The 69,327-nt window shown below is 54.2% G+C and overlaps 3 protein-coding genes across 6 annotated transcripts in view; all 3 read right to left on the reverse strand.

Annotated features, from left to right (window-relative positions):
• Positions 1 to 5,769: 5,769 nt before the first annotated feature.
• VOPP1 (VOPP1 WW domain binding protein) lies at positions 5,770 to 41,641 on the reverse strand. The gene is made up of 5 exons (XM_090287008.1): positions 41,510 to 41,641; positions 20,832 to 20,890; positions 12,379 to 12,456; positions 7,806 to 7,942; positions 5,770 to 6,009 (listed from the first exon to the last, which is right to left on the reverse strand). Exons 1-5 carry the CDS (start codon positions 41,561 to 41,563, stop codon positions 5,825 to 5,827), a joined length of 513 nt encoding a protein of 170 aa, XP_090143134.1. The 5' UTR covers positions 41,564 to 41,641; the 3' UTR covers positions 5,770 to 5,824.
• Positions 41,642 to 46,333: 4,692 nt separating this feature from the next.
• On the reverse strand, positions 46,334 to 55,083 carry LSMEM1 (leucine rich single-pass membrane protein 1). Of its 4 annotated transcripts, XM_090287779.1 has the most exons (5): positions 54,834 to 55,083; positions 53,244 to 53,338; positions 50,493 to 50,624; positions 48,712 to 48,840; positions 46,334 to 46,852 (listed from the first exon to the last, which is right to left on the reverse strand). In XM_090287779.1, the coding sequence occupies exons 3-5, from the start codon at positions 50,617 to 50,619 to the stop codon at positions 46,722 to 46,724; spliced, it is 387 nt and encodes a 128-aa protein (XP_090143905.1). In that variant the 5' UTR covers positions 50,620 to 50,624; positions 53,244 to 53,338; positions 54,834 to 55,083; the 3' UTR covers positions 46,334 to 46,721. The 4 variants fall into 4 exon arrangements, with proteins under 4 accessions (XP_090143905.1, XP_090143902.1, XP_090143904.1 ...); XM_090287776.1 differs by lacking the exon at positions 53,244 to 53,338; XM_090287778.1 differs by lacking the exon at positions 54,834 to 55,083 and having other exon boundaries at positions 53,244 to 53,454.
• A 3,087-nt stretch (positions 55,084 to 58,170) lies between these two features.
• IFRD1 (interferon related developmental regulator 1) overlaps positions 58,171 to 69,327 on the reverse strand; it is a 14,684-nt gene continuing 3,527 nt past the window's right edge. The window contains exons 2-12 of the mRNA XM_090287010.1: positions 68,801 to 68,905; positions 68,572 to 68,656; positions 67,656 to 67,780; positions 66,744 to 66,901; positions 65,827 to 65,877; positions 65,570 to 65,748; positions 65,375 to 65,483; positions 63,238 to 63,372; positions 59,923 to 60,051; positions 59,433 to 59,528; positions 58,171 to 58,519 (exon numbers count right to left, since the gene is read on the reverse strand). Of these exons, the coding sequence (XP_090143136.1) occupies positions 58,430 to 58,519; positions 59,433 to 59,528; positions 59,923 to 60,051; positions 63,238 to 63,372; positions 65,375 to 65,483; positions 65,570 to 65,748; positions 65,827 to 65,877; positions 66,744 to 66,901; positions 67,656 to 67,780; positions 68,572 to 68,656; positions 68,801 to 68,905 (1,262 nt within the window). The 3' untranslated portion in view covers positions 58,171 to 58,429. The remainder of the gene's footprint in view (positions 58,520 to 59,432; positions 59,529 to 59,922; positions 60,052 to 63,237; positions 63,373 to 65,374; positions 65,484 to 65,569; positions 65,749 to 65,826; positions 65,878 to 66,743; positions 66,902 to 67,655; positions 67,781 to 68,571; positions 68,657 to 68,800; positions 68,906 to 69,327) is intronic.

The following is a 69,327-nucleotide window of genomic DNA, read 5'->3' on the forward strand; positions in this document are numbered from 1 at the left end:
GCCTGCGCTGCAGACCAGCGGCAGCGTGTGGCTGGGGCGGTCCACATCCCTGGTCACAGACGGACGCGACGCCGCTGGGCGCAGGCGCGGTTCTCAGGGAGGCGGCAGGCGAGGCGGCATCTGCCGAGCGGAGATGGAGGAGGAGGAAGTGTGAATGTTGCCAGGAGAAGGGAAAATGAACACAGGTCTCAGATTCTCAGATGGGCCCCCGCTCAGCAGTCACTCGGAGGGTTAGTTCAGACCCGGGTTTCTGGGCCAGTGTCTGAATGAGTGGGTCTGGGGTCAGGGGGTAGGGGCTGCGAACGTCCCCACCGAGTCCCAGGCTGATGCCGATGCTGCTGGCCTGGGGACCCCGCACATCAGGAAGACACCCCTGGTTCTCCTCCTGGCCCCACTAGTCACCCCAGACAGGCTGGTCTGGACACGGGGTGCCCGGCCCGACTGCATCCAGAGCCCACGTGGCTGTGAACGCAGGGAGCCCAGCTGGTGGTTATGCGTGTGTTCCCACAGACGTGCAGCTTGCGTTCCAGTTCGGTTTATGTGAATTGGTTTGTCTTGCTCGTTGGCTTTCATTTTTCTCTCTTCCACGTGAGAGGGTCCCCAGTCAGCTCTGTGCTGCACGAAGCCTCACATAGGGAGAGGGAGGGTGGGGGACTGAAGCCGGTTGGAAATTCCTGTCCATGGGGTTTGACTTGGCTCGATCTTCCCATTGGGGACGTGCTGGGCAGGGGCAGGATGCACCTTTGCAGCTTCCTGCCCCGTCTCCAGCTGCAGGTGGCAGGAAGGAATGGGGAAGAGAGCTGGGTCCCATCTTCACTAGGTGGCACTCTGACCTTCAACCAGATCGAGTGTCCTCCGGGCTAAAGACCAGCGCTCTGTCCAGAAAAGCAGCTCTAGAAAGGGGGGCGGGGCTGTGGGCTGCAGGGTAGCAGGAAAGGCCTCTGCAGAGCTGACTGGTGTCTAAACCACCATCGAGCAAACCACCTCCCGCCACCTGGAGACCCTGAGTGCTGTCTGTCCCACAGCCTGGGGGCAGGGACTGAGTAACTGCCCACTGGCTCCTGCTGGCCTTGCCGCAGCTCAGGGCTCACACTGCCACATTCAGTTCTGCCTTCCAGGGCTGTTGGGAGGATGAGATGAAATAATCCAAGTAGAGCCCCTTAGCAACTAAGTAACCGACCTCAGATGACTCTCGGAGGGAAGGCGTTTGTCATGGTGGACCTATTGCTGCTGTTGCTGGCGCTGCCTGAGAGCAGCAGGCCGGCCTCCTCACTCCGAGGGAAGGCAGCTTTCGTGGGATTTTTGTGGCTCCAGCCCCACACCGGTTTTCTTTTCTGGAATCTCAGTTCTTCAGGGAGCTGCTTGCCCCTCCCACTTAGGTGCCGAGCTTCAGCTGCGCACGCCCACAGATGCCCCGCTCTGCTAGCGAGATGTGGCATTTAATGTAAAATCAGCACAGTGAGTCATCGGTAATGTTCCCGGTGGCCTCCTCAAGGGACATAGCCATCGTCTCTCCACATTCTTTGTTCTGGGCTCTCCCACATTTAATAGGTTAATCTCTTGCAAGCATATCATTTCTAGTATATAACAACAATATCGACCGTTTTTGAGCCGGGTGCTGTGTGTGAAGTACTGGATAACCATATCGCGTTCAGTGATCTCATCCGGCTCTTACAAAAGCCTGTGTGTGGCGATGGAAAAGATTAATATAATATAATATAACATAACAATATAATATAATATAATACAATAGCCTGAGCAGAGGCTTTTCTGCCAACTTTCTCTACCTGTGAGGCAATTCAGTGCAGGGAGGGCTGCCCAAGGTCATAGGACGGCTAAGTTGTGGAGTTCACCAGACTGAATTTATGGGAGTAGCATCGGATGGTTCCAGGTCAGGGATGAAATGGAACTAACTCCCGTTCTTGCTGAAGGGTGAGGGTAGTGAAGGACGATAAGCCATTGGAATGGATGGTAAAGTGACCGCACATCTAAAGCTTAGTGGACAGAGACAGCAAAGATGTGGCCAGGATCTAAGCATCAAATCACACACCTAAGCTTTGTGTTCCTGATTTATACTGCGCTCAGACAAGCATGGCTCTCGGTGCTTCGATCTGCGCCATAGTTCACGGAAGAGCACAATGCAAACGCCGCTGCTCCGCCCGCTAAGCTGTCCGTGAGCCCAGCCGTGACCACCAACGGCTGCCTGCAGACACGGCGACCTCAGGGCCCTTCTGATGGAAACCCACACCACTAACTCTGGCGTATTTCTTCAAAACAATGCAAGGATCTGAGTGCGGTCACACTTCTCCATATACAGTAACTACCTGGTTAGAAGAAATACAGACACCCTGGAGATGCAGTCTGCAAATTCCAGACTGGGTAGAGACAAGAACAGGGTTTCTTGGTGGGGGGAGGGGAGCAAAGGGATAAAAGAGAGAGAGACAGATGTGTAACCTCAGAACCCACTCAAAACAGTCCTGTTTATCAAGGACTGAGTTGCTTTTCAGAGACCATGGAACAATGCCCATGTCATGTAGCCACCCCCCAGCGTTTGGAGGAGAAAACTTGGCCCTCAGCGGGGCCCGGAGCCGAAGTCTCACACCCCGACACACACGGGGAACCAAAGGGCTGGGACGCCGGAACTGGCGCCCTGGGGCCGGACGCAGGGGGCCCGCTGTCCAGAAGGAGCCGGTGCTCACGCCCCGGGACCACTTTTGTAACTGGAATGGTGATGCCAACAGGTCCCGTCCCCGCAGCTCCCCACGCAGGGCGCCTCGTCCGCGAGACAGCAGCTGCGGGCGCACAGACTCCTGCCGCCAGGGGCGCGCCCGCCCGCCAGCCTCCTGGAGCGCCCGCGGGGTCCCGGCCCTGCGCGCGACGCCTCTGTCCGCTGTCACCTCCCCGCTGTCGTTCCTATGCAAGCGCAGCTCCCAGCTTCTCAGATCTGGTCCTTCTCGTTGAGAAACCACTCAGAGGTCCTGTTCTGGCTCTTCCGCGCCTCGCGAGCCCTTGTGGGCGCCCTGAGGTTCCGCGACGCCCCTGCTTCCCGGGGACCGGGGGTGGGGGGGGGGGGGCTGTGGGGCTGGGAGTCGGACGGCGGACCGGCCAGCCGCGGTGTGCGAAGCAGCCCTGCCCTGCCCCGTCCGCCCGCCCTGTCTCCGGGTTCCTCCCGCAGCACCATCCCCGGGACCGGCTCCCCTAAAGCGCAGCTACTGCGGGGCGAGCTCAGGGTCCATCCACGAGGAGCCACCGTTTAAATTCAAGGCTCCCCTCCACCTGGTCCGGGGGCAACTCGTGTCCCCATTGGCTGTGACTCTCCCTGGTCAGCGCTCCGCTTCCCCCCTGCTCGGACACCTGCTCCTTAGCTGGGCTTTCCAAACGTGTTGCTAAACCAAACGCCCTGGCGTTCTTAGTGGGTTTTCCGGGTCTCCCACCCCGCCCCGCCTGCCGAAGGCGGGACCCACGCAGGTGCCCCCCCCATGGGGGACTTCCCCCCTGTCCTCTGCCCGCTCCCCAGCAACACAGCCAAAGCACACGTCCGAATGTATGTTTATTTCACACGCCTAGGAAACGGGACCCCATCAGAGAGAACAGAAGGGAGAAAGGCGCCCGGGGCCGCGGAGGAGAAACATGCACGAGCCTGCTCCGAGTCTCCTCCTTCCCGCTGGCTCCACGCGACTCCGCGCGCGCCACCCGTGGGTCTGGGGCCTCCGGAGCAGGGCTGTCCCCCAGGTGGCAGGGACAACAAAACGTATCTTACACAACCACGGGAGTATAAAATCGCTGGGTGCTACCAAAATCATCCAGACTCTTAAGACCACTTAACTGTCAAAAAAAGATACACAAGATTTTTGTCATGGACACGTGGTGCCCCTTCAACCACACCTGGCCCAGTGCCAGGGCCGCTCTGAGTATGCTCCATTGTTTAAAAAAGAAAAAAAAAAAAAGCGAAGGGAGAAATTGACATTAAAAATGCAAAGCAAACGGCCTGGAGGAAGAGGAAGTTCTTAGACCCATGTATCTTTGTTGGTTGTAAACAGCAAATGTTGTGCTTTGTCAGCTCACTTCACACAAGGACCCAGGTGTGGGGAGGGTCAGGGCCAGGAGCTCACAGGTCCCATGAGGGTGTCAAGGACAGGCGCAGCGCCCACGCTCGCTAACTGTTCCCCAGGGGGCTGGTGCGGCTCCAGGGGTTGCCTGCAGAATTCCCGGGAGGCTCCCAGGGCCTCCGCCCTCACAGGAGACGCATCTGACGAGTCACCGTGGCCCCATCCCGCCTCCTCATCCCTGGCCCCCAGAGACACCCAGAAGAGCAGGGACGCCAGACTCAGGTCTGGGGACGGGCAAACACCCAGCACCACTCCAGTGAGTCACCCTGATGGCCCAGTTGAATGAGTAACAATTACTCAAGATGCTCCATTAGTTCAGTTCAAAAACAGGCTCCCTCCACCCCCACCCCACTGTCTGGCCACCACACATACAGGGATCTACACGTCTTAGCTACACGGCTTTGCCCCCCCCCCCCCCCGTGCGTGACCTGGCCAGGTCCCCATCTGGGTATAAGCACTACACTATCGGTACTACTAACTATGCAGAGGAGCGGGACCTCCTGCTTACTGTGGACCACCCTGGGGACGGCTCACAAGGTTGCAGGGTGACACAGGTTTCTTAGCCAGGGTGTGCATCTGCAAGCGCGTCTTCTTTATTCAAATGTTGGTTAAGTTCTCAGGGAAGTCTGCTGGTACTTTCTGAAGAGGTCTGCCTGCAGTCCTTCCTCTTAGCAAGCTCCTCCTCAGAGCCCAGCGCACACCTGCCGAGAGCGCGGGAGCCCTGGCCTCGCCCTGCCCAGATGCCTCTCTCTGTGGGGCTGGCGTGACTTCTGCTTGGAAAGGGTCCTTTACCAAAGCCCATGGCCGGAGCTGCCCGGGGAAGGGCGTGGAGACCTCAGGTCCTGATCGAAGACCAGAGAGAGCTGCTGACATTCAGTTAAGACACTTGAGTCAGACCTCAAAGCACAAACTTCCATAAAAGCACTAAAAAGGGGGGAACATTAGTTTTCCCCAAGTCACACCAAGAGCTACTGAAATGCAACGCCCCAGTGTGAGGCGAGGAGCCATTTCCCACAAAGGACCTTCCTCAGGGACCGTCAGGTACGTGCAGATGGCACCTTAGCCTGGTTCTGGGCCCGCAGCCCCCTGCAGTGAGAGCCGTGCCCAGCACTTCCAGCCCCGGCTGTGCAGACGGATGCTGCTCTCCTCTCCGGAAAGCGATGGGGATAGAAAAGTGCGCAGAGGCTTCTTGTCCGCCCAGCGTCTCTCTAGCAGCTTCTTGAAGAGGAAGACAGACAGAACAGGGGGCCCCAACGGCTGAGCCTGTGAAGTGTCATTCCAGCCAGCGGTCTGTTCCCAGGGCTGCCCAGCTGGTGGGAGGAGTCTCCCCTGGCAAGGGCACCTGGCCACCTCTGTGCGCTCACCTGTGCGCACACACCGGCCCTCACTGGCCGCCTCCTCTTAGTCTCTGTCCTGAAGACCTGGGCATGCCACCCTAAGGTGTCAACCGTCGGAGACTGTCCACACTCTGCCAGAGCACAGACAACATCAAAAACAGAAGGACACGGGGCGAATTCAAATGTCGGTCATCTACAGAAAACCTGGAAGGAAGCTGTGAGCTGTGCTTGCTCGAAGACGTCACAGAGGAATCTGCCCTTGTGGCTCGTAAGACCATTCCGGACGCGACACCCAGGGCGACAGGGAAGGCAGGCCAGAAAGGCTGCTCCCTGTCTCCCCTGCGGCAGCACCCGGGCAGGCTCCGGGCAGCACCCCTGCTACTTGGCCTTCACCACCTGCTCGTACGGGGGTGGGGGCGTGTTGCAGTAGGAAGGAGGCGGGGGATAGGGCACGCTTCCGTGGGGCGAGCTGGGCTGGAAAGCCATCGCCATGGGGTTCCCAGCAGGGTTCATCCCGGGTCCTCCGGGGTCGGTGTAGTAGGGCAGCCCTGGCTGCTGGGCTCCTGGAAGACAGAGGAGCAGCTGTGAGCATAGCACAGGAAACCCACTTCCCAGCATCCCAGAGTGCTGCTGGGATGGACGGGCCCTGGGCACCGTTGCCACGGCTGTTCACCAGCTGACAGGTGTCACGGGCCAAGAGCAGCGGGCACCGGCATGAGGTGACGAGCAGCAGCAGGTCCCTGGCCTCATGGGGCTCCTGGTCTCCTGGGGTGCGGGTGACTTGCAGGCACACACCCTCAGGAGGGACCGTAACAGGATCGGGCATGGGACAGGTGGAGGCTCAGGTCTCGCCAACCACAGCCTGGACGATAAACCAGGGCAGTCCCACAAAGATCTAAGGGAGCGCGTGCCAAAAAAAAAAATTGCCCACAGAAAGGGCTGTGTGCGCTATGCAGTCAGGAAAACTGGGGCCACAGCGAGGGAAGTCCATTCCCAGCTGATGTGGCCGGAGCGGGTTTCCTGTCTCTCTGCCAGAACCCGCAGCAGCTCTGCAGGCCCTGTGAGAACGTGGGCTGAAACTCAGCCCAGAGGGACCTCCGTACCCATGGGCTGGGCTCACAGTTTGTCAGCAAGGAGACCCCTTGTCCACCAGGTGCGCCCAAGTTCAGACAAGGAGACGATCTGGATGCCGGGTGGGGAGGGAACGCCAGCAGGGCAGGCAAAGCATTTATGGGACCTGTTGGTCTTCGATGCTGCCGGGGAGCCCAGGCGGCTTTGGGAGACTTCCACACAGAAGTGGGAACAAAACCTCGTGGGCTGCAAACACCTGGGCAGCGTGCTGGGAGGGCCACATCACGGAGGAGAGGGTGGCAGGAGAGACTGACACTGGAGACAGGAGAAGAACACAGGGTATTTAAGGCAGATGAGAACGCCAGGGGACTGGGGAGGCAGTGAGTAATCGAGAGGCAGGAGCTGTGTCACGGCAGCAAAGGGCCAGAAGACATGACTGGCCCTGTACAGGGTCGGAGAGGTCAAAATCAGAAGGGCACGTTTTCAGGGAATATGGAGCGCAGTGTTTCTTGTCAGTATTTGGGCACAAAACCCCAGCTTCAGCGGGCCAACAGCTCTTCGGGGGAGGGGTGCAGACTTCTCAGGGGAGGGGCACCGATGCATCGGGGGAGGGGCACTGCTGAAAGGGTTGCAGGCACCGGGTGATGCATCTGTAAGGATGGGAAAGGCCTGAGCCTGTGTACAGGGTGCGGGGACACATACGCAGGAAAGGGAGGAAGTCCGGGGAGAATATAAAGCTCTATGAGGGCAGGGACCTCACAGATCTGGTCAACCTTTGGAGTGCATGGCCCAGCAGAGACGCCAGGGCACCAGTGGGCACCGGCGCTCTGTGAAATGGGCAGGGCGGGGGGGGGGGCAGTGACCGCTATGTGGGAGCAGGGTCAGGGCTCTCAGCAGGCAGCCTCTGCGCTGCGCAGAACCGGGTTTCCCGCCCTCAAGGGAGAGGGGGTCACAGGTGACAGCAAATAGTGACAAGGAAGGACAAAGCCAGCCGGTCTGGGATTTAATGTGGGGGCCCTTGAGGCACACGATGGAAGAACATAAAGGGGACACCCAAAGCCAAGGGGACTCTGGCCCCACCGCGTACCTTCCTTACAGGGATGGAACATTGGACGGGTGAGCCAGCCCCTCAAATCGGAGGGTATGTGGGTGGCCCGGTTAGAGAAAGAAAACACAGAAACGTGGCCTGAGCTTTCTTATTCCGGCACATCCCGGGGGCTGTCCTTTGCGCGCACTTACAGAGGACGTAGGAACCGCAGCGAGGGGCAAGGACAGAGGGCTGGCTGACCTGCAGCGGGGTTCGGGGGCTGCCTGGTGTAGGACACGTTGAAGGCCGGCTCCTCGATCAGCGGGGGGGGATACATGCGCCTCCGGATGAAGAAGCCGGCTCCGCAGCAGAAGAGGACGCCCATCATCAGAAGGAACCTGGGCGAGAGACAGGGACCGGGGTGGGCTGAGCCCCTGCCGACTCTTTGCCCAGGACGTCCTCGGGTGGACGACGCCAGGGAGACCCGAGGCTGCGGACCTGTGGGTGCCCCTGGACGGAGGCCACCTGCCCCGAGGCTCTAGGTGAGCACTCGGTCTCAAAGAGCTCCACGGGGCGGCTGGCCTCACTTTCCTGCCCACGGCTCTGACCTCCGCGGGACATTGTCACCCGAGCGGGAAGTGCCTTCTCAACGCTGTTTGGATACTAGGCTGCCCCGGCCTCTGCCTCCCTCTCCATTTCCGTTTTCCATTCTGTGGTTCTGTGCGGTTCGAGCGACAGCAGGGGCCAGCAGGCTGTCCCTCCCAGCAGCCTCGCCTCTGCTAGTACGTGGCCATCCACGCAGAGGTTCTAAGCACCGCCCTTCCCACAGCGCTCTGCCACTGCGTGAAAACCACGGGGCCAGAGGAGACACAAGCGCTAACACAGATGCGGAGGTGAGATCCAGGCGCTGAGAAGGGCCAAGCGTGTCCCTCCCACGACCGCCACAGTCTGCGGGACAGCAGAGCTGACTGCTTGAAGGACAGGACTTTCTGTTCAACTCCTCCGAGGGCCCTCAGTGACTTGCTGTGCCCCTGGCATTCCGGACGGGACTGACAGATGAAGGAATGACTTCCGTCACCTTCACACCTGACCCTCCGCATCTTGTGTTTCTGCAAACGGGCAATCACTCAGAGAAGGGCCACCTGTCTTCCCTGCAGAGACATGATGGAAACTCCAGCCCCTACGCTAACTTGGGCAACGGGACCCAGGGACCCTTCCAGAACCTCCCACGCCTGTCCCACTGTGTGTGGGCAGCACATTGCCTTGAGAAGAAGGAGCACCTAGCAGAGCCAACCGCGTCACCATCAAAGGCGCCTGTCCACAATGTGAATGAAATTTAAAAGTGGACGAGAAAGCCTTTGAGACCATGAGCGGAGTGTTAGTGTAAGTCTGTCCATCTGTCCGTCAGCATTTACCGGACAGCTAGGAACGCTGGCCAGGAGCAGAGGTCAGGGGCACAGGCAGGAAAGGACTGGGAAAGGTCTGTCTTCTGACCACATTCATTCAGCAGGTCGCTTGGCAGCACCTGCTACGATCCCAGCACCGGCTGTCTCAAGGGAGCAAGACCGGTGAGGTCCCTCGCCCTCCAGCGAACCTGACTTCCAACAGGGCAGGAGCACACTAATCAACAAATCTTCAAACTACTTATTTACAGTTCCGGGAGGAAGTGCTAAGAGAGAAAACCAAGCACGCAACAGTAGGGTGTGTGCTTGTGGGCAAGTCATGGACCTTTTTGGCCATTTTTAGGTGTTCGATTCACTGCAACAAGAGGTCTTAACAAGCGCATCTGTCACAGGAAGATCAAGACAGCTTCTTCTCGTTCAGAGCAGCAGGTGAGCTGAGTCAGGAGGATGGGAAGAGAGAGGCCAGCGGAAGGGAAGGGACGGGACGGGAAGGAGGGTTCTGGGTGGACAGGGCAGCCTCGGCGCTCTGGCCGGCTGCAAGGCCAGGTAAGTGGGAGCCCCAGAGAGGCCGGCTGCGGCTGCAGGGGGGAGCGTAGGCATGGCGGGGTGCCCTCCTGGGAGCCAAAGAAGTCCAGCCGTGACAAAGAGAGCGGCTTCATCTCTTCACGCTAACTTCCCTCGGGTGGACTCAGTGGCCACCGTACAGTCAACAGCGGCCCCCAACCCTCCACACTGGAGCCCAAACATACAGCAGAGCTGGGCTGGGATGAGCCTAAGGGTTTACCTTCTCCGGTAACACCACTGCTCGTCCCGGCAGACCCGGCCCCGGGATGGAAATGCAGGGGCCACCTGAGGTCTCGATCCCTCCCATGAGAAAAGTCAACCCATTGGTTCCGCTGTCAAAGGGACCCCTGCCCCCACCCCTAGACCAATAAAAATGATAGTGCACCTCACATCGGGGACTGATGAAGAGCAAGGGAGGACGGGGAAGGACAAGTGAGGATGAGGAAGGACAGAAGTGGGGACGAGGAAGGACAGAAGTGGGGACGAGGAAGGACAGAAGTGGGGATGAGGAAGGACAGAAGTGGGGACGAGGAAGGACAGAAGTGGGGATGAGGAAGGACAGAAGTGGGGACGAGAAAGGACAGCACTGGGGCTCGTGGCCAGAGGCCAAGACCAGCTCAGGTGGCAACCATCAGTGGATTCGTTGCTCACTGAAACAGGAGTCTGAGGAGAACTCAGTTCAGAGAGGAACTGACCGGGGCGGGGGGCAGAGCTGGGGGAGGGGAGGGGGAGAAAAGCCGTTCTGAGCGCCAGGTGGAAGGCCCCCCACTCCCCATCACCGCGGAGCAAGCTGGGCGGGCTCTCGGGGATTGAGGAAGCCTGGGCCTTTGCTCTCACGGATGGCAACCTGACGAGCTCATTCAGATCTTGCTGGTTCAAGATTACTCAAGAGTCTGGAGCGGCAGGGGCTTACGAACGCATCTCGTTCCCGACGCTGGTTCTCGAGTAAGGATACAGAAGTCCTCAGAAGTCGGATGGGAGCTTCCCTCCAGTCCGGCTCCATCCACCCACCCTCTGGCCCCCCAAACACCCCCACGGGGGCTGCCCTCCACATCCTCACCCAGGCCCATTCTTCCTGCATCCCTGTCCCTGCGGTGAGCTGGCCTCTTCATGGGCAACATGAGACTCAGAAGCCTCACAGCTTTTCCAAACTATTCTGCCATCAAGGCCCCATGCTGTCTCCAGTGCGCTGGTTTAACACGCTCCACGTGTGATTCTGCTGAGACATCTGTCTCCTGCAGGAGCCTGACCGCGGTGGGGCCTCTCCAGGGGACCTGGTGCATCCTGATGACATTGGTGACCAACAGGAGTACATGGAGCAGAGCCAGGCATCCTCCAATGTCAGCTGGGGCGCCAAGGCCCCATGGCAGGTTCAGAACCTGGTGTCACAGTCTCCACTCCAGTAATCCAACCAAACCCTCAGGCATCTGGCGCTCCAGCCTTGTGGGACTTGCCGTCATTCACTTGGACCTGTGAGGTGGCCCAACTCTGCCATGTCACCCTGGCCAACAGCTCAGAAGCTCCTGCTGCCGGCTCTGGGAAACCTTCTTGGGACGGAACTGCTCTTGGCCCGGGCCTCCCAGTTCTCCTGGACTCTCGGTTACTTTTTTGTCCTTTAAATCACATGAGACCTGAACTTTGACAAGTGTTTTCATGTTTTAGGAACAGCCCCCCAACCACCCCATCCTGTCGCTGGTGCTTTAGACCAACCTGACACCATCCTGAGCCCTTCGGGATCATGCCCCAGACAGCCCAGCCCCCTTCAACCCCACGGTCTCATGGAGGAAAACCCTGAGCATGCATGAGGCTAGCCGAAGCTCTGAAATGCCACCCTACTCTGAAAGCTCCTCCTCTCCCCGGCCTTGGTACCAGACCCCCCAACCCTGACATGCACACAGATGTGTTTACATTCGGAGAATCTGAGGATAGAAAAAAAGTCACCTTTGATTAGAGTTTTAAGAAGTAGCACCTGTAAGGTGGGGAGAAGCCACCAGCATGTCACTGCTCAGGGGGGCTCACTGCAAGCGGTGACATGGAGACAGAGATGCCCAAGCCAGCTCTAAGGGAGGCCAGGCCAGGGTCCGAGGTGACAGGTGAGTCCAGTCCCCTCACGGTCAATGCCCCGGGAAGGAGGCGGTGATGGCGATAATGAAGAGAGTGTCTCCTATTAAAGCCAGCGTGACACTGTCCCCACTGGCTGGTGGTTTCTCTAATCACACATCAGGGACAGTTGCTAAGAGGGAAAGACAAAACTCCACCGAAAAGTTCAAGTGGCTTCGGCCACATGCTCAAGAAAGGCCTTAAGGCCTTCGGAGGTCAGTACCGTCAGAATCTCCGAGTCCAAAGGAAGCTTAAGTCTTGAAGCGAGGGCTACCTGGCCCCCGGCGGAGCTGCCATGACGGCATTCCCACGGCCGCGGGGCGGGGCCAAGAACGGCTCCGCCCACACGCGCCCGCCACCCGTGGGGCCGAGCAGGCGCTCCTTTCCGTACAAATAAACCCTCGGACACCCCCGCGCGGGCAGCCACCGAGCTGGCAGGCCGCGGGGAGCCCTCCTGCTAACGGAGACGCGGACCCCGGTCTGCGAGGACACAGCGAGCATCGCGCCCTTGTTCCCGCTCAGCGTGCCCGTTTGCAGACGTGGGACAGGTCTTCCAGCTTCGCTCGGGAGTCGGGGTGTGAGGCTGGGTCCGCTGACACCGTGGGCCCGGGGGGACCACGAGGCAGCAGAAACTGGGTCGTGAGGCTTGTGGATTCCCCAACGCGGGGCCCCTGGGGTCGCCATTGTGATGTGACAGTACGGGCTGTGGGCGGAGCCCCCGGGGCGGGCGTGGGGCAAGCCCCCCAGAAAGGAGGGGTGCGACCTACCAGAAGTACCACAGCCGCTGGATGGACAAGGCCCGCACGCAGCACCGGGAGCCGCAGCAGTCCTCGTAGGGGCGGCATCTGCGGAGAGAGGGCACAGCTGGTCAGCGTAGGCACCGGGGGGGCCGGCCCCGCGTGCGTCCAGGCAGGTGGCGGGGCAGAGGACAGAACGCCCCCGCTGCACGTCACAAACCAGCCACGCGCACCGCCGGCCGGTGGCCCAGTGTGGGCGGTGCCACTCAAAGCACCACGCTTCCTCCACGGGCCAGTGTGCGAAATCGCGACAGTGCCTTCTGGGGAGGTACCAGGAGCAGGGAGCGGCATGGCACCCACCCGTCCTGCCACAGGCCGCCGTGGGCGCGCCGTGGGTCCAGCTCGGGGCGCAATCCCCAGCTGATCACAAGACGGGAACACGGCCTGGCAGGTCCAGAGAGGTTGAAGATGGAGCTTACAGGGCCAGACCAGCGGGGAGGCTGGGCCTGGTCTCCCCACTTACTAACTGGAGTTTTTTACAGACTATAGAATAGCCTGGTCACATCCGTTCTTGCGGCCGAGTGAGGGATTAGAACATGTGTTGGTGAGCGCTGCTCTGCATTTGAGCAGAACAGAGAAGAGCCTGTGTGTGGGCCTCCAATACTCAAAGCGGGACAGTAAGAAGCTGGCACTACCGGAATGTACAACAATTACAGGGCATGTGAGACGAATTATGGAACCTCCCCAGGGGACACTGGTCACTACAACAAGGAGGCTGCCTTAGAAGAATATTTACAATGGAGTTGAGGGGAAAAAATCAAGTTACAGAATATACATACAGAAACGTGACGTTTTAGGGATTGTCTTAGTCCGTTCTGGCCACTACAAAGAACACCAGCGGCTGGGTAGCTCATAAACGACAGAAGTTTATTTCTCACAGCTCTGGAGACTGTGAAGTCCAAGGCCAGGTCACGTCCCCTGAGAACTTCCTTCCTGGTCCCTCGCCAGCGCCTTCTCGCTGTGTGCCCCCATGACAGAAGAAGCAAGGAAGCCTCTTCATAGGAGCATTGCTACATCCTACCCCCTTCCTCTCCGGGGGTTAGGGTTCAACATGTAGATTTGGGGGGTGCGCACACGCAGACCACAGCAGGCGTCTAGAGTCCTGGAGCAACGACTACCAACACAACCTTCCTCCCGTTCTGGGAACAAGAAAATGCCTCCGACTTACAACAGGAATCTTCACGGGTAAAGTCCGCAAAGGCAAGAGAAGAGACATCCTCCTCCAGAATATCTGGCCCCAGACCAGACACCGCCCCCTCCCCTAAGGCGGCGCTCAGGTGGCTCAGCAAGGCAGAACAGCAGGGGTTCGGAAGAGGGGCCCTAGAAAAAGTCCCCTGCCCTTCCCCCACCCTTTCCAGCTCCGCACACCCGGAGGAGAGCGACCTCTGCAGAGAGAACTGCATCAGCCATGGGTCTGACGTCGGACCCGGGAGGGAAGGGCGCACCAGGGTCTCCCCATGGTTAGAGGTGGCCCTGAGCCTCGGGCCCTGGAACCGGTCGCGGCTTCTGCAACATTAGCAGGCAGGCCGGGCGGCCCGGCCCGACCCTGGCTCTACCGAGCGGGCGTCGGGATCCCGCTCTGACACCTGCGAACAATACTTCACCCGCTCACTCCATTCATTATTCACAGCAAGGAATGAGCCCAGAGAGACACGATCAAGCAGGGTAAGCTGAGCAACTGATACAAGAAGCTTCACACTCCAATGGGAGACTCAAGCACAGGGCCTGGAGCTGACCTGGGCACACCCTGCAGCGGGCTCAGCCAGGGCAGGAGCTTGGCTTCACTCCCCACGGTCCCCACGCGCTTGCTCCCTGCCCCACGGTCCCCACATGCCCGCTCCCTGTCCCTAGGCCCTCGTGTGGAAGTGATGTGTGCTCTACAGATGCCGGAGGCAAGAAGGCAGGACCTTGCTGGGCATGCCCACGAATTCTGTTATTAATTCCCTAACCCACGTACCCTATCTTCCCTTTACATTTGAGCAAACGCTTTCCACACGTCTGTGCCCGCCTGCCCTCCCCACAGAGCTGGGCGGCGCGTGGGCCTTTGCCGACAGCAGAGGCCCCTCCTTCGCTCCTTCAGCGGTACCGAGGGTCGAGCCCAGGCGCACAGTAGGTGCACAAACAGAGCGCCTGGTACCCAGAAGCCCGGGCCCTGCTCCATCCAGGCGGCCCCGGGACGCGACCCTGCCACGCACAGGACCCCGCGAATGGCTTCACATCTCCCACCATCGGCTGTTACTTGTAAAACTAGGTCGGGATGCTCTTAGTATGGACAGTTTGAGAGGACATAAATCAAAGACCACCTTTGGGGTCAAGCCTTCCCCACCTGCCAGCTCTCCAAAGGGCCACTGGGTTATTCTTGTGTGTAATGTAAATCAATATACTGGTGTCTCGTTAAGGAGACCCAGGCCCCTTCTAACCCGCCCTCAGTTTCCTGGGCAGAGTGACCAGACTCACTTCTAGTCAGAAAGAACAGGACACTGGCGCCTCTCAGCCACCTGCCTTCTCTGGCTCGTTTTAAATCACACTAAAAAGTCAGTCTCAAAAAGAGAGAGAGCACCGGCTTTAGCTCTGGGCACCCCTGAGCCTGCCACTGCCCCGGGCTGTGCTGCCATCCTGTCCCCAAGGTCCCTCCCAGCCTTCTCATCTCCCCATGCCCTGCTCATGGGCGGTCTAAGCAGGAGGACTGGTGGGCAGCTCAGCACATTGGAGGACAGCCCAGGCTGAGAAGGAAGGTGAAGGAGACAGATATGGGGAGGCCCTGTGACCGCCCTGCTATTTCTAAACCCCAATGTTGCTAAGAGGAGATATGTCATAGCCCTGAACCCAAGTACTGGAAGGGGCTCACCTGATGAAAAGTTCAGCAAAGGGCAAAGTGCAGAGCAGAGAGGAAGGCAGGGAGGAGGAGGAGGAAAGACAAAGGAACAGGAGAAAGGTCTGAAAGGTGAGCTGCTTCTCTGTTCAAGCTCCAAGGGCCTTTTTCTTCAAAAATAAGGGGACTGTGTTGTGTATGTCTATACGTCTGCAGTCTTCTAGCTCAACATGGGTAAAAAAACATAGGGAAGAAACCCAAAAACCTTGATGAGGGAGAGGGCAGAGAGTGCTGTCATTTAGCATAAAGGAATCAAAGCAGGTGAGAGTGACTTTGTATGTCTGGGTAGCTACCCTCAAACCACAACTGGCTTACAAAAGCAGAGCCTCCGTGAGCTCGATGGCCGTGATGCTGGGGTGAAATTCAAGAACACGCAGAGGCAAGAGAAGCAGGGGACACGCCCGCGGGATTTCTGGGGAGAGAATGAAGTCAGACTTCCAATAGAAGACTAAAATCTCTAAAACAGGTGTGCAAGCCAGCTGCTCTCTCCTCAGTGCGATCCAGGATCAGTTACGGTTGGCCAAGAGGTCCGTATGGTTTTTTTCCATAAAATAGAAGACACATTTTTCATTTTCACCAATAACTTTACTGATCTGGGTATGTTGAGTATGTCGGCTGTCTCTCACTATCAGCTTCTAGTGGGCAGAGACCGGGGTGCTGCTAAACACCTTCCAGTGCATAAGACAGCCCCGCAGCAAGGAATTATTTGGCCAGAATGTCAGTAGGACCAAGAAACTTCGCAAACCACTTTTGCCACATTTGCTCAGTCACAGCACCTTCTCCACACACGGCACAAAGCTTTGTGTCTTAGGTGCGTTTTTACCTTTCTTGAAATAATAAAGCATAATACACCAAAAATGTTGTATATCTTCTTCCAACTTTAATATTAAAATGACTGCACAAAAATTCACCAATTAGGTAAGTTTTTTAAATGCACACACTGATATGACAGCTGTCACTACACGATCTAACAAAGTCGTTTTAAATGAAGTTGAAGACAACTAAGTGCTCCTACAGCCATCTTACGGAAAAAGAAAAAAGAAGAACTTTTTGGCCAATCCAATATAAGCACAAACAGAGGTGGTGTTTGGAATATATTTTCTGCGGGGGCAAAAAAACAAACAAAACCTGTAACAGAATAAAAGGATGCCACCTGAGTCAACGAATCTTCAACGGATCATCTATATAAAGCCCTTTGCCCTGAAGACATGAAAGGCGGGACTCATGGGCTTTTAAATGTCATGTTAAAGTCGCTTCGACAACACCAGGACACACACGCGTTGTTTTTATACCACAGCTCCCTGGGCTGCCGGTGCCTTCTCTGTCCTGCACCCGGGACCCCAGGGCCCCGGCACGGACACCGGGCTCACACTCAGCAAGAGTGCGTGGCTTAAACGGACGAAGCGCATCATCATAGCCCTGACCAGCGCTGCCCACGGAGCACATGCCCTGAGGTGGAGCGGGCCCCAAGAACAACAGTGGGTGAAGAGCTGTCTCTAAGCATCGGCTGTCAAAGTCCAGTGAAAGTCCTGAAGAAAAGGCAGACCAAGGAAGCCCTACAAAGCGGTCTCTAGGGACACCAAGTCACGGTCAGGTTGACATAAGACAGCGGATAGCAAAGAAGGTGCAGGTGACAGCAGAGAAATCGAAGCCACTGTTTGGGAAGGACGTTGGCACACACGAGGACGATCCTGCGACCCAGCTCGGAGAAACCAGCGTCCTTAGACAGTGGTGGGCGTGGTCTCGCCGCCTGTCCTGTCCCTTAAGGAGAGGACCACCGCAGGGCTGAAGGTCTCAGAGCCCCTCCAGGATGACGGGCCGTTCGAGGCGGGACAGATCAGAGCATTAGGCCAGACGCCAACTGCCCTCCTCAACTCTGTCCTCAGCGCACCTGTCGTGAACGACGCTGACGCAGTTCAGTCTCCCGTCTTGGGCATTCAGCAAACATCCGGGGCTGACGTGGGCATGGCGGGCCACCCTGGGGTACAGGCCACAGCCAGAGCTCTCAAGCAGGGATCCATCCTCGGGTCCACTGCTTGCTTTTCATGAGCTTCCAGGTCAGAGTGTTCGGCTGAGGACCAACCCACGTGCTGGCTGAGCCTGTATGGGCAACGCCACCAGCTCCCGGGGCTTCGTGACGTGCGCACGGACTCGGTGGATGATGAGGGCCCGTTGATCCGTCCGCGAGAACGCGCCTCGGCTGCTGCGTCCAGCTGCGAACGCAAGCACCGTCCCAGCCCCCAGGGTCGGTGGGCACTCGTATGTCTTGTTCGCTCCCACCCTCATCTGCCCGACAGCTCCCCCAGGACTGCCACGGGGGGTGGGGTCCACTGCCGTGTGTTCGCAGCGGTGCTCGCGTGCTTATCGGATGTGTCCTGCATCTTAGGAAGGCTCTGCTCCCCGTTTCGGAATACTAAGCAGGAGCCCTCGGGCACGCATGTCTGGTCCAAAGTGCATGTAACTCCCTTCTTGTCCTTTTACACTGTTGGCTCCGTGCCTTTGCTGAGATGTGATGTTTTGGTGACAGATCTTCTATAAGGATTGCAGGACCCCTGCCCTGCGCCCCAGCTATTGCAGGACCTGGGTCACGGCGGTCCGCGCCCGGCTCTACTCTTACATTTACAAGGACGGCTCCGGTTTTTCAGGAGAGAGATCAGGCTGGCTGCCCTGGGAGCTGTCTGCTGTCACGCACGAGTAAGCCCGGCCGTTTGCTGGAGCTTTCCGTCCCTGGTGCTGTTCACACCCTTCGTGTTCTCTGGAAGGGCCACTGGGACTGTGGTCGGGTGGGTGCCCCTTTGCGCGGCAGCGAGCACTTCTGTACCTTTATGCTCAGGAGCGGTGAGCACGTTCTCACAGCCTCGAACAATGCCGCATGTCTGCCTTCTACCCGGCCATGTGCCGGGACTGGCCGCTGTGAACTGACAGCGGTTTCCTTCTGTGACTCTGAAGATCGGGGCCAGAGTCCGTTTCTGGCTGTTCTCCAAGTTCTCTGGCCTTCAGACCGCTCCAGGCTTGACAGAGGACTCACTCCGCCCCGAGGTCACCTGTGGCTGAGCTGTTGGGAGCTCCCAGAACCCTGTACAGCTGAGCAGAACTCTTTCCTTCTGCAGGGGAGGGCGGAGGCCTACAGCTAACGTAACGACAGACTTTTGCTGGGTCATGTTGGCTTAGGCCTCAGAAATTATCTCTGTTTTGTTTCTTGACTATCTAATTAGAGACTAAACATCATGTTTTCTTGGCCACTGAACGAGCCAAACCACTTACGAAGAAATCACTTAAAAACCTCTGGCCTAGAAATCTTTTCTCATGCACAATGTTGGAATGTACGCTGATTAATCATACGACTGGGAAAGAAAAAAAAATATGAGGGGGTGTTTTGCTATTTCTTGTAGAAAGAGAGAAAGTATCTACTTTCTAAAGATAATCTTATTATATACCCTGATTTGTATTTTTCCCCCTCAGTCTTGAGAGAAGGTCAGTGTTGTTCAGTTTCTACCTTGTTTTCACTCTGCAGTGGAGGTCACGGCTTCTGTGAAGCAAAATTACACCTTTCACCTTGAATTCTTGAGTCTGCGTCCATCGTGTGACATGTTGAGAGGAACAGAAATAAAAAAGGCGACAGAAAGGGGCGGAGTGGGGGGCGGGGGATGAGGAAATACTCCCTCTGACAACTTCTGAAGTCATTTGTAAAAAAGACTTGCAGAACCAACCATGTTTAAATTATTTCATCAGGGAACTTATGGGAAAAATAACGTTTTTTTGTTAAACTTTAAGGCTACACTTTCCTTAAGTGATTTAGAAGTATCCTTTGGTGCCATTATTTTGTTTTCTAATAAGTATTGATGAATTATTTTTGCAGACAAGTAAATCCGTAATATAAGTATTAATCACCTACATTAATATTAAAATGATTAGACTCAGAAGCTGGGGGAGAAAAGACTCCTGCGATGGGGGGTGTTCGGGATCCCTGCTTACTGACCCAACACCAAGGCAGGAAAACGCCCGGTTCCCTGAGCTCCCGCCCACTCACAGCCAGGCTCTCTTCCTCCACCTACACCAGTCTCTCCAAGTTAGAAACTCCCCAAGAATGACTGGTAAGGAAAATGTACATACCAGCCAATTAATATAACAGCCTTTTGGCTCTTATATATTTCCTGTCCAATTTTCCTTCATACTAGGATATACAGTGTTTCTGCTAGGATATTAGATGCATTCCTAAAATATCTCATCTTTGGCAAAACTCAATACTAAAAATAACAGAGTCTTGGGGAAAAATTTGGTTTGAGGCATTCCACGCAAAACCTGTGGAGCTTGAAAACACAATCGAATAATAATTATTCATAACCTGGAAAGGTAATGTGGCCACCTAGGCAGGTGGATCAAGAGTAGCCAGAAAACTAAACTTGAAACAGCCTTTTGATCCAGCAATTCCACTGCTGGGATTATACCCAAAGCATCCTGAAACCCCAATTCAAAGGAACCTCTGCACCCCTATATTCATAGCAGCGCTATTTACAATAGCCAAGTGCTAGAAGCAGCCTAAGTGCCCATCAGTAGATGAGTGGATAAAAAAAACTGGTACATTTATGCAATGGAATACTATGCAGCAGAGAGAAAGAAGGAATTTCTACCATTTGAATAACATGGATGGAACTAGAGAGAATTATGCTTAGTGAAATAAGCCAGGCAACGAAAGACAAACACCATATGATATCACCTGATACAGGAGACTAAGGAACAACACAAACAAATGAGCAAAATTGAACCAGAGGCATGGAAACAAGGAACAGACTAACAGCTACCAGGGCAGAGGTGGGGGAGGGAGAGGAGGGGGCTAAGTAGGGGAAGGGCTTAGTAAAGGAACTGGTATAACTAACCCAGGGACACGGACAACGGGGTGGGACTGACTGTGGGAGAAGGGGTGGGCTGGGTCGGGGGAGCAATGGGGAAAAGGTGGGAAACTAATAGAAAATAAATAAATAAAAAATTAAAAAAAAAGAATGGCCAGAGACTAACACCACAGAAATTAAAAATACATGCAAATGGGGGGATGCAGCCATGCCTAATTGGGGCGGCCCTGGCCGGCGCCGAGGGCACAGGGAGAGCCGTGCAAGGCGGTGGCTGCGCCTGCCTGGGAGGGGCCAGGGCCCGGTGGTCTTCGCACACACGCACACTCCCACCCACAGTCACGGCAGCTGAGCGGGGCCTTGTTCCCCTGCTCAAGTTCCAAACCCCACGCCCTCAAGCCTTGCCCCTTGGCCTAGGAAAATCCATGCAAAGCAACCTAATGTCGGTCTGGCTCACATGTCTTTCCCCTTTGACCAACCACGTGTGAGCTACATGCATCGCAGGCCTCGGCGTAACTGGCCTGAGCAGACTGTGTCCAAGGGCGGCCACCTGGGTGCTAGTGAGCAGGGACAGGTGAACTCGGGGTGCAGGCCTCCCGAGACAGGGCTCTCTCCGTCCCATAATCAGTTCTATTCAAGAATTATAATTCCCAGAGTGACACGTGTCCACAGAAGCAAACCAATAAGAAAGTGCAGATACTCACATGTAATATGTTGGGTAGAGTCCTTCAAAATACCAGCAATGCTTTTTGGCCTCTGTGCTCTGCCAAGAGAACAAGGAAATCCTGGTCACTGGCGCGTCTTCTGCATGTGGTGGAGACAGTCCCACAGAAAGAAGCCAGCAAGGGGTGAGGACAGAGCCGGAGGTGCGGAGAACAGGACGTCCGGGAGAGGCAGTGAATGACGGAGACCCGCCCACCCAGCTGTGTCTGCCTTTTTCAAAGGAAAACAAGCTTAGGAAAACATCTATTTCCTGATTATTTTTCTAGCATTTCATATCTCTAAAGGCACTGAGCATAACCAATTTATTAAAAAGAAAAATTAAAGACAATCCACTTTTTAAATTTTTTATCTTCACCCAAAGATACATTTTTAATTGATCTGAGAGAGAGAGAGACCCCGATTGGGAGAGAAACATTGATCGGGTGCCTCCCGTACACACCCCGACTGGGGATCAAACCCATGACTTTTCAGTGTACGGGATGGTGCTCCAATCCACTTAGCCACCAGGCCTGGGTGAGACAATCCCTTTTAAAAAGTACATGGTATTCAGATGTCTAAAGAATGCTGGAAATAAAGTATTACAAAAATTACCATCCCCCCAATTTTTATTTTTGAAAGACAGTCCCCATAGTTTTAACATTCCCTGATCTTTCAAATCACGGATCCCCCAGTGAAGACGTATGACTGCCTGACTCTAAGTCAGGACCCACTGTCCCCTCTCATTCCTAGGGATGACAAAGTGAGGGGTGAGGGCAAAGAAAGACCCCAGGCTGCTCCCTCTTCCATCTTTCTAGCAGGTGTCTAGCGATGCCCTCCTGTCCCAGGCTGCCTGACAGCGGTAAGAAGCCCGGAAACAGACCCCAAATCTAGGGTAGGGTGCCCAGGGAGAGTGGGTACAGCTGCTGTGTGCCTCACCTGCTACATCAGGTGCAGCTGTGTCTGTGTGCCTGCACTGTGAGACACTCGGAAGCACACTCAGGCAGCCCGAAGGGACCCGGTCTTATTCATGGGAAATGAGTCTAATTTAGACAACGTTAGCTCCTGTCCAGTTCAAGAAATGAAGTTCAGATAGCCAAAGAAATCCATTTATTTTGACAAGGAAGAGCAATTTCAGGTCTCTGGCCCAAATAACAACTCACTTCACCAGTCTTTCTTCACGGGAGAATTTTAATGTGTCTCCTTTCCTCCCCATCACCGCCAAAGACAGGCACATTTTCTTCAACCTTGAAACTCAAGCCCCACAATATCAAGAAATAGCCGTCTCCGATGCCAGCCCAAAGCCCAAGGAACAGCAGGACTCAAGTCTGGAAGCCCTTCCTTTCCATCCCAACCCAGACTGAGTGCCACAGAGCCCGGTGAGGACCAGCGACGCCCCAGGGTGCAGGAAAGGGGGACCTGCCCTGCCCGCGGCCGCCCACTGTGGGGTTTCCCTTTATTTAAAGCAGTGGTTCTCAACCTTCCTAACGCCGCGCCCCTTTAATACAGTTCCTCACATGGTGGTGACCCCCAACCATAAAATTATTTCCGTGGCTACTTCATAACTGTAATTTTGCTGCTGTTAGGAATTGTAATGTAAATATCTGATATGCAGGATGTATTTTCATTGTTACAGATTGGACATAATGAAAGCACAGTGATTAGCCACAAAAACAGTATGTAATTATATATGTGTTTTCCAATGGTCTTAGGCGACCCCTGTGAAAGGGTCGTTTGACCCCCAAAGGGGTCGCGACCCACAGGTTGAGAACCGCTGCTTTACAGGGTTCCCTAATCAGAAGCAGCCACTTCACTGAGACTCTCCCCGCTCCCTGCGCCACACCACACCTCCAAACTCAAGGTAACAACAAAAATAACATTAACACAGTGCCTTTGAGGGCTTTGTTCTTGGTTTGTGAACATGAGGAATACCATTTTATAGACACCGAATGGGTGTCCTGCTCGGAGTGACAGAAGGTGCCGTTTCTCCTGGACGAACCCACATTGCCCCAGGACGGTGCCCAGCCCCCTTCAGACCCCGCCCCCGCCCCCGCCCCCACATCCTCTGACGGCAGAACGCGGAGGAGAGCCAGGCGGGGCATCGCACCTGCTCCTGGTGCCCCGTTAACAGACTCTGGGACAGGGTCTCCCAGCCTGCACCTCCTCCGCGCCGGGCTGCCTGGGTGGGGGCGCGTGTGAACACGCCCAGGTGTGACCGATGGGGGGTCAGGGAGTGAGCGGCAGGTGTGCGTGGGGCCTGGCGCGGCCCTGCCCACGGCTGTGGGCTTCCTACCACCGTGCACTCAGGCCACCCTGAAGTTACAAAACAACACGAGATCAAATCAAGCACGGGAGAAAATGATACAATCCAGAGACGCGGGACGCTGCTGCTGGGGTGACGCGGCATACTGATGTACAGTAACTGCTTTCATAAGTCTTCACAAAGAGTCCCCTCTGAAATAACGATTAAAGGGTGTGAAGTACATGCACACACCAACACAGTCCCTAAGGACCAACGCGAGGCCCTGCACATCATTGTGTGCGGTCTGCTTTCACAGCCGGGCAGTGCGGTAAGTTCGTTCGCTCTGGCGCCACCACAGACATGCGAGTGATGCACTGTGGTACAGCGTTACCATGGCTACGTCACTAGGCAACCGAGCTTTTTCAGCTCCATTATAACCTCATGGGACCCCTGTCGTACAGGTGGAACGTCACTGACCGAAACGCCAGGAAAATGCATGGCTGTACAGGCAGACCTCAGAGATCTTCAGGGCTTGGTTCCAGACCACATCAATAAAACGAGTATCACCAGGAAGCCAGTGATGTGACTTTCTTTTTGGTTTTGTAGCACATGTAAGAGTTATGTTTACACTACACTGTAGTCAATTAAGTATGCAATAGCATTATGTCTTTAAAATAGTGAACATACCTTAATTAAAAATAGTATATTGCTAAAATACTATGGCCACCCTCTGAGCCTTCAGCAAGTCCTAATCTTTCTGCTGGCGGAGGGTGTCACCTCCATGCTGGTGGCTGCTGACTGACCAGGGTGGTGGCTGCTGAAGGTTGGAGTGACTGGCAATTTCTTAAAATAAGACGGTAATGAAGTTTGCCACATCCACTGACTCTTCCCTGTAGCGTGCGATCCTGTTTGATAGCACTTTACCCACAACCGAACTTCTTTCAAAATTAGTCAATCTCCTCAAACCCTGCTCCTGCTTTATCAACTAAATTACATAATATTCTAAATCCTCTGTTGTCGTTTCGATAATCTTCAGTCTTTCCACATAAAAAATCAGGGGCAGATTCCACATAAGAAAAAACCACTTTCTTTGCTTGGCCGTTAAGAAGCAACCCTCGTCCATTACAGACAGACCGTGAGAGGGCAGCGACTCAGTCCCGTCTCAGGCCGCACTTCCAGCTCTCACTCTCCTGCCGTTTCCTCCTCTTTCCCCACTGAAGTCTTTGCCCCTCGGAGTCCCGCCTCAGGACTGGAGTCAGCTTCAGCCACACGCCTGCGAGTGTTGCTAGGCTGACCTCCTCCCGTGAACCACAAATGTATGTAACGGTGTCTCTAATGGTGACTCTTTTCTGGACGGTTTTCAAGTTACTTTGCTCTGGTCCATCAGAGGAATGAAATCCCTGGAACGAGTGACTTCCAGGCTCGTTTTCCTGTGATCCTCTATTGCCTGAGTGGAAGCAATGTGGCCGAGCCTCTCAAGAACAAAGAGTCTAAATATGTAATGCCTTGTATTTATTCACGTGGTAGTTTTCCAAAATCTCCCTAAAAAGAGCAAACCCACCTCCAAAACCAGTTTAAAAAGTGAATAAACTAAGAAAGAAAGAAATCTCAGGGCTTTATGCTCACCCCTAAAGGTAGACATACCCGCTCTGCTGAGATTACCCTCATGGGTTCTTAAGACTCGCCCATCCGCTGAGCCCTGGTTCAGCTGGTTGGAGTGTTGTTCTGTAACCAAAAGGGGGCGGGTTTGGTTCCCAGTCAGGGCACATACTTAGGTTGCAGGTTCAACCCCGAGTCAGGGTGGGTACGATCCCCCAGTCCGGGCATGTATGGGAGGCAACCAACCAGTGCTTCTCTCTCACATCTGTGTTTCTCTCTCTCCTTTCCTCTCTCTCTAAAAGCAATGAAAAAATGTTCTTGGGTGAAGTAAAAAAAAAATGTAATTAAAAAAAAAAAGAATTGCCCATCTACTGGAAAAGAAAATTATGTTAGGAGAGGTCCGGTCAGCAGCTACTCCAAGCACCCTCAATCACCGGGCGCTGTCCAAGGTTCTGGACCATTGGCAGTCCCTCCATGAGCTGATAATGTATAACAATATCCCTTCCATCTGCATCATGGGAGCAATAATAAACATAGCCACCTATCTCTAGAAACAATCATAAAGAGCAGAAACATACAGTGTATGCATAAACGATTAACAAAGCAGAATACACGGGAGTGTGAGAAAATGTCTACTGTCAGGAGCAATCCAACTGAAGGAACCTAAAAATTAAACCACAGAGGTACTCAGGGAAGAGTCCTGGTGGCTTGTTATCCAGGATACGTATCAATGTAGCTCAGCCCTTCTAAATATAGTTATCCCTACTTAGCCACGATCTAAATAAGCCCCAAAGAAAAAAATCCTTGCTAATCCCCAACAGTAATCCTCCTATTGATGTAAACTATTCTACATCTATCCATACTGAATAGAGGAGGACCCAGGACACCACTCTTTAGAGGATATGATGCCTCCTTTTCCTGTTCTGTTGAGGGGCTGCTCATCGCCCAGAACCTTGGACAAGCACCCCTATGATGGAGGATGTTGGGGGGTAACAGGCAGCTGCTGACCGGACCTCTCCTAACGAATACATTTCCTCCTTCAGTAGACGGGCAATTCTTAACAAACCACGGTAGTAATCTTTGCCGAGTCGGTACAGCTACTTTTGGGGGTGAACATAAAATCCCAAAATTGATTTTTCTTAGTTTATTCACATTTTAAACATTTTTTGGGGGGGTGTTGCTCTCTTTAGGTAGATTTCAGAAAACTACCACACGGGTAAATGTAAGGTAGTACATGTTCAGAATCTTTGTTCTTGAGAGGCTTGGCAACATTGCCTTCCCGAGTGCCAGCGTCTTACAAGCCTGCCCAACTCTGAGAGACAGGTGTCACCCTTGACTGTAGGGCACATGGGAGTTAAGGCCTGGGATCTAAGGGACTCAAAACACAACGGCTTTAACTAGATTCCACCCCTTCTTGTCGCGTTCAGGGGGAGGGGAGGTGGGGTCTTTAAATGAGGAGCAAATTGCCAAATCAATGCTTCCCTAACAGAGCTAACCCGTCCAACGCCTGGAAGGTAAGGGTCCTCATTTCACTTTCTGTGGGGACGACATTAGCCAGTCTGTCCCGAACTAGTAGGTCCACAATTTGCCCCCCAATGGTCAGAAGACCCTGGGATGATCAGCCGATGGCTTTTATTCGAGTGGGGAGGCACCCTGTGGCTTTCACGTTCATCAGAGTGAACTTGACACCCACACCATGAGATCCGCTGCTTCCAGTTCCCAGGCAATCAGAGTTCACCCTCCACACAGACTCTGAACAAAGGGAGCCTATGGGACGCTGACAGGTTTGATGCTTAGGACCAGGGACAGGTCTTGCCGCAGTCGGAGCAAAAATTTATGGGGAGTGACAGGTAATTATCTCAACGGCTCCGAATTTCCAATACTAGCAATGGTCGTGCTTCCAATTCCTGTGCTGGAATTGTAATCAGGTCCCCAAGTGCCGGGTGTTTAAGTCTCGGGCCTACGGACGATCTGTTTCTCGGGAACACCGCATCTCCAAGGAACACCGGCTTTTCAGAAATAAGAGTAGGAGGCGTCTCGCGAGCATCATTAATCAAAGGCAAGAAAGCAAAGAAACTCTTTTTGAAAAAAGAAAACAGAAATAAAAGAGCCTTCAGTGTCTTGCAGGTGAAACCACTTCAGGACTGCATCTAATGAACCGTCCGGATAGAGCACTGTCTGCGGTGTCCTGAAGGTTCTGGAGACAAGCAGGCTACGCGACATAATTAGTTCTGGCTGCATATCCCTGGGAACATCCCATGAACTCTCCTACCTTACTCTGAACAAAGTCTCTTTGTCTGCTGCATCTGCCTTCGTTTTTAACAAAAGAACAGTACGGAAGCAAATTTCTTCATGGTCCCTTACTCACGAAAGTAAAAATTAAAAGGCAAATGATCAAGGAAAGTATTGAAATATAATAGGTTACTATCTTTAAAGAATATAGAGTTTATGTAATTTAATAAGAAAATGATGAAAATCCTAAGAAGACAAAAAATAGGAGGATTCTTCAAAGAAGAAACACAGAAGTCCAATAAACCTATTTTAAAAAATAAAGTTCATTAGTAACCACGTAAATGTAAATTATAATGGTATAGCTTTAACTATCAAAACCCTACTGATAAGGACAAGAGAAAAAAGATAGCACCTCATGTGTGTGTGATGTAAGTGTAATGTCTCAGGGAGAGAAAGTTTCAATATGGATCAAAAAGCATTTATAATGTATATAACCAAAACAGGGTTATTACACTTATACCAAGAAAAGAATAGTAACAATTGTGAATAAATGCTATTAAGAAATAACACCTGGAAATAACCAACATCTTCTAAATACAGATTTGGTTAACAAATCGATAATACATCCAAAATACATATATGTAGGCACACCTGATCAGATAGTAAAAAAAACATATAATAGTATGAGAAAAAACATTTTGCTAAGTAAAACCAATAAAATAGTGTATCTAGGAGAGTATATTATCCATTATAGGAGAGAGAAAATAATGTGGAAAGACAGGGAGCAAAATGCTGACAATAAATTATCTTTTTGGTGACATTAGAGATGTTTTTTTTTCATTATACATTTTGGTGATCAGTTTCCAAGTTTTCTGTATAGAAGTCATAACATTTTGTTTTAAAATTTCTAGTAAATTTTACTTTAAAAAGCAGATCCCTTACAGCCCAATAAAGAAATGAAGAGTGAATATAAAGAGATATTTAAATTAAGGAAATATAACTGGTTAACAAAAGTGAACATTACCCAACTAGGAATGAAATAAAAAGGCACAGATGAGCAAAGTTTGTGAGAAATGATATACAAGGACGGGTCTACTGAAAGAAACATACTCAGCAACCATACTGTACGTATGGAAAGTTTAATGTCGTGGAAAGTGCTCATTTTATGCAATCACTTAAAACACATTATATATATATAGTAACAATGTAAAGATAGATACGCACAGGAAACAGAAGGGGACAACATAAGCCACTCTGACCCCCACCCCCCACTCCGTGGCATGCCCGCCACACCTGTCACGGAGCCAGGCTTACCTGGGGCACTACCTCACTGTGGAGAAGAAAACTAAAATCATGGCGGAAACCACATGGAAGAGTCCTTCTCCACCCCCACCCCCAAAATAACCTTCACGGGTCGCTGGGAACCCTGCCTCGGAGCACCCCGCAAGCCTTAGCCCTGTCAGCTACTGGCCCTCAAGAACACACTAAATGGCAGGCGAACCTAGCAGTTTTGCCAAGGAGACTGTTACCTCGGCTCAGAACGGGGCAGCTTTGGGGCAGAACAGCACGGAACGAGGCATGGGCCGATCGGGGTTAATGGGACACATTCTCCTAACGCCACAGGACGGCCTCCATTCAACGCACGACGGGGAGGCCCATCCGCGCGTCTGAGAGCAGCGACAGCAGATGGAAACAGCAGCGCCGCTGTTCTGGGCTGGCCCCGAACGAATACAATCAGCCGCCGACTGTGCTGCGTCGGGCCCACAGCCAACAGAAGCATTGAACAGGGGCCACACCGTCAGACGCACTCCCCAAGGGCTGCGTCCAGGAAGGGCAGCTTCCAATGGCATTGCACAGAGTGCCAGAGCCACGCTGTGCAAAGGTCACCCGCTCAGCTCTGCAAACACCTGGTCTGTCATTCTGGCACCCGGCTGTGAGGCTGTCACAGGAAGTGACTGGGCCTAGGGACAGGTTGGCTGTTTCCAACCCCATCATCACACGCTACCCCCAAATGGATAACAGATCTATCCTTCAAAAGACCACTCCTGCCCCTGGCCGGGTGGCTCAGTTAATTGAACACCATCCCATACACGTGCCAGGTTGTGGGTTCAATCCCCAGTCAGGGCGTGAATGGGAAGCAACCAATCAATGTTTCTCTCTCGCATCAACGTTTTTCTCTAAAATCAATAAGCCTGTTTTTAAGTTAAAAACAAACAAATAAACAACAACAAAAAAACACTCTTTTCCAGTTGGGTCTAAATCTTTGCCAGCAGATCTGAAACTTAACCTCCAGACTCAGGAGAAAATACCAACTTCTTACCATTTGTGGACAGAGATACCTGGGGAGATGACTGAGGATGCAGCTTCAGGAGCAAAATGCCAAAAAGCAGACGAGGGGGTTTCCTCCCTTAGGGAGCCCACCACCCTCCCGCTAGAGCTGGGTTTCAGAAAGAATGTGTGTAAAAGCACAAAAAAAAAAGAGCCCTGCCCCCTCCTCAGGCCCTTAAGAAATGGTCACCTTCCTACAGCTCCCACCTCTTCCCACCTCAACTACTTCAAACCCTTTGAACCAAATCCAACTCTCAACCCACCCGGGCAGGTGCGTGTGCCCCAAGTCCCCTCCGTGAGCAAGTCTTGAGCACCGATCGCTCTGCCGGGCGCCAGACCGAGGCCCCGATACATCAGGCCTTCAGTGCCCACATCTTCACTTTCCCCACGTCCTTTATGTCATCCTTGGCACCTCTCCACAAGCCAGCGAGGAGGCAGGCGTGTCCCCCCGGGGAAGGGCAGCCCCGAGCAGGGGCGCTCACACAGCCGGACCCAAAGGTGCGGCCCCAGCCTGGCTCGGAGCCCGCAGGCTGCCCCTCCCTGCCCTCCCTGCCGCCCCCAGAGCCCTGGGCCCCTCACCGGTTGATGTGGTGGCGCATGAGAGACCATGTCCCCTGGCCCATCTTGCTGCAGCCATGTTTCTAGAACACAAAACGTCGCAGAGTCGAACACCACGAACCAGGAGGTGCGGGCGCTCCTCACCAAGGCCGTCCCTTTCTCAGGCTGCACGAGGACAGCGAGCTACGGTTTCCTGCTTGGAACCACACCTCTCCCTGTGCCCATCCCGCAGGTCACATGCCTTCCAAGCTAACAGATCTATCACTGGGGAAGGGTGGGGCGGGGGAGGCTCTGTGTTTAAAAGTTAGCCCACAAAAGAATATATAATCTTTCCCAGGGAATTCACCAAGTTGTGAGATTGTACAAAGAGAACCCTTAAAGAAAAGGCAAAGGCAGTGACAGGAAGCAGGAAGCCCTCGCAACCCTGAAGAACTAGGGGCACGAACTGAACACGGTATCCAGGATGGGTCCTGGGGCAGAAAAAGACATGAGTCGGAAAACTGGTGAAATTCACATAAAGCCTGAAGTCTGACTAGTAGTGTTACAGAGTGGGGGTGTCCGAAAATCCCCAGAGCCTGCGGGTTGGCGGATGGGGAAAGGAAACAGCTTTTAAGATGCCTTCACATGTCTGTGGCTAGTGGCTAGCGTCTTTGGTTCTTCCAAGGCCCCAAGAAGATGGGAGGGGTTTTGGACCATGGAATGGTACAGAAAGAGCAACGCACACAGATTCTGTGAATGGTCAAAACTGGTTACCACGCCCACTGCGTCACAGGACACAGCGAGGGGTTTAAAAATAATCAGCAGACATGTTAGGAGAACACCATGTGGCTTTGAAAGGAAAGGAGAACTCCATGCGGTTTACAAGGAGGCTGGGAACCCCACGTGGTTCTGCCTTAAGAGCTGGGGAGCACCGCAACACAGGCAAAACCTCCCCAGTCAGGATCGAATGATTGGCAGCTGCTGGTAAAGCTGAGCTGTGTCTGGGAAGGAGGAAGACTGCATCTCTGACTTTTCTAAAACTAGCCTGGTTTGGTAGGGGGAGGCAGAACCATGTGTTTGTGGGTGTTTTAAAGAAAATGAGACTTCACGGCAGAAATCCGCAAATAATCTAAATCTATATAGCCATTAAATAAACAACTCTTTTTCTTTTCACCAAACTCCGGTATTGAGAGTTATGCTTCTGGCGGCGGGCAGTCAGGCCCTTGTAACCGAACGGCCCGTGGGTTCTGTTTCAATCGGAGCAGCCCGCGGGTTCTGTTACAGCAGTCCCATGTCCACGCAGGTTTCTGTTTCAGCACATGTCCCACGGCAGCATGAGAAGTTAAACTCTCATACGCCGAGGAAGAGGTACGCAAGAACCCTGTATTAGCTTGGCAGCTTTTCTGTAAATCTAAAGTTATTCCACAACGCAAAGCTGATGGCAAACCTGTCGTGCCCAGAACAAAGCAACGACAGAACCCTGAGAGGCAGAGAGCAGACATGAATCACGGAGAAGAGGCCGCAGTGGAGCCGGGGCTGCGGGCTACATGGAAGGGCTGTGGCCTTTCCCCGAGGCCGACAGAAGCCCGACACCCACCCGAGGGCTGTGTCTGGCTATGGCCTTTCCCCGAGGCTGACAGAAGCCCGACACCCACTCCAGGGCTGTGTCAGACAGTGTCCCCAGCATGCCTGGGGCACATGGGGCCACGGGCAGCCTCTGGGTCGCAGATGAATGAACCAGCAAACGCAGAGATGGCTCAGCACGGTGAGCAGCCTGAGAAAGGAGCAGCGCTCTGTGACCCACTTTATGCCGACTGCCAGTCTGGCAGAAGGCCAGGCACCTGGCGACCTGCTGAGCTGGGAGTTAGCAGCCCCAGGCAGCTGGGGGTGTGTGTGCGGCTCAGACTCAGTGGTGGGCTCCACATGACTCCAAGGCTCTCACCTAAGAGCAGTAACACCCAGGTCACACCCCTCCCATCTCTGAGGCTGGAGAGAAAGCCACAGAATCCCGGGATTTCCCCAGGTGACTCCCCTGCCAGCCGGTGGGAGGAGTTTGAGGGCTGGCAGCCAGGGGACCTCCCTGGCTCTTTTGTCACTGCGATACCACATAACCACCGAGGCTGGGAGGCACATTTTGGCTGATTTTATAGTGAAGTCCTGTTCTTCTCTGACGTTTAAGAACAGGGATCTAAATTTTAAACTTAAATCTCCTTTTACCAATAAATCTTGCCAGCTTCTTGGGAGTTACAGAATCGTGTCCATTTGAGAAGCAGCAGGAAAAGACCCTCACAGAGATCTCTGAACACACAGAAATCAGTGTGCTGATCATTCAAGCTCCACCCAGACACCCACAGACCTGGCGTTTCTGCCCACCATAGCTTTAAGATAAGGAAACGTTGCCGGGGAATTTAGCTGTCCGGCTTTGTGTGTGAAAAATCGATGGACCAAAATAATTTTAGATGGTAACTCAGAACAGAAACCATTTATCCGATATTTGAGCCTAAGGAACTGCAGCCTGGAAGGTGGGGTCCAGGTAGCAACCCAGCCGCACGCCAGGGAGAGCCAAGAAAGGCAGCTTCGTAAAGGCGAAACCCCACGTGTACCTCGTCCGTGCAAATGAGGGGTTCTGGCTGGGTCCACAGGGACTGGGTGGTCCTGATATGCAGACGAGGGGCGGAAAAGTCCAGAAGGCAGTGAAGTCCCTCTACATCCACGCGTTCAGGACAACCGTCCCAGGGTGTGTCTGGCTCGGCCCTGAGCAGAGTACCGGCCGCTCTGTGTGGTGAGTCATGAACGCCGCATCTCTGTTTCCTCGTGGATGTCTACTACCCGGTTATGCCCCAGCTCTGACGTTTGGAAGTCAGAGCTCAGGTGGGCTTGAGGGGTCAGGACACACTTCCTGGGGAAGGCTGTGTGTCGGTGAGACGGGCGCAGCAGGGAGACTGGCCATCCCCAGAGGAGGGGACAGCGCAGCCAAAGGCAAAGGGGCAGGCTCTCCAAGGGAACTCAGCGCTGCGGTCTGGTTGGCAAATGACCAACATGAAGCGCGACGCCCGCTGCCTGCCCCGCGCCTCACTCATCAGCCCCGGCACCCAGCCCCCAGCCCCCAGCACCCAGCACCCAGCCCCCAACCGCGGCCGCTGTCCCAGTCAGCGGGAGGCTGTGGGCGCCAAAGCCCACCTGCCAGGCCTGCGGCAGTTTGATCGCATCTGGAGTGGGTCCCAGCCATGCCTGGAAGGTGCAAATCTGCAAGTCCTCCCCGCTGGAGTCGGTGCCAGGGGAAATCTCCCGCCCCAAATGCGCTAGGGGCCAAGTCAGGTTCTGAGCATGCAGCAAAGCACATCCCAGAGGCCCAGTTTCCCAACCAAGCCGATGCCCAAATGCACAGAGATGGCGGGAGGAAGGTCTCCGTCCCTTCACCCCAGGACACATTGAGCAGGGAGGGGTAAGCGTAAGCGAGTCAGAGGAAGCAGACTGGCTCCCCCTTTCACACAGCTGGGGGGCAAACAGAAACCCACCAGAGGAGAAAGTGACCGCTGAACAAATCGGAAATGGGTGTGGAGTTGACAAGGTGGGCAGGGTGGGGACAGCGCCGGGAGGCAGGTTAGCAACCAGGGAAAGGGGCCTGGCCCCTTCACAGCGAGGCCGTGCATCTGTGGCTTTGGCATGCACCCCTCGGGGAAGGCGGCCCACGGGACCAACGACATGACAAACAGAAGCACCTTGTGGACTTAGAAATTGCAGTGGGAGAGCAGGGACGAGCTGGCCGATTTCCAAAGCTCGGCGCAAAGTGCCTCTCCTCCCAAGGAGGTGGGAGTGCCTCTGTGTGTCTCCTGCCAGACAGGCGTGACTGCCCCACTGCCACAGAGAAACTCCGGGAAGCCAAGTGACGTGCCCAGAAAGAAAATGCTGGAATCAGCCAAAAACACGGGTCCGTCGGGCTCCCACGTGGTCTGCTTCCCACCACATTACACCACCTCCAAAAGCCCAGGGAGCCCCCATGTCCTGTACCCCACCTCCCTCCGAAGGCGGGATCCAATCTACACGTCAGTGAATAAGGTCTCCCCTCACGGGAGAGAGAGAAGGAGGCTGGGGAGCCCTCTTCTCCCACCCAGGGCCTGTCACCCAACTGTGCTAGCCCAGACTGGCGACAGAACACCGCCGCGGAGACAGAGGCCAGGCTTCCCGGGCTGTACGGGGACGCAGCGGGGACCGCGCTCACGCCCTCCGGCAGGACCGGCAGCCAGCGCCCAGGCCTTGCTCCGTCCCAGTCAACGGCAGGGTGGAGCTTTCGGCCTGGGTTTCCACGTTGGAAACGTGACAAAGGCTTGCCAACGCAATTACAACAGGCAATCTTCCTAAAATAAATTCCACGTGGAGCCATTTGGGGAGCTAAGGGTACAGGCCCACGAGTTCACTGCGTCTCCTGCCCACCTCACCAGCCTCTGTGTTCCACGGCCGGAGGCTTTGTTAGAAACGAGCTCTAGCTGGTATACCGGCTATTTATAAATTCGGGATTCATGGATTTTTTTTCCAGAAAGGGGGGGTTTGGGGACAGAATGCAATGGGGAAGTATTTTCACTTCTGCTTTTGCCGAACTCAGGGGAGACGCCAGGGTGGCTGATGGACTCCTCAGCAGGGAACACCTTTGTAAGGGGCCTGCTTGCCAAGCTGGGGAAATCCAAGACTCACCCGGGCAGCCGCGGGACATTTACCTGCGACATGGTCCCTAAGACAAGGTTACTTGGCGGCGCTGTGAACCCCAATTCATTTACTGTAAAACAGATAATAGTTAGATTCTCGACCTGGGTCTCACGATCTTGGCTGTGGTTTCAATACTTGCCCTACAGAAACCAACAAGACAGCCCAGGGGCTCCAAAGCAGGAACTCCCCTCCACGCTGCCACACACCACGGCCACTCACGGGATGCATCACTGCCTAAGGGCCCTTGTGCCCGTCACTGTGGCGTCACTGCGGTCCCATCTCCTGCACCCCCAACACACACACACACTCTTCCGAGGCCTAGCGTCCAGGTATCACTTCCTTCTAGACCCTCACAGCAGGGCTGACGTCCGTCCTGCTCAGCAGCCCAGCCTGCACTGCGCGGCTAGTGGCTGCCACTTAGAAAAACTATGCAGTGACAGGCACGTCCAGAGGGACACGTGTCTGCAACACAGGCTATTGCTGGCCTGTTCAAACCTTACAATCTCAGCTCTCCTTCCCTCCCAGCCCTCGTGAGTCCCCAAACATGAACGCTTATCTGGAACTGGGGTCACTAGGAAAGCAGTGAGAAATGCCCAGACGGAGGCACCCCGGCTCGCCCCGTTACTGCCAACCAGAGACGCTCTAACGTGCGCAAAGTACTCGGCAGAAGTGCCTTCTGGAAACCTTAAGGAGGAGGACTCAATGGGACTTGGAGGCTAAAAGGCGGGGCAGGATTGGCCCCAGGTTTCTGGAGTGGAGTCCTGGGTGGGTGGTGGGGCCCCTGACTGAGACAGAAGCCGGCGGGGGGCACCTGGTGAGAGAGTGGGCTCGGGCTCCCATGCAGACAGGAGAGCCCTGGGGGCTGCCCTGGCGGGGATCCCTCCTGGGGAGCCAGGCCAACACCGGCTGGAGCTCAGCAGGGGATTCCTGGGCTAGAAATACAGATTTTGGATACATTAGCACAAATTCTGTCGATGAAGGTTGAGATGTCAGTGAGATTCCTCCAAATCCTTCAGAGAATGAGAAGAGGAGAAAGTCCTCGGCCAAGCTCAGGGGACATCAGCAGCTACTGGGGTGCAAAGGAGGGGCCTGAGAAGCTGATGGGGAGGAAGGGCCACTGAGGGGGCATGCGCTGCCATATGCTGGGAAGCAGAAAAGCGAGCGAAAGCGTATCCCGTGCACTGAAAGGCCACAGGTTCGATTCCTGGTCAGGGCACATACCTAGGTTGTGGGCTTGATCCCCAGACGGGGTGCTGTGGCAGGCAGCTGATGTCTCACATCGATGTCTGTCTGTCTGTCTCTCCCTCCCTCCTCCCTGTCCTCTATCTCTAAAATCAGTAAACATATCCTTGGGTGAGGACTGAAAAATAAAAAAGACCAAGGGAAGCGGGAGGTGGGAGGGAGGACATGGGTTTGATTACCAGTGCAAATAATCCTGGGAAAAAAGAGAAAATCCCTACTATGACCATGCCACTAACTCCCCCCGTCAGGGGAAGACTAACCCATCATGTACTGTAGACGTTTGTCAGAAAGCTTTGTTGGGTTTTTTTCCCCCAAAATAAAGTCTCAGGCAAACTTTCCCTTCTTCACTATGGAAATTGGACCCCATTTTAAGTGAATCCCTCGGCGCGTCCTCGTAGGGCTGCTGCCGGCTTGACGGCGAGGGTTTCCCAAGCACCACTGGCGGGCAGTTTTTGGGGTGCAGCGGCCAGGATGCTGCCGCACCATGTCTGGCAGAGACGAAGGGCGGGAACGCAGCTGGAGAAGAACACCATGGGGCCAGCACCGCTGTGCTCAAACGCTGAGGGGCTGTCCGGTGACTGCATTCCTTCTGGAAAGTCGGAAGGAGAAACCTGGACCAGGTAAAGACAGCCACCTCCCCTCCGTAGCACTGCCCACCTGAACCCCTGCAGCTGTCCCCGAAGGCAAGGCGACGCTTCGGTGGGAGGGGCGTTTCCATCACTAGCGGTGCTCACGCCGGCACAGGACGGCCGCTAAGTCCTAGCGCAGGCGTCCCTGTCGAGGCTGTCGCTGATCAAGTCCCTTCCTGTCCCCTTCCCCAGGGTCATGACCCATGTAGGCTGAGTCCCTCCTCCGTCTCTGCACTGCGGTGGGAGCTGGGGACGCTTCAGTGAGCGAAGGGGAGTAAACCCTTTGCCGCTATGACGCTTAGACGGCAGGAAGTAAACCCCGTCCTACTGTGAAGGTGACAGAGAGCAGGGAGGGAACTAACTGGTCAGAGCGAGGGGGCTGAGAGCGAAGCTGGGCTGGAATCTCAAAGCTTTTTCTTTACTTATTTATTTAGACAGAGGGCAAGGGAGGGAGAGAGGGAGGGAGAGAAACATCCATGTGAGAGAGAAACACCGATGGGTTGCCTCTCACACGCCCCCCGTTGGAGACCTGGCCCACAACCCAGGCGTGTGCCCCGACTGGGAATTGAACCCACGATGTGTCCGTTTGCAGGCCGGCACTCAATCCATGGAGCCACACCCGCCAGGGCTAGAACTTTATATATAAAGCTCATGGAGAGGGTGGCCTGTGAGCAGCTTCATCGAGGAAAGATAACCAGGAAAATTACTTGCCCTCCATGGCTAATAAACCGAGTGGCCACTAGGCTAACCTGCGTACCCCCAGAGTGACGTCTGCCAACAGAAAGCAGAGCCAGTTAGCTTGCAAGTCTGGGCACAAGGCACCTGCCCTCCTGGTACAAACGCCCGGAGCCAGGTTTTGCCCCTGCAGAGCGGAGTCCCTCCCATCACTGTCACCGGTCATCAGCAGACACGCGGCCTCCCATTGAGCCTCCAGAGGTAAGCTCCCTATGCGCTCCTTTTTCATTCAAACTGCATGTCCCTCAGGTTCTAAACGCTCTAACGAGTGGGAGGGCTCAGAAGGTGTGTTTCAGAAAACTGGTGCCCAGGGGCTCCAGGGCATGAAAGACATCTGACACGGGACAAAAAGAAGTCACCCAGGAACGTGATTTGGTCCTAATTTCAAGACTCCCAGGTGTCAACATACACAAGACTTGATAAAAATACTCACTAATCCTCTTCCTTTCTCTAGTTTTAAAAGAAAATGTTCACCCCCCCCCCAAGAAGAGACCACCCTGTTTTCTAGCCCAAGAAGGGCTTTGCTTTTACCAGGACAACTTTGAAATACATGGCAGCCTTGCTTCAAGCTGCCGCATTCCCAGGAGAATCAAGAACATACAGACGCCGGTGCCTGGAATGAAATAACGGAGCAGAGTTCATCCCCTGGTGGATGGTGCAGTGACCCCCGCCCCAGCCCTGGGGAATTTTCCACTAAATAGCATAGCACACGTTTCTGGGCTCACTTCAGTAAGGAAAGAGCCCTCAGAACAGCCCTGGCTGTGTGGCTCAGTGGGTTGAGCATCATTCCACAGGGCAAGAGGTCGCTGTTTCAGTCCCCGGTCAGGACATGCCTGGGTGGCAGGTTTGGTCCCAGGTCAAGGGCATGCGGGAGGCAGCCCATCAGTGTTTTTCTCCCTCTTTTTCTCCTTCCCTTCCCCTCTCTCTGGAACCAACAGAAGAAAAAAGATATATTTTTAAAGAAATGCACAAGTCTTTCAAACAAACAAACAAACAACTAAGTCTATTACAAGAGCGTCCCCAACCTACCTCTAGGAGGAGATTGCAGTGGGACTGTCTGGGTAACAGCACACTCAAAGCCCACAGAGGCGCACGTGCCCATGGCCTGATTTCCCCCAAGGTCAACAAAAGCACAGTCCGGTCCGAGAGCGCTTGTCCTTTCTGCTTCTAAGGCGCTGCTACAGCCCAGGGAAGGAGCTGGAAACGACCCCGCCTGGACCGCTGGGAGCCGTGGGCCCAGGACCTCACGGGGCGGCAGGCCGAGCAGAAGCCTAGAACTCTATGACCCGGAGGGGCTTGGGGGCGCCGCCTCTCTGGGGCTGGTGCCTGGGACCCAAGCAGCTGGCAGGGAGGGACTGGGGGAGGGGGGACAGGAACTCAGGGCCCTGCTGGCTTCTCCTGCCAGTCACAGGAAACTCTGAGTTAATACAAAGGAACGGGCGCCTCAGTAATGAGCACCAAGAAGTGTCCCCTGGGGAGGGCAGGCGCTGTCAGCAGCCACTCCTGAAGCGCGGCCACAGCTGACAGCCCGGTAGAGGCCCGCGGGCGCACTGGCCACAGCCCCCGGTTCCCCTTCCAAGTCCCATAGCCGGAGGCTGAATTCTCCAGTCCCCCTAAGGACGGGTGACTGCCACCACATGGCCGGTGCCCCCGTGGGGTGGGATGAACACCACCCAGGCCCACCATCCGCCTCCAGAAGACTGTGTGCCCGCTGTGTGCCCGTCTGGACTGGCCCTGCAGCAGGTGGGGAGGCAGCTGCGTCCAGGTGCGGCCCCAGCCCCGCTCACAGCGGCCGCCCCCACGCTCCTGGCAGTGACCCTCTGGACAAGTTCTTCAGCAGCTCCCGTTTGAAATAAAAATGGGGAGAAAAGGAACTGCCAAGAGGATTAACGAGCTGACATTTGTTAAATGTTCAGGACAATGCCTGACAGAACAAGAACTCTAAAAGAGTTTGCTAAGTAAGAAAACAAAACAAAACAAAACAGTATGTGGTCTTTGTGTGTAACAGGTATGTGAGTTTCGATAAAGGGATGAAGCCGGGGAGGACACCCCTCCTAACAGCCTTTAGGTCCCCTCCATTGTGATCCCAGTTGTGACCCTGGGTGCTACCAGCTAGGAACAGGGTGCTGGAGGGCCAGCGTGGAATAAACACTGTCCCCAGGGCCCCCTCATTCCAGGTGACTTATGAACAACTAGCAACTACAATGAAACCGGCTCAGGCAGAACAAAGAGACAAAGACAAGTGTCCCAGGTTGCAGCTGGCCGTCGGAAGCCACCGAACATCTCCCCTTTGACGCCTTCAGATGCAAGAGGGTCCTTTGGGTCCCCGCACATGGAGCAATTGTATGTAACAACTCATCTGTGTCTGTGATTTGGGACTTCAAAGGCATCAAAGGGGTTCTGATAACAACATCTTTTCGATGAAATTCAGAGCGCCCGATGTAACAGAAACTCCTCCTGAGATGTTTAGATCTAGATCTCAGGTATAAAATTCCATGTGATGAATTATACAGAAATCCCCTGACTTCCTCAGAGACACCTCCGGATCAGCACTGTGGAAAAGTGAGCTGCGCCACGCCAGCCCGCCGCGACCAAAAATTACCTATCAGCTAGCGATTCGATCTGGTGACAGCACTGGCTTAGTCACTTAGGCGCCGTGTTGTGACAGTTCTGCTTTTAAGATGTGTCAACATTTCAGATACTGTTTGAACTTGACTAAGACGAGAAATTCCCAGGCTGCAGAACAGCTATTTTGGAAAGAACTGATCCCTGCGGCGGCCAACGATCCACACCAGGGCAGCACCACACACCCTGACGACCGACCGGCAGAAGTAGAACCAAAAAGAACGCTGGGTATTTTCATCCGGCGCGATTTTTAAAGGGGGTGGGGGTGGGCATTGCACGGGTAGGCGCAGAGGCATGTCTTTTATGATAAATAGTGGTCTCAGCTCCATTTTTCTGTTACGTACAGTGACTCACGGAGAGGAAGTTATTCCTAAGGTTTTAAAATGATGAACAGCCCTGACCACTGTGGCTCAGTTGATGGGAGCATCGTCCCACAGACTGAAAGGTTGCAGGTTCGATTCCCGGTCAGGGCACAGGCTTGGGTTGTGGTTGGGCCCCCAGGCAGGGTGCCTTTGAGAGTCAACAGATAATGTTTCTCTCTCACCCAGATGTCTCTCTCCCTCTCTCTCTCCCTTCTGCTCTCTCTAAAAAGCAATGAGCCTGTCATCCAGTGAGGACGGGTGGATAAATAAGTAAATAAAGAACTATGTGACCAAACAAAAGAAGGCAAGGTTGGAGGCGCTCCACAGAGACCTTAGAACACCAAGCTGGGGCGTATCAAGAACACAAAGTCTTGGCTACGGCACAGCCCCGGGAAGGAAACTTCCCCATCACCCTTCCTCTCAGGAGCACTGAGACTTCCCCTCCCCACTCTTGTACCATTTATTCTTAGTAAATTCAGAAAACCAAGCAGTGGTTTCCAGCACTCACACCCAACTATTAAAGAGTTTTCCAACACTCTCAAATAGGACAGAAAGAGACGTTAGTTACTCATTATCCATTTACCTTCACGTCATTAATTGAATGCAAATTTCCTTCAAAATAAGGAAGTTGAGCAGGGAGTGAAGGAGCCCGAGTTCAAACTCTGCGCCCGGAATGCCACTAGCTCACCGGTTCAAGAACCCGCTTCAGCCAGGGCGTGGCCCCCCATCGGAGGATGTCACTGGCCTCCCGGGACAGCCTGGTGCCCAGGAGGGCTGCGGCCATCAGCGCTCCCGGTCTCCGTCCTTCCCCCGGGTCCCCCTGGGCTTCTGCTGCACCCCCCACCCCCGCAGCTGCTCCCGGGGGCGTTCCTTGCGCACTCGAAGCCCCTGCGCGTCACCCGCCCCGGCAGGAACGCTCCCTCCTGCCGCTCCCCGCTATTTCCTGGCACCCCGCGACATCTTCTCACAACTACATCTCCACGCTTGCACCGGGACCCTCCCGCGGCCCACCCACCCCGACTCTCTGCGCCTGCGCCGCTCCCAGGACCCCTACCCCCACGCCCCCCTCCACGGGATCCGGGTCCCCTCGGGGGAGGGGACAGGGGGAGTGTGGCGCGCAAAGGTCTCTCCTAGGTCCCCCAAGCGGGCGCTGGACGCTAGAGAAATAAGGAACCTTCGGGGTTGGGGCGGGGTTGGATGGGGACAGAGGGCAGGACGCAGGGGCGCTGCGGAGAGGCCGGGGGAGCCTCCCCGTCACCGGGGTCCCTACACGTTCCAGCACCGGGACAAATGCAGGACCCGGAGGCACGGCTCTCAGCCGGCCGCTAGACCTCTCGGGCTCTCGCAGAGGGTGTCCCCAGGCATCCCGGCTCGGCCCCCGCATTGTTCGCGCTGCCGGGGCTCCTCGGGTTGGCACCCGGCGGCGCGGCCCCTGCCCCGGCCCCTACCTCCGCCAGCAGCGCCAGCAGCAGCGCCGCCGCGCCCAGGGCCAGGCGGCTCATGGCTCCGCGTTGTCTCCGGGCGCGCCCGGCGCTCGCGTCGCAGGAACCCGGCAGTGGCACGTCCCCGCGCTGGGCCACAGGCCGGGCGGCTGGCGGGCGGGGAACTGGGACCCGCCGCCCTCCTAGCGCTCCGCCCCGCGCCCCGCCCTCGGCCGGAACGCGCTGGAGCGCGCGCCCACGGGCACCTGGAGCGCGGCCGGGGGGCGCTCGGCTGCTGGGTCGGGACCCCGAGGAGGGCCGCCGCGTCCCGCGAGCCGCAGAGGAGCTGCCAGGGGCCTCCTCCAACCTGGGGAGGTGGGGGCGTCCTGTCTCCCCTGAATAGACCCGGGAAGTCGTTTTTCAAAGGAGCCAAGTCTCCGCGAGGTTCTGCAGGGAGGTGGCTGGCCCTGAACCCATGGCTCCTTCTTGCTCCCGGTGCCCCCGGGGTCTTCCCTCCCCCCGATTCCTACGTGGTGGCAAGGACAGCTCAAGGACGTGGGACGCAGACTGCCAACAGGAGGCTCCCTGCGCCGCACCTCACTTTGCTGGGGGTTTCTATGCCGGCCCCTCCTGCCCTGGCCTGGCCTGGCCTTCGCCACCAGCCGCCCCTCATTGAAGCCCACCCTCCCGCTGCGGGGCGTGCGCTGTCCTTCCCCTGCTGACTGTCTTCCCGCCCCCACCACCCCGCATCCCTTTTCCACACCGTGGAGCTCGATCAGCGTTCACCGAACGTGTAGTGTGTGCCAGGGCCGCCACGCAGAGTTGGGGAGAAAACTGTGCCCGGAGTCTAAGCGGAGAGATAGTCACTCACACAGCTAAGACACAGGGTTCAGTGTACAGAGGGCGGGGGCGAGGATGAGGAAGGAGCATGAAGGACTTGAACCCACCCATGAGCAGAGGTGGGAGGAGTGGAGTCGGGTCACCTAAGGCGACTCCCAGACACTTTCCAACCTCAAATGCATGAACTCATCTGGTGACTATACCACGTGCACCACCAGACTCTGCCGGTTAGAACCAAACATGGAAGTAAAGCCGAGAAGATGCCTGCAGCCTCGGTGTGGTCAGTGGGGCCCGTCAGAGAAGCCCCCCAGGGTCCTTAGACTCCAGTAACTGACTACACTTAGAGCAGGTCACCACTCTTTTAAGGTTAAAGTTAACTTGCAGAAAACTAAGCCTCAAGCCTTGTTGGACAATAGAGATGCAAATTTTTTTGTTTTTTTGTTTTCCTACCGGTGATGCAAACGATCTCTGCCGGAGATGCAAATGACCTCTGCTAGGGGCAGGATCTTCACCAGGGTTCTACCTAATTTATCCGTTTCATCCCCAGAGTCTCTTCCTCCCCCACGCCCCTGCCTTTCCCATGGGCTGCGTGTACAGGTCAGGTACCTGCATCCCCTTTGAAGCAACTTTGTCATCCTGACGGCTCCCCGAGGAGTGGATTAAAGTACAAGGTTGACATGTGTCCACTAGGCAATACATGTACTGACGTGTATGCTGTCGACTGGAAAAACAGAATCGTTAGGTATTCGGCCCCCAAAAGGATTTACAGGGGCGAAAGGAGGGATTGCCACCCAGCGCATGCAGCGCATTGAGCGGGACAGGGACGAGGGGGACTCTCGGAGGGAGGAGGAAGTTACGGGCGGGCCGGCTACAACCACGGAGCTTAGGGGTAGACACAGGGCAGCGTCCTGCCCCGTGAGAGCTTCCCCGAAGCCCCAGCTCCTTCCAATGGGCTCTGTCGCTGTCCTACCGTCACCATTTCCCCCTTCCGACCCAGCGCTTCCTCTGAAAGCGTCCCCAGTCAACGGTCAGGTCTGGTGATTTCAGCAGCCTGTGGCCCCGAGGCGTCCCGCAGGACTTCTGGGTGTCTGTCCTCTCCCACCTCAGAGGGAGGGGGTGCAGATCAGGGAGCAGCTCATGTGCAGGGTTCACGAGCAAAGGGGAGCAGAGCGGAACAACGAGAATATAGGACAGGATTTAAATCAGCGTAACAAACTCAGTCTCTGGGATCAGCTTACACTGGGGCTCAAACCTGCAGGTGGTGAAACCAAGATCATTATCATCTTGGGCAGATCCAAGTTCTTGAGGACGACCCCGTAACGGGGAAACTGTCCCCCTTTCACAGTAGATGAGGAAATGCAAACAGTAAGAATTAATAGTGAGGAAAAGAGAGGCCCGGGCTCCATCTGGTCATTTTGGGAACCTGTCTCCTGCAGAGGCTGCCTGCTTCGGTGGTTGACAGCCTGTGAGCAGGCCTCGTCGGGGTTCGGTACCTTCCTAAGGTGAGACACCTGTGTGCAGATCTACCCCCTGGACTTGAGCAGCACCGGCTCAGCCAACAGCACCCGGCAGGGTCCTCCCAGCGAGGCCGCAGGACGTCTTGGTGGAGGTGGGTCTGCCAGCGAACAGGCTCCCGGTTGTCGAATGTGGGGCTTGGTGTTCGCCTCCTCGGAGCACGCTATAGAAAGCTTGCTCACCCAACGCGTGCTGAGCTTCCTCAGAAGTGGCGAGGCCTTTCCAGGATTAAAGCACGTGCCCTGTTATCAGCTGTGGATTGGATGCAGCAGGGGCCAGACGCTGGGGCGTCCTGCAGTTAATCATCTCAGAAGGTCAAAGCCTGCGGCCCCACGGCGGGCGGGCCTCGGATTTACAAACACCAACAGCAGTGCTCTGGCCGGGCTATTTGAAGCACTTAACTTGGCCACACAGTCCATTTTCCAACGTCCTGAGTCTTGGCAAAAATAGCAGAAACGTGTCGTCTTTTGGGTTCACGTTGGGGCTTTCGTTTGCCAAGGCTGAACATGAGAAATCTGGGCAGTCTGACTTCTACATGGCCCATCGAGAGTGCGAGCAAGCGGATAGCCCTGCCAGGGGCCTCTCAGGGCCCCTGTCAGGAAGGTCTGTCTGCACCAAGCAGCTTCTTGTGTGGCCTCTGTTGGGAAGTACCTTCCTGTGTAGTAACGGGAACGTATTGGTCACCACTGCCTTTTCACCGCAAGGACAAGCTTCCCTCGCGGTGTTCCCCCCAAGGTGGGAGACAAGATTACCACGCTGCGGAAACCCAGAAATACGTCAGGGTTGGGCACCCCATGTGGGGGCCCAGAGGGTATGAGCTGGGGAGCTTCAAGGGAGGGAAGGCGGCTGCCTGTCCAGAGAGGAGGTTGACCAGCTGTCCTGGGGAAGCCTCTGGTCCCCCATGGTCTTCGCCATCGCCTAGATGACCTTCTAGCCTTGTAGCCACGCCCCCTGACATTGCACCAGCTGCCCCGTGTCTGAGGCAACCGTTTCCTCTCCTTCCAGCATCACACAGGCCGTTCTAACGCTCGCTTCTGCTTGAATTGGCCTCCTTCCCCAAATAACCAGCTGCCACCAGGTGTCCCCCCTGTCCTATGAGTATCGCGGCTTTGCTCTAATTGTGAACCGGAGGCAATGCAGGCAGCCTGGAAACTCCTCCCAGCTTAGCTCAGCGACACAAAGTCACTTTATTGAACCATGTTCTACACCCCGATGGTGCCCAGAGGAGGAGGTGAAAGGGTACAGCACACGTACGCCATCGCAAGGCCAATCCCGAGCGATTCAGATCGAGTTTCAGGCTCACGTCGATGGGGAAACCATGATGACGGATTCCTTCGTGATGTCTCCAAGTCAGACGGAGAGAACCTGGGTCTTCTACCATCTGTACGGAATGAAGGTTTAGAAACCGGTCCCGGCTAGCCTCCGAGGTGCCTGATGTCCTTTCCCTTACCGCTTCCTCTGAGTGTGTAAGAAATCATTTCCGAGTGCCCCAAATTCATTCCGAAGCTAATGCCAATGCACCAACAGCAAAGAAGTTGGCTAAGTTGGGGGTAGGGCAAAGGCAGAATAGAATTCTCACTTAGTCTGTCGGTGGCGACATTTACGGTCATCTGAGGGCATGAGGAACTAGACATTCTTAGCCCTGAGAACCGTCATTAAACCATTAGCCGAGCTTCCCGCTGTCTGGCTGCAGGTTCCCAGGCCACACCTGCTGCTGTCAGAACAGCCCTTCACACCCCTCGGAAAAGCTGACTGGCTCCCTGAGCCGGAGTCGAAGCCAAGGTTCAGGATGTCATCAGGAGAGGCCACTAAGAACTTCCCAGTAAACCCACATTTCAGATTTTTAAAATATTCTGCATATTAGCTATCAATTTTAAGAAAAAGAATATGGAGGGCAAGTGTTCTTGAGTGTGAAAGGGATAAGTAACACATCCTGGGTTCATTTCATTACTTAGTGTTATAACATGTGTGTTTGTGTTTGATGGTCAGGAAAAGCCACATGTCTTTGATGAACCCAAAGTGGCAAAATCATAACACATTCTTCCATAGTCACACACAGCATACTCATATTAAAGATTTTCTACGGCTCCTGTGCTTTTAAAGCTCATTTTTACCACACTGTGTCTTATAACAGTGAGCCTCACTTTTTGTGCTAACACCAGGCAGGTACCAAATATTCCAGGTGTACAACTTCCTACTGCAGTTTAGTAAGGGCCACAGACTGACCAGATTTTTTCCCGTGAGAAACAAAGCCAACAACGCTTCTATATTTATATATAATGATACACCTTCTTTGTTCCCCACTTGAATATAAGCTTCTCTACAGTTGGGAGTTTGCAGAAAGCTCAAGAAACATTGGTTGAATAAACTTGCCTCTCTCTTTTGACCTCTCCTCATCCTGCACACCCTACACACGTGACTACTAGCAAATACCGGGAGGCAACAGCTCTGCAGCCCACCCATCGCCCGTCCTGGGAAAATAAGAGTCCAAATATATGTACTGTAAGGACCTGGGCAGAACCACATTTATTAAAAGGATTATCTATCACCGGGTTCCCTTGAACACATATACTGTCCTGCACCGCAAACGTTGCTGTGGCAGTGAACTTGTCCTGGTGACAAAGATCTTGTAAGAGCCACTGTGTGTAGAGGGCTCAATTATCTTGCTTCCTATTGGTTGTCTTTCATGCCAGCCATAAAATGGTCCCTCTGGCCACGCTCCCTGCCTTGGAGTTGTTCCCGCCCCTGTAGCAGCAAGTTGGCCCCAGGGCGGCCTCACTACCCAGGTAGTCCACCTTCTGCAGTAATGCTGGGCTCCCGGCCCCGCACGTGCCCAGCACAGCAGATGTGCGGGGTTGGCAGGTGCCCTTGGAAGCCCTCCTCTTTAGTTCTGCTCTGACTCCAGCTGGCTGAGTCGCTTGGCAATCATGCTGTTGAGCTCCTTCAGTTCAGCTATGTCCTTCCCCTCAATTGCCAGTCTTCTCAGCACGTTGTCCATCTTGTTTCCGGTCTGAACTGCAAAACGAAAAACAGGGCGTTACAATGGTCTCCAGCGCGTCCCATCGTGACTCGTCAGAGCCCCGCGTTGTTACTCAGTTGTCTCAGTGGGGGCTGGAACCCACCCCACCGTTCTTCTGACATGGTTTCTGTACGTGTGGACTCTGACTCATATGGAGCGTGTGGATGCACAGCATGTTTCTATAAAATCCTGGGCACTAACTTCAAAAGATACAGGCTCAGACCTTCAGGCAGCCCAGCTCCGGGAGGTTTGCTGACCTTCAACCAAAGAACCAGGTGACGGAAAACCAGGAGGACGCACACCGGACCATCATGTGACCACTTTCAGCTCCTTATTGGAATGGACTGTGCTCGTTGGCACACAGAGAACTTCCAACCCCTCCTCTTGATCTCCTTGTCCTGCTCTCCCCTCCCTCCTTGTGAACACCTCTGCCTGCGCTGAGACGTGGAGATGGGCTTCGGGACAGGAGTTCCCATCTTCTCAAGTTGCTGACACCTGAAGAGACCTCTTTCCTTCCCACCAGCACCTGTCTCGCGGGTTTGGCTTTCCTGGCAGCAAGCAGCCGGACCTGCATGTGGCTACAGCCGAGCCCCGAAAAGCCCTCTCAGCAAACCCGCTGTTCCAACAGTCTCCACACAGCCAAGAGGCCGGGACAGAATTGCTGAGGGTTAAGTTACCCATCAAGTGATTTAGTTTCACGACCTCTTCATGCCAGCCTGTGCGACCTTGGGCAGTGGAGTGCATCTGGAGCTAGACAGGCCCAGGTTTGAATCCCATTTCTGTGGGGAAAACGTGGAGAGTTGAACTCTCTGGACCATAGTCCTTCATCAGCAAAACTGAAATATTAGGCACTACCTTGAGGGGTAGAGTAAGGATTTAAGTTAATGAATTTATGTGTGTGACAGAGAGTAATTATCCAATAAAAAGGCACTTCTTTATTCAAGTCTTCTTTCTGTTTCTTAATATGGTACTACCCTCAGTAGAAAACACTAGAAGCAAATATACAAGAAACCCTATTCATACAAGAGGAGTATAATAATGGTATGAAAGTGCATAGTCTCTGATGTCTTCGAGCCCCGATCCAGCACTTGTCCACCATGTGACCTTGGGCATGTTAATTAATCTCTCTAAGCCCGAGTTCCATCATTGAGCAAACAGACATCAAGTACTTACCATGGTGCCTGGGACAGAGTGAGCTCTATCATTATTCTTTAGCTCACTACTTATTATCCCACAGAAGAAAGAAATCCCTTTGGGTTGCTCCCATGCCAGTAGACATATCTAAAATTTCCCAACAGTTTAACCAGTTATTAGCTAGTCAGTACCCAAGGTGGGCATGGCAGGACGATATTTGCTTTAATTTTTTTAACATTGATTTTAGAGAGCAAAGGAGAGAGAGAGACATCAATTATTTATGCATTCACCGGTTGGCTCTTATATGTGCCCTGACTGTGGATCCAAGCACAACCTTGGCTCTAGTCAACTGAGCTACCTGGCCAGGGCACGGGATGATATTTGAAACATCAGTTTTTGTTGGCATAACATTTCAGAAGCATAATCCACAGGAAGGAGCTGTAAACCAAACGTGACAGTATGTTAGAGACCCGAATTAATGGGAAAAATCTACACATATGCATCGGATTAAGAAAACCTAAAATTCACTAGAATAAACTGCCTACCACTTGACAGCTAGAGACTCCAAGTGAGAAATGCAGGCATTGCAGAAATATTTAATGTATGTTCTTGTGAACTCCTGGTCCTGTGGGTGCCCTCTGTGCCTCTGCTGAGCAAAATCAAACCTCAGCCATGAAGTAAGAGCACACACGAGCAACGGGAACACGCCAGCAGTACTTACTTATTAGAAATATCACGAAGGAGACCAGCACCAGGCTGACGATCAACACAGCGATCAGCCCCATCAAAAGCAGGCTGTAGCTCCCCCTCCTCGAGTCCGTGCCACCACCGGGGGTTTTCTCCTGTGGCGCTAACACAGAACAGACAGCAGCGGTCACAAAGGCCCCTGGCACGGGGCGGGGAGCAGGGCTGGGCGCAGAGCTGGGCAGTCCCCGGTACGAGGGATGTGCAGAGGGGATGTGCCCGGGCCCTCTCATCACTCCACAGAGGGACTGAGGTTTAAAGCCTGTCTTTGCGCTACGTGCCCCCTTGGGAATTCTTATGTTCTGTTCAAAGACAGAGCTGGGCCCGGCTAGCTCCTCACCCCAGTTTGGAAAGTTCTTTGAAGATCGTGTTAACACTGAAATGGCAGGGCATGGATTTTATTGTCGTCGCTGGGTGGAGGTGATAAAGAAGTTAAAGGTTCAGCGTGGAGACCCTAGTCCCCTTTCCCCGCGGTGGCCCAGGACGAAAAGCAGCCGGCTGCAGGGTGGGAGGCGGGCTGCTCTGGTCTGTCTCCCAGGAGGCTGCGTTCACTACGGGAAACACCTATTAAGCCTGTCCCTGTGTGAACAAAAATGGCCTCGATGGGTTTCAGCGTCTTCAGGGGTGTTCAGGATGGACATGCTCCAGAAACGAGGTCCTTCCAAATGTTTCGCCCTTGACCTGGGAGTGCAGTTGTACTTATAAAACAGGCAGCTTCCACCCAAGCCATGAATTGCCTGCATTTCGTCCTCACGTTGGAAGCCCTGCCTAATAACCCCCACATTAAACTGACTACGAGGAACGGACACTTGGGACACCGGAGAGGCTTGGCTTCGTGTTTGTTCTCCCCGACTCGGCTTCGGTCCCACGGGCGGTGCTACTTGATCACAGAGAGACGGGGGCTTATGTCCCGCCTGCCCCGTGTCCCCCTCTCTACAGCCTTTGCTTCCTCATCAGAGCCACCTGCTCAGCTGGCACCCTAACACCTACTTTTATCGAGATTGCTGCAATGGAGAGGCTAAAAAAAAAATCTTAAAACTTTAAAATAAAAAGGAAAGCGAGATTTAGAAGAGAACAGAACAGATATAAAATCGGGATGCTACGAGCACAGAGTACCCGTGAGAGAAGGCGCAGCTAACGCCTGTGTTTGAACGTCAGCGTTTGAGCTGGAGAAGATGGGGCATCACCTACAACGTGTGGGGAACAAGATCCACGGTTAGTAGTCAGCAGGTTCTTTTGTTTGGCTCCTGCCCCGTCACACCTTTTTGTTTTCTAGCCCTTTCATTGGGGCAATTGGTCACTTCTTAGAAAATAAAGTTGACTTTTTTGATCAACATAATTTTAATGATAAAAAATAACAATAACTAGATCAATGTGTGGAACATTTTCTCAGCAATTCACCGTGCAGTACAATGTCTCTAGGAACAGGGGCCTCCGTGGTGACCTGCCTGTAGTCACAAGGAGGCCCAGCAGCCTCCCGGACCCACCCACTCTGCTGCCACCCCCCCTTTCCAGGGAGAGAAACTCCACGGGGACGTCTCAGAACTTTGAAGACAAGGGTTCAGGTCTCACTCAGGAGCCAAGAAAGCGCAGAGCCTGCTCGCTGTGCAGAGACCTAAAGCAGATGTGGTCCAGGAATCCACAGCGTCTCCGGGGCCCAGCTGCGTCCCAGGCCCACCAGCCCTCCCCCCACCCCCGAGGGCCCCGAGGAGCCTCTGCTATGTTTAGGTGGCCTGGCAGCGGGGAGGGCGCACGTACGGAGCAGGTGCTGTGACCCGGCTGGGCACAGGTGAAGCTTGTGTAGGTCGTTTATGGAATCCACGACGTAAAGCTTCCTGTCTTCGGCAACGCCGCGAGAGCCCGCGTCCCAAGGGGGGCGGCTCATGGTCCCTGGAAGGAAAACTGGCGTCAGCCACGAGGCTGGCCTGGGCCGCCCACTTCTCAACGTGGGCAGCCCGCGGGACACCCCCACACAGAGCATTTCCGACGGAAGGCCGGGAAAAGCTGCGCTTGTCCAGAAGGAAACATTTCCCTCTGGGGACAACTCAGTACCTGTTCCCTTTGCTCTGCTGGCCAGGAGGCTCGCAGTCCAGGCGAGGCCCGATTTGCACAACTGTGTAGCGCTTGGTGTACCCAGCTCACCTGCTTACACTCCCCCCTCCCCCTCAAATTCTCCATTCTGCCTGTTTTCCCCGGGCCCCCTTTTTATTCTGTAATTGATTTTTAACTATTTCCTCTTGAAAAATAAATAGGTTTATTGATTGCTTTTAGAGAGAGAAGCAGCCATGTGAGAGAAAAATATCGATCGGTTGCCTCCCGGACATGCCCCAGCCGGAGATCAAACCCCACAACCTTTCGGTCCTGGGAAGGACAGTCCAACCACGCAGCCAGGGCTGCAGGGTTTCCCTTTTGTCACATCGTTCATATTCTGGTCAGAGGACTCCAATCCTTTGTGCAAGAAGACTATGTCTAAGCATCTAGAAGAGAGAATTAAGCTCATCTGCCTGTGGCCCTGAGGATTCTGAGACCAACAGAGATTACTGAGAACCACGGTAATCACGTGAGGCTTTAATCCAGGGCTGTAATGTTTAGGTTGTCCCTCAATATGGCATATGAGGCTCCACCTCAAACACGTCCTTGGGCCACTAGAGGCTGGCTGTGGGTCCTCAGGACAAAACTGAACAAGCCGAGAGGCGACAGAGAGGGACCCGCAGTTGCTGGAAACTAGACGGCAGGACTTCCGAGGGGTTCCCGCCCCCGAGTTTCCCGACATCAAGGATGCCAACGTCATAAATCACTTCTAAATGGAGGTTTCCAGTGAAGGTGAAGTTCCCCAACCACAGCACAGGCTCCAGCTACACTGAAAAGCTCGAATGGGTGGAACCGTGTATTTTAAGATCTCTCTCCAGCAGACAGAGGCCTAGCGGCCTTTGAATTAATTACGCGAAAGGAAGGCTCTCAGAAGGCAAATTGCAGTTACCATCAGAGCTTGCCCTTTCCTGGTTACTTCTTTTCATAGAATGAGTCTGAGGGCGAGACAGGATTTTTTTTTTTTTTTTTAAATCTGGAGGGAATTTGAGATGTGCTCCAGTCTCGTGCCATCCGTTCCACAAACGAGGGCAGTGACCTTGGGCTGGTGGCAGGTTTGCTGTGTCTCCCCCTGGGTGACCTGTCCGTCCCTGATCCTCATTCACACCCAGCTCAAACCTCACCTCCTCGGAGAACCAACCTGCCCTTCCTGCGTGCCCTTGCCGGGCCCTGTACCCACTTCTACGAGCACGTGCAGAATGTTTTGTAGCATTTATCTGTGTACAACTGTGACTTCCCCAGCGGACTGAAAGCTTCTAATGGGTTGGCACCCGGCCTAGTCTTCAGCGCCCCGTGCCAGGTTTAGAAGCCAGTGACTCCTGTTCCGTCGGAATACCTAAAATACTTGGTTTAGGATTTTAATCTCATGATTTTTCAAAGAATTGGAGGCAGCGAATAATAAGTACAGTGACGGAAATAAAACCAAGGGTAGCGATTCTCCTGTGACTCCTGTCTGGGCGCAGGAGTCAGGGACTCGCGCCTCCTGACGGCGGCAGCACCCCTTCACTTCCGGTTAACATTTCTCTCTTTCTTTTCTTTTTTTATTCTTGTTTTATTACAGTCATCCAGTTTTCCCCGTCGCTCTCCCCAGCCCTGCCCCAACCCCACAGTCGATCCCCGTCCATGTCCATGGGTCCTTTATACATGTTCCTTGACTAGACCTTCCCCTTCTTTCCCCCTCCTCCCCCACCCCCCCTTCCCAGTTAACAGTTCCTAAAATGTCCTTTAATCGCCAGCTCCAGAGTGAAGAGAAATAGTGACGAGGAACCGAATTTAGAAAGCAAAAACCAAAACCATGCAAACACCCACAGAAGAGCTGAATAAAATAGCAGCCATGTACTAAGCAGTTTAAGCTGCATGCTAGAACATCAAAACCAATAAAATAAAATAAAAATAAAACATCAAAACACAGCAATTTCCCGTTGATACCTGAGACTTACTAGCACTTGTAAAAAACATGTCCCCAAGACCCTTGTCAAAAAATACAGTGTGTTTGATAAATCATGGACCCGCCAGATTTTTTCTCAAAGTTAAAAACTGTAAAGGGTGTTACCCCGAAATGTTAATCCCCAAGAACACATGCTTCCCTGATTGTTTTAGCTAAGATACCACTGAAGCCCCTTAGATACTGCTATCACTAAATTCCAAATATAAATATACCTCATGGGCATTCCTAAGAGAAAGATTTAAAGTGACAAAGAAGAAGTAATGTCATAACATCAAAACGACTGACCGATGTCCTGTGACATTTCTAAACTATCCTTCTAGAAAGTCTTCTGGCTGACCACCCCTTTCTCCCTTGTTGTCCCAGCGCTGACGCTGGACGAGGGGTGAAGCTGTCCCGTGTCACACCACAGGAGCGTCATGCCCCGCGCAGTTTCTATTTTAGGCGGGCTCATTTCTGGATCTCTGAGTTAATACCTCTGAGCCTTAGCTTCCCCTTCAGGAATGCGATTACTGCGCTTCATTCAGTCTCACACGGAGGCTTCATCGATGTTTCCATAGCTGAGAACGAGCTGGAAAACCAGAACCACGGAAAGTGACATCAGAGCAGGACGGCTCACAAAATCTCCAAAGTGCTGGCCTTGCCACCGACTCAAACGGTGACGCGACACACCACCAAATCCCAAGGCACCGAAACAGCGACTTAGGGTGAGCTGTGACGTGCTCCGGAAGAAAATGTCACACACAAGTCGATGCCATCATCTCCGTCTCGTTTTAAGGGGAAAATGAGAACCAGCAGAGAAAGCTGAGTCAGGGCTGTGGGGCCCGTGGCTGCCGAGATCCTGCAGATGGCTGCCAGAAAATGGATACGAGATCCCGTGGCCCTGCGCCCAGGCCCCCAGCTGTTTGACACCCAGTTCTTGCTAAGTTGGGCATGTCCATATGAGGGCCCCTGGGAAGGACCAGTTCTGCAGTCACACCTCCCTCCTTCCTGACTCCCGTGTGCAAGCTTGTTCATTAAGTGAGACGGGTCGAAGCGGCATCCTTTCTCCCCGCAGAGAGGGGCAAGGAGGGAGGAAGGGAGGGGGAGAAACATCGAGGGGCTGCCTCTCACAGGCCCCCAGCTGGGTACCGGCCTGCAACCCCCGCGTGTACCCTGACCAGGATCTAACCGGCAACCTTTGGCTCACAGACCAGCGTTCAAACCACTGAGCCATACCAGCCAGGGTGGAGGCAGCATCCTTTTAATGGAATCCTCTCTAACGCCTTGAGCAAAACATGTAAGTAATTTCATTTTCCTCTGGCTTAGGTCCATGCTAACAGGTAATTCTCCTTGTCACTTAGGAATCCTTTGACTACCTATGAGTAAATATTCTGACAAATGAAGATAACTGTCAATGAAAACTTGCCTCTCTCTTTATTTTTTCCCATAGGTCCTTGGTATCAAAGCGCAGAAAAAACTCACACTAGTATTGTTTGCCACGATATCAGAATTGTTATAACTAGGCTTAATGCAAAGCTAATAGGAAGCTTGGATTAAAAAAAAAAAAAAAAAGAAAGAAAGGCCCTCGCCAGGTTGCTCAGCTGGTTTTTGGAGTGACACCCCATGCAAAAGCAGAGCTGCGGGTTCGATCCCTGGTCAGGGCACATACGGGAGGCAATCGATGATGTTTCTCATGTTAATCTCTCTCTCTGTGTGCCTTCCTTTCCTTCTAAAAAACCAATAAGTATATCCTTGGGTAAGGATTTAAAAAATGTTATAGGAAGCTTTGTGGAGTGAGTCACGGTAATTTGCTCCTTAATTTCCTTTCAGAGTCTCTGCCTCGTCACATTCAGGAAGTACTCTTTAAGACTGAGTATAAATGATTCCTGTTAAAAGTTAAGATCACAAGGCACATGCGACAAAAGACATCCCAGCCCCAAGAGTTCCCTCTCGGTAGAGTAACAGCATGCATACCCCTCACAAAAACGTGAGCTTTGACCTCCAAGTTACCAAGAAAGAACAGCGAAACTATGCAGAAGCAGCTACAATAACTTTCTAGAAACCCGAGTTCTTCCTTTGCCTACCTTCCGGGTCGGGCATGGGGCCGGAAGCTGCAGCGCCGGACCGCTGGTCTATATTTAGCGGTAAGTTAGCCCAGCTGTGGGAGACGTCAGGTCCTGACTTTTCCTCCCGGTACCTCGGGGCTTTGGGACGCAGATCACTGAGACCGGGCTGGAGAGAGAAAGCCCCAGCATGCCTTGGTCCGCCTGGGAGCTGACGAGGGCCTCGCTGGGCTGAAGTTCATGTCCTTCTCTGGCGGCCGTGCCCGCGGAGGCTGGCAGGCTCCCCGCCAGGCTGCTGGTGAGCCCCAGAGATAAACGCCCCGGAGCCACGGGCTTGCACGGGGCTGCAGAGCAGCCGGGCGGCCACCATCAGCGGGGCCAGGAGACGGCTGTGACCGTGCCACCAGGACGCTCGCAGGTCAGCAGGCTCTGGGGGCTGCTCGCAGCTGCCAAAGCAGCGGTGAGGGGATGATGGCTGCAGGCCCACAGCAGGGGACAGGGCACAGGGACGGGAGCACTGTGTCTCCGCCGCTTCCTTTCCAAAGGCTCGGCTCTGCTTTCTGACCGCCCCCAAATTAGTGCTTGAGCCTCAAAATAAAGAAGGTATTGGGCAGGGACCGTTTTAAATTCCCTTAAACCAGAAAGATTCAAGGAATGAACTGGTCAACCACGTGCCATTTAGCACTTTTGCAGAAACCCAAGCCTTTTTGTGGAAGTTACCGCCTTGCCTCCCGGTGGTCTCCCTCCCTCCTTCCTTTCCGTTTAGCTTTGAAAAATGCCCCTGGGATTTTTAAGCAGAATGTGTCTCTCTAGTGGTATAATAAAAAATATTTGAAAACTCAAAAAAGAAAAGAAAAAAAGCCCCTCAAGACTTTTTATACGTTGAATCCCCAGTAACCTCGTCTAACAACTACCCACCAATTTCATGAATAAAAAGGGCATCATCTGCACATCAGCACATTCATCCCTTCTTCCTCCTTAACCTGGTAAGAACACAGAAGAGGAGTAAAAATGAGAAAACTGCAAGGATGGAAACAGGAGGAAACATGACTGAACGAGACTCCCAGTGACGTGTTGACAGTGGAAAGGAGACAGGGTGGGACCCAGCTGCCTCCACGGACGAGGAGGTGCCCGCTGGTGAGTGAGGGGACCGAGGACCTTGCAGAGTCTAGGCAGCAGCAAAGTGCAGGCAGCTGAGTTCGGGTTAGCCGGAAATGAACTGCGGTAGGAAGACCGAAGGGCCATGGTACAGAAATCTCCCACAAAGAAAGAGAATAAGAAATAAGGCCTGAGGCTTCAGCAGCATCTCCAGGAGTTTCCAGAACAAACCGAAAAAGGGGAGCGGAGCATCTGTGATCAGAAACCAAAAAATACTTTCCAGCTTGCGGGAACCCAAAGCACAGAATCGTGCACTTTTAGAACAACTCACGAGCAAAGGAAAACAAGGGAACAAATCAGAAACAGAACTGCAGCAGATGCCACTTGCAGAAGAACAGGGCAACGCCTTCCGATTCCGGATTTCCTTGCTAGGATCTCACCTCGCAGGCCAAACTGCCTCTGAGAGATCGTCTCAGGACAACTGCCCTCCCGTGCACCTGTTCCCAGAAGCTGCTGAGGAAGTGGCCCTCTGTAACAAGAAAGGCACGCGACACTGAAACGCGGGACCGGGAAAGGTGGGCTGCAGCCCGAGAGGGAAGCCAGTCCCAGCGATGACGTCTCCGTTGGCAGCCGTATGTGCGGAGAGGAAGACCGGCCCACGCTGAGACAGGCCCTGCGGGGCTGACCGAGGGGAGAACGGACTGGAGGACTTTCACAGGCTTATTTGGGAAGAATCGGTGATGCATGTATAAAACCAAGTTCAGCCCTGGCTGGCGTGGCTCAGTGGATTGAGTGCCGGCCTGCAAACCAAAGGGTCGCCGGTTTGATTCCCAGTCAGGGCACAGGCCTGGGTTGCGGGCCAGGTTCCCAGTTGGGGGTGTGCAAGAGGCATCCATTCATTGATGGATGTTTCCCTCCCTTTCTCTCCCTTCCCCTCTCTCTAAAATAAATAAATAAAATATTTTTAAAAAACCAAGTTCCCCCCAGGGCAGAATGTTCTGAGAACAGAAGTGTAAACGGCAGCCTGCCCAGCTCAGGAGGGGACACAGAAGTAGTCGCTGTGAGGCTGGTTTAACCCAAGAAGAGAAGCCGGGTGACGGGACAGCCGGAAAGGCAAACACCTTTGCCTGTTGAGCAGGACACGGCCAGAAGTCTGAAAATACTTCTCCCTTAGAGAGGCGAAACCCAGGTGCCGGGGAAACCAGAGGCCAGCGGCCTCCGGGACAGAAGGAGCCGGGAGCTGGCCTTCTTCTGCTGGGGACAGAGCAACCTTTGTACGCACGTCACCTCAATAACTCCTTGTTACTTAAAAATACGCACGTATGGAATTGAAAATTTAGGGGAAAATGCACTACTTGCGATCTCTTTTCCCCGGTTCTAACCTACTGGGCAGTACCAGCAGGTGACGTGACCCCAAGCTCTGAACTGGGGTGTTACCACATGCTGAATCGAGGCTGCTCCGCAGCTGCCAATGCTCTTCTGCCGGGGAGGGGACATCACACCCTCCGGGAGTTGGGGACAGTGAGGGACGCTCGTTTGTAAAACACCTTCAGTAGCTTGGGGACTTCTCAGGTGTACATTTCCACGCCTCGGGCACCTGGTCCCTGCTCTGTGCAGACGTCCAAGCACCACGCCTGGGACTCCTACGCTGCAGACGCTGGCCCCGTTAATCTCATGGAGTTTGAGGTTAAATCCCAACGCGCTGTCAGAACGCTCACAGCTTCCACAGTGAAGACTCAGCTCACAGCGGTGGCCGTGCAGTGCCTCAGAGGTTGGGGACTGGACCCCCAATGTCACATCGCTACGTGTTCCACCCGTTGTCTGGACTCCCTCCCTTCCCACCGAGTGCTCTGTACCTCAGACCCGTAACTGTTCCTCCTGTGAGAAAAGAGACGCCTTCAGTGTGAAAAGGTCTTTATTTAATAAAGAGCACAGGTCTTACAACAGGTGCAATTCATGTCATGGCCCGCGGAGGTCAAGGTCAGCAGTCCTGCCGGCTGGGCCCGCCTCCTGCCAGCTGGGCTGAACGGCCTTAAGTAAGCAGCTGTAAGGTCTAAGGTAGAACTCCCTTTGTTGATCTGAGTGACAAAATTAAAATCATTAGGTTCCATTTACAATGATAAACAGCAGCTTTTCCAGAACAAATAGCTCCCAAAATTGTACCCAACTTGTTTGTCTAAGATTTTAAATACCTTGTAATATCTCATTAAATCAATGTATGATAACCACACCACATTTCATCTTAGCTAATTGTTTATCATGAAATGCCATATTTTTGCTCTCTTCATAAATAGAAACCATTACAAACATTTTATTCATAGTTCATTGATATGTACAAAGATTCAATAATCAGAACTCACCATCTGCAATACTTTACATTAAATTATAAGTAATATAACCCCTGCTACAAAAGCTATCTACGTTGACCCAAGATAAAAACTGTCTACCAATTTTAAATACATTAAAAATTACAAAAAGAAAAAAGGGAAATTAGAAAGTAGTCTTTAAATGCTGAAAATCTAGAAGAATTCTCCAACATCTGCTCTCTTATCACGACACTTGCTTCGAGCTTTGGTCCGAGCTTTGAAGGCCGCGGAGTTATACAGATGCTGAAACGAAGGAAAAGTTTACTTTTATTTTTTGGTTTTTCAATTACAGTTGTCCCCTTTTCCCCTAATTTCTCTCCCCCACCCACCCCACCCCCTCTCCCACAATCATATCCCTCCCCATTGTCCGTGTCCAGGAGTCATTTATACACGTTCCTTGACTAAACCCTTCCCTCACTTATCCCCCTTCTCTCCCTCCCCCTCCCCCCTATTGACTGCTATTCTGCTCTTTGTTCTATTTAGTTCCTTTGTTTGTGTTGCTCTTTAGTTTCCTGTATTGGGTGATATCATATGGTATTTGTCTTTCCTTGCCTGGCTTATTTCACTAAGCATAATTCTCTCTAGTTCCACCCATGTTGTCGCAAATGGCAGGAGTTCCTTCTTTCTCTCTGCTGCATGGTATTCCATCGTGTAAATGTACCACCGTTTTTTGATCCTCACAAAACTTTTTAAAAACATAAATAAAAACCACAAAGGAGAGAAATGAACCCATTCAACCCCATAAATATTTTACATGTTTATAGAACAGACACACAAAGAAGAACAAGGGGGAAATTAACAGATATAATAATTAACGGCTATTCATGTTAAGAAAATTTCAGTAAAAAAAAGTGCATCAGCACTGAATTTGATCTATGAAAAGTTAAATCATGAACTAATGCAAAAAAATATTCCGACCATGTTGTCAATAACAAAAATCCACCAAGTTCTATTTTAATACCAATTAAACCAAAATGAATCTACTCCTCGGTTAGGAGAATAGGCTCCGAGCCCCCCACTGGTCACGCAGCCGAGCGTCCCCACCTCCAGACGTGATTCTGGGCCTGAGCCCTGAAGCACTGAAGCCCCAGACACAGCTGAGCACGGCCACCTGCTTTGGGGCATTCGGGTCTGTTGAAAACAGAATAAAACCCACCCTTTCAAAACGAGAGATCTTCATCGTTTTAAGCGCCGCAGCATCCAGCATCACCGGGGGTCCAAGTTCAAATACATTGCGAAGGAATTCATTTGACTTTGGTAAAGGAAAAAGGCGGTGAGACTCAGCATCGGACATCCGCGTTTTTGCCCCCACACAGAAACCCGACGCGCGGAAGCTATGAGGAGGGTGCGGACAGGAACCGGGGTCACTGCTCTCCGTTTCTCCTTTGGGGACCCCCGACGCCAATGCCCCGCATCCCAGCACGTCAGCAGTGCCCCCCAGGTGACAGGACGCAGACCACGAGGGCAGTGCCATCTGTACCGGATTTCACCTTCGAGAGCCAGCTCACTGCTCTGCGTCACGCCCACGCCTTCGGTACGTAGGCTCCCTGTTCCCCTCCCTCCTGAGCCCGTGGGGGCCGATGCCCTCCCGCGCCCGCCCGCGCCCGCCCGCGCCCTCCCGGCGCCGGCGGAGGGCCCGCGCTCACCTGCAGGTGGTACTGCACGCCCGAGCCCAGGACCTCCTTGAACGCGTCGTAGGTGTGCTTCTTGACCCAGCAATCGATATACATGCGCTCAGGACCAAACTTAACCGTCTCTGTCGGGAAATCCCGCTCCTGGCCAACAGGAAAACCGGATTATAAGGGGAAATAAAAAGCGAAAGGAGCGACAGAAACGCAGCTTCCAAGCGGAGGCCGACGTGCGGGGACAGGAGAGCCGCATGGGTCCCACCGACAGCGTCCGAGGCGCGGCAGCCGAGCGGCGCCCCATCCGCGCGCGCAGGGTTTCTTAGTTGGAAGAGGCTCGCGGGCGGAGCGCAGTGTGGAGAAGCCGTAAGGGCAAAACCACGTCGCGGTGCAGGTTTTTACGTTTCAACAGCACCCCACACACGTGAAGGAAAGGCAAGTGTGTGCACGGGCCTGGGACGGAGGGGTGGCGGGGGCCTCGGGCCATCAGAGAGACGCCCCGCCTGCCAGGGGTCGGACCGAGGGGTGGCCGCGTCTGGGACGGAAGCGGCGGTCGGGGGCTCAGCGGACAGCCCCAGCAGAGGGCCGGGCCTGAGGGTGGGCTTACTGGGAGGCAGAGGTGACACCAACCAAGCCTGGCTGTCAGACCCGGAGCAGGGTGAAGGGTGACCAGGAGACAGTGTCTCAAGTGTGACCGCGGGAGGACCCAAGCGCAGCGCAACCAAAGGCCGCTGGACACGCACAGCCGAGGGTTTTCCAAGAGGACGGGGAGTCACCCTGAAGTTCAGAGCCCCCCCACCCCCAGTGAGGAGTCATGGACACGGAGGAGGAACCGGGAAGAAAAGAGCCGGTTGCCACGGATCGCCCGGGACAGGGGGCAAACGGGACTCCAGAGTCCACGGAGTGCCTCTCGGGGGAGCGGGCTATCCCGGCGGGACAGAGCAGGGCCCTGGAGCACCACCGGTTCCGGGGCGCTGCTGCAGCTCCCAGACAAAACCAACCAAACCAGCGGGGGTCCCCCACTTAGAAAACGCCGAGACCCCAGCCTCGGCCTCCACTCGCTGCGCGCACCCTCAGGGCGCCTCTCCCCGCAGGCAGCTCCCTGGCCACCACAGACCTCTCCGCCCCTCGCTTCCTAACGCTCCTTCCTCCGTGGGTCGCACCTCCCACCGCCTGTCCCTGGCGTGGAAAACAAACCAGTCCTGCCACCCACTCTTCCCCTCCTGCCACACGGCAAGCCCAGCCTCCCCCGGCTTCGCCCCAGCTCTCCCCATGGCTTCAAGGCCACAGCGCGCCCCACCTGGCCTCCCTCCCGCGGGACCCGCTGCGGCGCCTGGCGCGGGGGACACGGCACAGAAGGCTCACCCTGCAGCTTTGCTACGTCACGGCCTCCCATGGTCTCTACTGCTCTGGCCTCATTCGTCCCTAAAAAGATGATTAAGATGGTTCTACTGCGTAAGGGCTCTCACGGGGCTGACATGAGTGAACCCTGGCTCAGGCACCAGGACGGGAACCGCGTGCTGATGCAGAGAAGGCACGCGCTCCGAGAGGCGTTTCTGGAGGAAGATGGGCGGGAGGCAGCAGCCCCCACACCTCCACCGGGCAGTCCCCCGGGCGGCTGCACCACCCCCACCACAAGGCGCGGCGAGAAGGCGGGGTCTACCGAGAAGGCGGGGTCTCAAAGACGGCAAAGGGCCAAGGCGCCTGGCAAGGCTCTGAGGCAGGGCCTTCTTCGGCAGATGCGCAGAAGCAGGGCTGTTGAACTGAAGCCGGGGAGGGGGCGGGAGAACCAGGAGGCAGAGAGAGGTCTCTGTGTGAAGCATGACTGAGGGGAGGCCCGGGGACCGGGACCCGCTGGTGTCGGGGTACACTGAGATTCCAGGCATCGTCCTCGGAGAAATCTATCACCCAGAGAGGGCGCATCATGACGGAAAATCTGAAGTGAGGTCTAGTTCAGAAAATCTAGGACATGTATCTTGAGTTTATAGTCACGAATTTGCTGAGTAACTAAACGACTCCCACATTTGGATCCGGGACCCCTCTGTAGCTGCAGGATTCAAGTATGGAATAGGGTAGCTACTCGGGAACAGGGCGCTTAATTTGGGGACACTACCCCACTACTCAGAAGAGAAACAGGGTCAATTCCTGGAAGGGATGTCTGCTCAAGTTAGGAATTCTGTTTTTGCTTTTTAGACTATGAAACCCAGAGTATACACATATAACCTGTCGCTATGAAGTACAGTATTCCCTCGCTTACCGCGGGTATCACGTTCCCGACCCCCTGCGAGGTGGGAACCTTACATGTATTCTACACTCTTAAACCTGCGTAACTTTAACAACATACGTGTACAGTACCGCAAAGTCCCGCGATATAGCAATAAATCCGTGATAAGTAATTAAATATATTTTTTAAAATCCCGCGATACAGTGAGGCTGCCACAAGTGACCCACGATAGAGGGACGACTGTATCAGTCAGCGAGGCGCCCAAGCTTAGACGGCAGAGGGTCTCGATGCCATTTCAGCCCCAGGCTTTCCCTCCTCAAACACAGGGGAAGCTGAGGAAAGGAGCCCGCCCAGCAGGCTCCACGGGAGAACCGTGGGAACAAGGCGGGCCTGCGCCTCTGGGTTTCTGACTCCCAGCCTCAACGCCAAATGCGTGTCAGGTTGAATGACGCTTCAGCGATGAACTTATGGAAAGGACTGCTCTTGAGAGCCACTAAGTACTTTCCCCTGACACGCACACGCACATGCACACGCACACACAGAGTCAAAGCCCTGGGTCCACGGCGGCGCTGCCGCACTCTGCAGTCGCCTTCCCCACGCGTTTGAACCCCGGGCAGCTCCCAGTCAGAGCACCGCCGGGTGGGCTGAAGCAGCTGGAGGACCACGCAGGGGTTCAGGCGTCAGGTGACGATGGTTCTGAGCGACCTTGTTAAATGCTGGGTGTTGGTGTTTCAGTTCGGGCACCCTAAGGGCACTGGGGGGCAGGCAGTGATGTACTACTCACCAAAGAAGCGCCCGGCACCGCACTAAGAACGTCCGTGCTAAGCCCCATTGTTTACACGACGGCCAAATACACCAAAGCGAAACACAGTTCTACCGCTATGACATCTTTTAACTTTTTAAACCTAATAGAAGAGCACCTTTACACATCAGACTTAAATTTTCCTATGTTGAGAAAATACGAGTCTTTGTTTCTGTTGTTAAAAACCCACTCAGTACTAAAATGAGAAAACTGTTTGGTCAAAGGGGAAGTTCAGTCAAGAAAAGGGCCCCACTGCCCGGTCAGGCCCGAGACTGAGCGCCCCGCGAGCCGCGGCGGGCCGGGGACTCACCTCCACCGCCCGCAGGACGTCTCTGAACACCGACCGCTGCTTCCGCTTGTCCACTTTGGCCCGGTGTTTGTTCCCGTCTGTGGCCAGAGCCCGAAGCATCTGAGTCAGAGACTCCATGTCCTCGTAAAGGAAGTCCTGGCGGGGAAAACACAGCTCTGTTGAGTGGGTGACTGGTCCCTTCCCCGGCCTCCCCTCGAGCCGACAGAGAGCAGGCCACCGTGGGAACGGCCCCAGCCCCGCACAGAGCAACGCGAAGTCCTCGCCCCCCCCCAGACACCCGTTACTGGCACCACAGAGTAATTACGTCAGCAAAGGCCCGGAAGGTCCCACGTCACACGCTCGCTGCAAGGACTCTGACTGAAATCTACCTGTGTGTCCATCACACGGGGCTTTCGCTGCTGAACACCCTACCACTCACTCCTTTCAAAAAGCCGGTTTCCTCCACAAAAATAGCAAACAAAACAATCAGTGCTATTGTAAAAGCCAGTTCATCTTTGTCCTTGACAAGGACTTAGGTGCCATGAAACCCTCCTGGCCACCTCATGTGACTTATTAAGCCAGAGGACATAGCATAGGTAGGTGGTCTTATGTACAACGTTCACACAAACCTACGCAAATCCAACACGCATCATTTAAATCGCATCATTAGTTCCCTCCTAAGATACATTCCAAGGGACACGCCCATTCCCAGCCAGCAGAGGAGTACAAGGTTGAACATGGGGCCCCTGGGGCCATGTCTGAGGTGAAGGGGCCTCTAACCAGCTCAGTAAAATGGAATCACTCGCTACACCCGAGTCCAGTCCCCCCCCACAGCCAGAGAACCGTTAGCCACCAACAGCATGGCGCCCTGCCTTTCACTCCTGCCTGCTGTCCTTCCAAAACAGGCGGGGGAGCCGGGGTGCTAGGAAGACACACTTCCCGGATACGAATTGTGGGAGTCCAAACATTTTAAAATCATCACCCAAGAATATGTTTATTAACTTGTTAAAAATATATGTTTGTTTATTTTAGAGAGAGGGGAAGGGAGGGAGGAAGAGAGGTAGAGAAACATCACTGTGTGGTTGCCTCTCACATGCCCTCAACTAGGGTCCAGTCCTGGCCTGCAACGCGGGCCTGTGCCCTGACTGGGAATCACACCAATGACCCTTTGGTTCAGAGGCCGGAATTCAATCCACTGAGCCACACCAGCCAGGGCTGTTCATTGATTTTTTTAGAGGGAGAGACACTGGTTGCCTCCCGTACACACCTGACCGGGGACTGAGCCCACAACGTTTTGGTGTACAGGACGACACTCCCGCCCACTGAGACACCCAGCAGGGCAAGCCTGAACGTTTTTTACACACAGGCCTAGGATGGAATACGAAGGACAAAGGCAACTCCCAGACATGTGGTAATCCTAGTTGAAATCATTCACTGTTAAATAAATTAATTGCAGAAGTTTCATTCCAGAAATACAGTCTTTCTCCTTAAATTAAAAAGCACTAGTAGGCAACCCAGGATTCACAACAGAGGTCACAATCGGGGTGACAAAATGTCCCGTCAGCCCGAGAGGAGGGGTTCCCCAGAACACCGGACGTCAGTGCTAAGCCTGGAACATTACCGCCAGGACGGTGGGTCGCCTGTCACAGACTCCAGGCCACCGAGAACCCGCTGTGCTACGGGCCCCCGTGAGCGGACGGGGCGGAGACTGCGAGCCCAGGTGACAGCCGAAAGGGGCACGTGGGCTTCCTACTCTGGCCTCAGAGTTAAACAACAGTGACTAAGCTCTCCGATCCCACACCTAAGCCGACTTAACGTATCACCGCCGTCCAACGTCCACTACAAGCACTCAGACACGTCCCACGTCTGAAAAATCCCCGCAGCCCCCGGACGCGCCAGACGCGGCGCTCCCCCTGGGCAGCAGAGCGCGCCCCGCGCTTCGCTTCTACTACACCAGCAGGACAGGTGACAAACCGCATCCCAACGCTGCGCTGCCAGCCCCGACTGGTCTGTCCCGAGAAGTGGCGGATCACTGCCGCCAAGAGGCAGGCGCCCACCACCAGGCCTGCGAGCGAACCAGGCGCCCGCGTTCCCATCCTGTCCTTCACTGCGAGGACGGTGAGGGAAGCGCGGCCCCCGGGGATCGCCGGACGCTTACGCTCTCCACTCCGCGGGCCAGCTCCAGCAGGAGCGCCAAGGACTGCCCGGCAGCTATCCGCAGGTTCACGTCGTCCGCAGACAGGAGGCTCGGCAGCTTGCGGAGATGCCTAGGGGACAGCGGACGTCACCAAGGGAACACACGCAAGGCGGCCGGGAAGCGCTTTGGCAAGTGCGAGGCTCGGGAGATACGCACATCTCGAGCTTCTTCTTCACCTCGCCGACGGGGCACACGGTGAGCAGCAGCGTCCAGGCGAGCAGCGAGCTGATGTGAAGCGCGGCGTGGGGGCTGCTGCCGACCACGCTCGGGTCCTGCTCCCTGACGTAGGACTTGGTGAAGACGCTTTCCAAACACTCCAGGGTCGCATACAGCTCCTAGCGCACAGGAGATGAAGTGAGGTAACCTCGCCGACAGACACGCAGGGTGACCGCGGTCACGGGCTTTCTACTCACGGTGATGTCATCCGTGGCGATGAAACAGCACACGCCAAAGCAGGTGGCACACTGCAAGCAGAAAAAAGGACACGCAGCCGTGAACGCCTGTCGTTTTCTCTTTAATGCGACACCTCCCCGCTGTCCTCATTCAACGTGAAAATGTCCTCAACGACACGACCGTGTCAGGCCCTGGAAGGAGACTCCAGGATCGGGAGCGGAGGGGAGGGGCGGGTCTCAGCCCAAACTCGGCGCCAGCTCCGAGCAGGGCCTGGGAAAGGTCCCTGCGTCCCGTTGGCCCGCCTCGCTCACCTGGCCGACCATTTCAAACCCAGTGCAGAGACTGAATGGAGTCTGGGCGTTTGAGATACAGAAAACCACTCTTCCTATTAAAAGCCTTCAACACATTAGGTTTGCTATAGATTTTTAAGCTTTAAAGTAATTTGTATTCATTTATTTTAATATAGAGTCTATTATAAAGACTTCTACAAAGAATTAGCTTCCAAAAAAGAAAGCAACCAGGGGCAGAAATGTCATAAAATTTAAATAGTCGCTCTCAAACTTTTCCCCCGAAGAAGCATTTCATTCATCCAGATTTCACTTGTGCTGGAGCATCTTAAAGGAGGCTGGGCGTCTACAACTGCCTTTGTGGGGGACAAGGGGCTGACGTCAGGCGCGTGACGACCCGACTGTCAGGGTGAAGCCCCCCAGTGACATGACTCGGACCACACCGCCACCCGGACAGGCTGCCCGCAGCAGGGCCCCTTCGGAACACGGCTCTGGTGAATCACACCCTGGGCAGCCGTGTTCGGGGGGCCTCACTGCTCCCCACGTGTCATCCCTACACCCCCGCACGCTGCTCCCAGGACCCCTGACGCGCCCGCCTTTCGTGTCCCCAGCCCCAGACACACCACCCAACTCAGCGACCTTAGACTTACGGCCTGCCTGGCCTGCACACCGGCGGCCCCGTCACAGATGATCTTCCTCAGGATCGGTCCCAGCGTCTTCAAAACCTCTTCGCTTTCGATCCCGGGGCCGAGCTGCACACACAGCACGGACGCCAAGGCCGCGGCCGCGCGCTGCTCATCGCTCTTCCCTGGAAGAGAAGCAGGGGCTGCGGTGACTCCCTGCCCGGAGACCAGCGCATGGAGGTCCCCTTCGGCACGCGTCCCAGCGCCGACGAAACCCATAACACGTGGTCTGCGCTCCAGGCTGTGACAGGAGCCATAGCCCAGCGTGATTGCAGACCTTGCAGGAGCCCTAGACCCCCACTTCCTAGCCACGTGACCTCCAACCCCCTCTTATGCTCAGCACAGATCTCCTCCTGGGGAAGGTGGAGCTCAGCACCTACCGTAGGGCAGCGCCGCGGCCATTCAGACACTGAGGCCGCCACGCGCCGTGACCTTCCACTCCCTCCTCCCACTCACAGACCAGCCCCGACTGAATGATGTCATCCAGCCAGGACTGACGTTCTAAATCAGTGCAAGGGACAATGAGCTAGGAAACTGTGATACCTTTCCGAGTTTAGAAAAATGAAGAACGGCTTTTAAAATGACACTTTTGTTGACTTCTGACGCAAACTTTCAAGCCTTGATTACACAGATGACAGTGACCATCACCTGCTCTAAGAAAGGCCACGATCGCCCCAATCCTTCCCGGCTTGGGGTAGTTTGCCACATAAACAAAACGCTTCTCGCAAGCCTGCCCTGAGCTCTCACCGGCAGAGTGTATTTGTGGACGGCTAGAATGCTGCCAGGCTGAGCCGGCCCCCCAGTGCCGCCGGCAAACGGCACCGCGAAGGTGGCCAGTCCCCGCCAGCTCTGCGCCTGGGGCTCAGACCTGCACGTTACCTTTCTTCAGGCAGCGTTCAATGCTATCCGTTAGCGTCATTCTTCTTTCCAGGATGAATTCATAAAGCATTTTCGAAGCCAGTGCATTCTTAATGCCTTCCAGAGCTGCCTGCCTGGTCTTCGCACTGTTTGAAACAAAACGCGAGAGAAAGAAGACCCGGTCGGAGTGTACCATCAATGACTTCTAAAAACTTAGCCTACTTCCCCTCAGTTTTCCATGTTTGTAGATCTTTCAATCTAATTGTCGTGAAGCACTAAACACTTTCCAATTATATCATTTCCATCTACAACGTACCTCACTACACGCAAGATCTTAAGCTGCTTTACATCACAGCATTTTTCTTTCTATAGCGTAATAACCACAACTTTAAATGACCACAGTGTTTCAGTCTCAATGTCCAAGACCTGTTCTCCTGTATCACGTGTGACATAAACACCTTCCATATTTAAAGGAAGCTCACACCTTTGACACCCAAAAGCCTAGAGATCTTGTTTGCACCTTCTGGGCTTTTCCATTCCATTTCTTTTAAGTCTGGTCCAGAGCTACTGGGAAGTAGAACAATCTAGCTTCTCACATGCGTAACACAATTCGTGAACAAGAGGCTTAAAGGGATGTTTCGTTGTCCTTCCTAGTTGAAGATTAACTTTTAATTCAACAAACCCATCTCAGCTATATAATCAAACACATTTCCGGGCTATTATGCTGGAATAATGACTAATCCAAGTCAATTAATCTAAATTCTATGGCACCTTTCTAGCCACATCAAAAGCCCAAAGAAATAAGAAACATTTAAACATCCCAAGTAAACAAATCAAGCCTTAAAAAACCACCTTGTAAGATCAGAGGACTGCAGGTCCCACAGGTAAGGTGGTGACGGGCCAGCCCAGAATGAGGAGCCTCTCCAGGACTCCCTACCTCTTGTCCAGGGTCAAGTCGATGAGTCCCTTCAGCTTGTACTCCAAGTCCTCTTGACTCCCCTCCTCCTCCAGGACGTCGGGCCCTACGGCAGACAGAAACCAACCTCGCTGCCGTGGACGCAGGCAGAGAGCAGACAGGGGACAGGACTGGGTACCCGGGCCCCGTGACGCCCCCACCCGCAGCGGCCTCTTCCTTAAAGCCGCAGACAGAGATGGGGAAGCCGTACCGTCGTCAGCAAAGCTGGAGGGGTCGCTGTAGCCGCTGCAGTGGCTCATGGTCTCGATCGATGCGTCCTCGTCGCTGAACGGCTGGACGGTCCGGTGCTGGCCGCCTGGGGGGGGGGGGGGCGGTCAAGGGCTGTGTGGCCAGCAATGCGAGTATTTACCTTGGGACGTTAGTATCTACTCGAGAGAAGTCCAGTCATGAAAACCCAAAACTTGTTTGAGAAATCAGATTGTATTATAAAAGAACACAAATATTTCTAAAAGAAGCCCGTCCGCCTAGTATGTGCCTCAGTGCGTCAACAACGCGCAATGTACGTGAACGTCAGAACTATATCAGTCACCCAGCGGGCGGCCCCGGCATACAAAAACTGGGGTGACGGGAGGAAAACCCACGTACAGACCACGGCCCCAGTCGTGAAGACAATGACAAGAGACCCGGAAATGGAGCAGGATGTCACAGGTCATCACAAGACGAGCACAACTATAGTCCCAGCAAGTGTGGCCGGTGAGTGGGTGAGTTTCCAGGTCA

This window comes from Furipterus horrens, unplaced genomic scaffold, assembly GCF_987537825.1.
Source record: "Furipterus horrens unplaced genomic scaffold, mFurHor1.1.pri manual_scaffold_9, whole genome shotgun sequence".
In the NCBI taxonomy this organism is placed as follows: Eukaryota; Metazoa; Chordata; class Mammalia; order Chiroptera; family Furipteridae; genus Furipterus; species Furipterus horrens.

What these genes read in the sequence shown, in the direction of transcription:
- VOPP1 (XM_090287008.1), bottom strand. Translation starts at nt 41,563, where the DNA reads ATGAGCCGCCTGGCCCTGGGCGCGGCGGCGCTGCTGCTGGCGCTGCTG. An exon ending in CTCTACCCAACATATTACAT is followed by an intron (nt 12,457 to 20,831) that starts GTGAGTATCTGC and finishes CTCTCTCCGCAG; the next exon opens with ATGCCGCCCCTACGAGGACT. An exon ending in CAGCGGCTGTGGTACTTCTG is followed by an intron (nt 7,943 to 12,378) that starts GTAGGTCGCACC and finishes TCTCTCGCCCAG; the next exon opens with GTTCCTTCTGATGATGGGCG.
- LSMEM1 (XM_090287776.1), bottom strand. An exon ending in CGGGTCACAGCACCTGCTCC is followed by an intron (nt 48,841 to 50,492) that starts GTACGTGCGCCC and finishes GTTCTGTGTTAG; the next exon opens with CGCCACAGGAGAAAACCCCC. An exon ending in CTTCGTGATATTTCTAATAA is followed by an intron (nt 46,853 to 48,711) that starts GTAAGTACTGCT and finishes TTCGTTTTGCAG; the next exon opens with TTCAGACCGGAAACAAGATG.